The sequence below is a fragment of the Oryctolagus cuniculus genome, chromosome 10, assembly GCF_051225735.1.
Source record: "Oryctolagus cuniculus isolate XC-2025 breed Fujian yellow rabbit chromosome 10, ASM5122573v1, whole genome shotgun sequence".
Classification (NCBI taxonomy): domain Eukaryota; kingdom Metazoa; phylum Chordata; class Mammalia; order Lagomorpha; family Leporidae; genus Oryctolagus; species Oryctolagus cuniculus.
Window position 1 is genome coordinate 112894384 of NC_142876.1, and position 58729 is coordinate 112953112.

A 58729-nucleotide genomic window follows, 5' to 3' on the forward strand; every position below is an offset into this window, starting at 1 on the left:
GATCCCCAGATCCCAAGCCTCCAGCGCTGTGAGAGAGAAATGTTTGTTTCTAAGCTCCCCAGTCTGTGGCGCTTGTGAGAGGAGCAGGAAGGGGTGAGGGCAGTGAGAGAGCTCCCCAGACACCTGCTGTCCGGCCCCAGCGGCCACCACCGCAGGGAGGCCCCCAGGCTGGACCTCCGGGGCTGGTCTCCCGGGCTGTGGTGTGCACACCAGCCGACTCAGGAACCAGCAGGGGATCTGGGGACTGGGGGCTGGAAGACTTGTCTTTTTTTTTTTTTTTTTTTGAGAGTTATTTATTTGAAAGGCAGAGTTACAGAGAGGGAGAGAGAGATATATATATATCTTCCCTCTGCTGGTTCACTCCCTAAATGGCCACAATGGCCAGGGCTGGGCCAGGTGGAAGCCGGGAGCCAGGAGCTTCATCTGGGTCTCCCACGTGGGTGCAGGGGCCCAGGGATTTGGGCCATCACCTGCTGCCTCCCAGAGTGCGCATGAGCAGGAAGCTGGCTTGGAAGCAGAGCCAGGATGCAAAGCCGGACATTCTGATAGGGGGGTGCCGGTGCCCTAAGCACATCCTAACCACTGCACCAAGCACCACCCTGAAGCTTCTGGTTATCCCAGCTCAGGTGCGAAGGAGGCCCACGCAGCTGGCCTGAGGGCTGGGCCTGCGTCTGCCTGGCTCTGGGAGGGGAGCAGCTCCTTACGGGGTTTTACCCAGAGAGGGGCTCCACACCAGGCCTTACGTGGGCTAAGTCACCAGGGAGCAGGTGACAGCTCCTAGTGTTGTTTTCTCCTGCAGCCGTGACACCACTGACCTTTGGGCCCACTCAGTCTTCTTGGCCTGCAGGGCCACCCCAGCTGGCACTATTCAAAGCTCCCAGGCCTGCCGGTCTACTGCCTGCCAGTTCTCGAGGGAAGGGACCTTGGTGTAGGGGAGTTTGGGTGGTCATTGCTTGGGGCCAGAGGGGGACTCAGCGCTCTGCTTGCTCTTTGCCATGAGAAAAGGAGGAGGTTTTTTTTTTTTTTTTTTTTTTTTTTTGACAGGGCAGAGCATTGGAAAGGAGAGATGGGTATAGGTGAGCAGAGGGTCATGGGAGCCCAAGACGGGGGCCTTGGGGCCAAGATGGAGTGGTCAGGGCCACACTGGCAAAGTGATGGGCTTCTCAGTGGGAGCCCCCCACCCTGTGTGACTTCTGTGGACTTTGCAGAGGGGCTGAATATTGATGTTAGGCCAGCCTGGGCCTCCTGTGGGAAGCAGGTGAGGCCAAAGGCAAAGGCCATGGGAACCAGAGTCCTGGGACCAGGCAGGTGTTGGGGGAAGTCTTGGGATGTGTGGAGATTTCAGAATTGGGGTGATGGCGCGAGAGCAAGATTTGGTTTTGACAAAATGAACCCTGATTTTAGAAGGAGTCAGGCTCGGGTGCCAAGAGGAATGAAAACACCCCCTAAGCCTCAATAAAATGGCTGAGTTGCCAGTTTATTTGGGGTTTCTGGGGTTCTGTGCCCTGGGGCAGCCCTGGGGACCTGGCTCAGCCCAGGGCCTCGGTGGTGCACAGCAGGGCGGCCAGCAGAGCCAGGCCCAGGACGGCCACGGCCCCTAGAGCCACATCCCACCAGGCGCTCGGGCCGGCCCAGGACGTCTGCAGCTGCCAGCCACAGTTGCCCAGCTGGAAGCCCGTGAGGTTGTGCAGCGGGCGGTTGGCAGCGGGGTTGGGGCTGGCGCAGTGCACGAACCACAGGGCCTCGGGCATGCGGTCCTGCAGCCAGAGGCGCAGGTAGGTGAGGCCGCAGTCACAGTGCCAGGGGTTCTGCTCCACCTCGAGGGTCTGCAGCTGGGGCAGGTGGTCGAAGGCGCCTGGGGGCACGGAGCGCAGGCTGTTGTTGGTCAGCAGGAGTTGGCGAGTGTGGGCTGGCAGGTCCGGCAGTTCCGTGAGCCCCCGGCCCCTGCAGTCCACCCTCAGCCCCATGGTTTCCAGGTGTTGGCAGGTGCACGCCGCAGGGCAGTCCTTGGTGGCCTCCACTGTGGCCCAGAGCAGGACCAGGACCCCCCAGGCAGGCATCAGGCAGGCAGGCTGCAGGAGAAAGCAGCTGTGAGGGAGGGCCTGGCAGCTCGCACCCATCTCTGGGCCCCCTCTCAGGCCTCAGCGTGCTCCTCTGTGAAGTGGGGTGATGGCTGGGGCAGGGCCTGGCTGACCCTCACAGGGCACATCAGAGGGCAGGACAGTACTGGCGGTGGAGAGTGTGTTTTGGGGAAGGAGAAGAAACCTCCAGGCCCCCAGCCCTGCTTAGGGGTTCGAGCAGAGCTGTCCCCTCCAGCGCCCTGTCCACCATGGGTGTCCCCTGAGTATTTGTGGAATAAATGTGCATATCTGCAGAAGCCCCCAACCAGCCCCTTCTTCCCCAAGGGAGAGCCAGGGAGGGACCAGGGCCGCCTGCTCCCGGCTGGGGGCCACGTTGGGTAATAAGGGGGCCGCTTACCTGTGAGGCCTTCTGTTGGGCACCCTCTCTGTGGCCTGCACGGCTGGAGACGGTTGGGAGGCAGCGGTGGCCGCCACCACGCGAGAGGGAAGGAAATGACCAGAATAGCCTGGCTTATCCCCCGAGTGCTGCCGGGAGGGCCCTATCTCCGGAGGCAGGAGGCCCTCGGGTGCCTGGGCCTTGGCCGCTGCACCACAGCCCACCGATTTCTGGAAGGGCTTCCTGTGGTCCCAGCGGCACTGCAGTGGGCTTCGGTCTGAGGCCCCCGGGAGGACTGAGGGGGCCTCAGCTGGCCCAGGAGGTAGCAGCAGGGGGACCCTGGCATGCGTGCTTCTGCTCGCTGTTTCTCTGAGTTGCAGCTGTCCCCGGCTGTAGCATGGGAGCAGTAGCCTCCGTCCTGTTTGCGTTCCAGGGCGGTGGGCTGGGCAGCTCCCACGGGCAGGCCAGGAACCTCGGAGCAGGGAGAGTGACTTAGATTTCCATCTTCCTGAATAGGTCAGGAGAGGTCTCCTTCTGTCACCAGGCCATCTGACACTTCCTCCTCCCCTTGCCTAACAGAGAGCTGCTGGCCGGGGCTCAGAGCCACTGCCAGCCGTCAGCCCCCAGCTAGAATGTCACGCTGCTGTTTTACCTGCACTCATATGGGATGTGGGCGATTTAACGGACAGCTTAACCACCAGGCCAAATGCCTGTCTCTAAAGTTCCTTTTAGGAGATAAATGTATTTTTAAATTTGGTTATGCATTTAGTCTTCTACAGTATTAATCAGAATTAAACCCAACAGGGACAGGTGTTGGGATGCAGGGGGTTAAGCCGCTGCTTGCGGTGCTGGCATCCCATATCGAAATGCCAGTTACAGCCCTTGCTGCTCCACTTCCCATGCAGCTCCCTGCTAATGCACCTGGGAAAGCAGCAGAGGATGGGCCAGGTGCTTGGGCCCACGTTGGAGACCCAGAAGAAGCTCCTGGCTCCTGGCTTTGGCCTGGCCCAGCCCTGGCTGTTGTGGCCATCTGGGGAGTGAACCATTGGTTGGAAGATCTCTCTCCCTCTCCCTTTCTCTGTTGCTCTGCTTTTCAGATAAATAAATAATAAAAAACCCTAATAATAAAATATTATAAATATATTATAAATCAAAACACTGTGCATTTTATGACACCCCAGAGGTGGTTCCCCGCCATGAACTATTAGCTGGATCATGCCAGGATTCGCAGAGACTGCAGAATGTGCACACACGGAGGGGATGGGGCAGCGGAATCCTGGGAACCCTGGCTTTGGGAATGCGTAGGAAAATTCTAGCAACATGAGTAAACAGACCCCTTGGCCAGTGAGGAAGGGGACCCCTGGTCACCCTCGCAGTCACGGTTATAAGAGCATCAAACCCAGAAAGAGAGCCCTGGGCCTCCGTGTGGAGGGGGTCTCAGGGTCAGGGCTGGATGGGGAGCGAGGCCTGGGGTCTCGGCAGACCGCTGTCTGCTAGGCGGGCTCTTAACCCTGGCCGGGCCAGAGGCGGCCATGATGCTCTCCAGCTGGGCTTCAAAGCAGGTCGCAACTCCAGAGGCACAGCTGCAGGCGGCCAGGGCTGTTGTGTTCCTTGCCACACCTGTGTGTGCGTCCCTCAGGTTTGTAGCAGCCTCTTCGTGGCCCAGATGTGCTGTGTCCATCCCAGGGCCTCCTTCCCCGCTGCTCACGCAGCTCTGAGAAAGGCGAGAGGTCACGCCTGCCCTGGCAGCGGAGGACTCTGACCGGAGCCTGGGCCTGGACAGGGGTCTTGCCTGTGTCCATCAGGGAGCCCGAGGGCGTTCCACCTGCACTGCTCCCCACACTTCCGGGCGGCTGACCTTGCCCCTGTGAGCGGGGGTCCCACAGTCCGCAGCCTACGCTCCCGGCTGGTCTCTCTTCCTCTCTAGCCTCTGCGATTGCCTTCTCATTTTTAGCCTGCAAGACTGAAAATAACAGAAAACAACACAAATAACGCAGTCCCGTGGAAACGTTAGGATGGTCAGATGAACATCCCAAGATGGAACAGGACCGGCTCCCCTCCACGTGTTTTGTCCACACAGGAGCTTGTGGGCCCGCGTTCTGGTGGGATCCTCTCTTCTTCCTGTGAGAATCCCATTCCCATGCCCCCGGCCACACATGCCGTCTTTCACCTTACGGTTCTCCTGGGGCCTTTGGCAGGAGTGGGGGTGGGGCACGGCTACACAGGCTTTGGAGGGAGGAGGGACCCTTCATTCCGGGGCTGCCAAGTTGGCAGACCTGGTTTGCTACCCGTTTCCCTATGGGGAAACTGAGGCATTGCCCGCCCATGCCCCTCTGGGCTCCTGCTTCATTAGCCCCCAGCTCTGGCCCATTCATTCTGGAAAAATCTCAGCTGTTTTAGATACCGTGGCTCCCGTTGCCCCACTTCTCCCCTTTGCCCCACAGCCAAGCCAGTGGCGTTCATGGCTCCCTGGGCCGCGAGTCCTCGCCTTCCACAGTGCTTGTCTCCCTCGGCTTCTGCTCCGGCTACAGCCACTGCCCCATCTCTGGCTCTAGCCCACACCTGGGCTCCCGAACCCTTCTGCATGTCCGCTCTGAGCGTCACCCAGGCCCTCAGGCTTACTGTGGCCTAAACCAGACTTTACTGCCTGCCCTCAAGGCTGGTCCCCCCAGTACTGCCCACCTCGGAGGGAGCTGGCTCCGTCCAGCTGGTCACCCATGCAGAGGCCTGGTGCCGCTTGGCTGGGCCACTCTCCCAACCTCCTCCATCCCCTCCACCGCCAGCTCCGCCTACTCCCTGTGGATCTGTCTGGACAGCACCCTAGTTCTGTGCTCCCATCCTGTGCTCACTCACTGTCCCCCAGGGGACCCCCACTGTCTGCCCACAGCAAACCTCAGAACCCACCTCCTCGGCTGCTCGTTTTCCTCCCCGGGACCCCTTGCCTGGCTCCTCGCTGCTGCTCCTGACCCCTCCTCATCCCGAACCTCAGTGTTCTCATCTTTATTATTGCATAACAACAGGTTACCATTTAAGAAAAGATGTATTTGAAAGAGTGACACACAGAGAGGTCTTCCATCTGCTGGTTCACTCCCCAGATGCCTGCAAAGCTGGCGCTGGGCCAGGCTGAAGCCCGGAGCCTGGGACTCCACCTGGCTCTCCCATGCAGCTGCAGGGCCCAAGGACTGGGGCCATCTCCGGCGCTTTCCCAGGCGCATTAGCAGGGAGCTGGATATGAGATGCCAGCACTGGGCGGCGTAACCCGCTCTGCCTGGACACCGGCCGCCATGTGCGCCGTTTTAAAGCGTGCAGCCCGTGGTGTTGGGCACATTCACGGTGCTGTGCCGCGGATCTCAGCCCTCTGCGTTCACGAAGCCTCAGCTACCCTCCGTGGATTCTCTGTCTGACTTTGGCTGCTCCCACCCGTGCTGCTCCTGCCCTGGCCTCGGATGGGCCCGCGCTTTACCTGCTGTGAGCCGTGGCGGAAGGGAGGGCGGTTGGTGGAGTCTCATGGGTTATTTTCCCCAGCTTAGTATAAAAATAAGAAGGCGGGAAACAATCTGCAAAGAGGCAGAAACTTTTATTTGAGAGAAAAGAAACTTGTATTTGATTGGCCAGCGACAGAAAGCGTCTGGTCCGAGAGGCGAGCAGGCGGCGTGCCCAGTGGGTCACTGGCTTTGAGGAAGCGTCCTGAGTTTTTAAGGCGTTACTCTCTGTTCATTGCATTATCTTATTGGGGTGCCCCGTGGACAGGGGGTTTCACATACGTATGTTGATTGGCTTGGGGCTCATGGAGATAGTGGGGGTCTCCTAGAGCCAGTCCTCTGACTCTCCCCAGAGGCTCAGCCCCCTCCTCTGCCAGCTCTGGGTGAAAGATTGCAGCCCCCCCTCCAGGTGTGATTGAAGGCTGCAGGGTACACTTGGCGCACAGAAGCTGTTAGTGGGGAGGTACCTGTCGGCCTGGAGACTGGAGACAGCTTTCCAGCCGCAGCTGACAGCTTGCTTGGGAAGGACGTTCCACCTAGGTCCGAGGAGCCCAGAGACCCCCAGCCCCACTGGACGGCCTCACCTACTGCGGAGTAAAAGCCACGCTCATCCCACCACCTGTGGGGCCCTCCGTGGCTTGGTCTCGGCTGTCTCTTGACCTCTTCACTCCCTTTCTTTGCTCACCAACCCCCAGCCACACTGACTTGCTGATCCTCAAACTCTCCAGACTCAGCCACCTCAGGGCCTTTGCACCTGCTGCTCCCTCTGCCGGGAGCATCCTCCCCGCAGCTCCTCCCCTGGCTCCCTGCTGATCACCATTCACGAGGTCCCCAGCTGAGGCGGGGCGCCCACCTTCTGCCCCACAGGGCCCCTCTCCCGGGGCTCCTCAGGGCCAGGATGATCTGACGCTCACCGTATGTGTTTGTCAGAGTCTGTTCTGCGGAACGAGAGCTCTGAGAGGGCAGGGACTGCGTCCCTGTAACGCTGCACCCCAGCCCCTCCCTCGGTGAACACTCGTCAGCCCGCCGGCTGCGTCCCCTCTAGTTCTGGCCTGGTTCGCGTCTTGCCAGGACCACTGGCTGCTGGGTTCCCGGCTCTGCCGCTGGCTGCAAAGGTTTGCTCTCGCTCCTGTCCTGCTCAGCATCCTTTCATCGCTCGCTGGAATCTTCCGGGTAAAACCCACCTCCTCATCAGGGTTCTCCTTGTCCGTCCCCCCTTCCTGGCCTGAAGCTTCGTGGTAGGTCACCCTCTCTCTAGCATTTGTGTCTGAAGCACTCCTCAGCATGTCTCCTGGCACACTTCACCGAAGTGGTGATCTCTTCCAGGAAGCCCTCCCGGATCTACTCTCATCAGCCGAGTGGGTGGTGTTTCTGTTTGCTCATCTGCCTGCCCCCTCTTGGAGACCCCTGTACCCAGTGCAGGAGTGTAGTGCCACGGATGCTGGTTCACGGAGCAGGGGAGAGCTGACAGTCGGTCAAGGCTGTCAGGTGATTTCAGGGGATAATTTCAGTCTGGCTGTTGTGTAATTAAGGAACCTGCTCAGGAAGACCCTTGTCTTAGAGGTCGGGCTCCTCTGGGAAGCAGAGGGGATCAGAGGCGGCGGCGATCACATGGCTTTTTTAGCTTGTGTGCGACCAGGAGGCAGTGGTAGCCCCTGCCTGTCGCTGCGGGGCCCTGGGGCCAGACACACAGCCTGCGGGTTCTCCCTAGTCGCCGGCTCTGGGTCCCAAGCCTGCTTTTGTTTTAGGACGTATTGAAAGGCTCGGGGCCGGCACTGTGGCACAGTAGGTTAATCCTCCACCTGCGGTGCTGGGATCCCATATGGGCGCCAGTTCTAGTCCCAGCTGCTCCTCTTCCGACCCAGCCCTCTGCTGTGGCCTGGGAAGGAAGTGAAGGTTTCCCAAGTCCTTGAGCCCCTGCCCCTGCATGGGAGACCAGGAAGAAGCACCTGATTCCTGGCTTCAGATCAGCGCAGCTCCAGCCGTTGTGGCCATTTAGGGAGTGAACCAATGGAAGGAAGACCTTTCTGTCTCTCCCGCTCACTGTCTGTAACTCTGCCTCTCAAATCAATAAAATAACTTAAAAAAAAAAAGTTGTATTGAAAGGCAGAGCTGCAGAGAAAGAGAAGGAAAGACACAGAAAGAGACATCTTCCATCTGCTGGTTCACTCCCCAAATGGCCACAACTGCCAGGGCTGGGCCAGCCTGAAGCCAGCAGCCTGGAGCTCCATCCTGGTCTCCCACGTGGGTGGCAGGGGCCCAAGTGCTTGTGCCATGCTCCACTGCCTTCCCGGGCAGGACTGGAAGTGGAGCAGCCATTACTTGAACTGGCGCCCCCATGGGATGCTGCTGTCCCAGGCAGTGAGTTAGCCCTCTGTGCCACAAAGCCAGCCGATTGCATTTCTTCCTAGCTCTGTGACCTTGGACAGAGGCTCAGCCACCACCTTGGTTTCCTCAGCTGTAGAATGGGGAAATCCAAGAACCCGTGTCCCCCAGGTAAAGGGCTTTGCTGGGACCTTGCGTGTGTGGGTGCTGCGTGGACGCTCTCAGGGATATGAGATGAACCTGAGGCTGCACCCTACCCCGCCCCCTCTGGCACCTACTACCCTCAGCCTGCTGGCCTTCAGTGCGAGTGCTTTGAGCTTGCTTGGTCCCTCAGGGAAGCTGGGGCAAATACCGGGGACATCAGAACAAGTGCAAGTCCAACACAGGTCTGTGTACATGTTCGCCACCTAGTGGCAATAGTTTAAAATTACAGGATTTTATTTATTTATTTATTTATTTATTTATTTATTGGTGGCATTCTGGGCAATTTAACGTCAACAGATTTTTTTTTTTGTCAGAAGGTGAGAGAGAGGAGATTATTTAGAATTTCCCAGAAAACACTTTTAATGAATTACAGTCAATTGAACAATCCCAAAGAAACTTGGGGAAAAAAGCCAAAAGAAGACTGGTAGGCTGGCGCTGCGGCTCAATAGGCTAATCCTCCACTTGCAGTGCCAGCACACCGGGTTCTAATCCCAGTCGGGGTGCCGGATTCTGTCCCGGTTGCCCCTCCTCCAGGCCAGCTCTCTGCTGTGGCCCGGGAGTGCGGTGGAGGATGGCCCAGGTGCTTGGGCCCTGCACCCCATGGGAGACCAGGAGAAGGAAGCACCTGGCTCCTGCCTTTTGGATCAACGTGGTGCGCCGGCCACAGTGTGCCAGCCGCGGTGGCCATTGGAGGGTGAACCAACGGCAAAAGGAAGACCTTTCTCTCTGTCTCTCTGTCTCTCACTGTCCATTCTGCCTGCCTGTCCAAAAAAAAAAAAAAAAAAAAACTGGTAGATGTAAGGTTTCTTTACAAATATTTGATTTTCCTGCTTTCCATTGTAGAATTACTGCCCCCTCCCCTCCTCCCCCTGTACCCAGCCAGCTTTGTGGGCATGTGACCGGCGTGGCTGCTCAGGACTCCCCATTCCAAGGGGCCCTGGGCTTGGGGTTCCGAGCTCGGGGGCCGCTCTCCTGGAATCTAGCTGTTCCCTCTGGAGTAGTGTTTTGCTGGTGAAGCCAAGGGGACAGTGGGCACGCATAAGGGGCATGTGGTCGTCCTGAGCACCTGCCGCCCACAGAGCCTCCCCACCAGGGTGGCATGCTGTCTGCAATCAGGGGCCCTACCTGGACACCTGCAGTCCACAGTCCACTCGAGGGCTGGCTCTTGGTGCTGTGCATGCGATGGCTGTGAGGGTCATGTAGGGCTGTGTGCCCAGCACCGTGGGCCCCACGGAGTAGCATCACAGCCCCCAAGTCCCCCGTGCTCTGTCTCTTCATCCACCCCTGACAGCCCCTCATCTCTTTATTTATTTATTTATTTTTTTTGACAGGCAGAATGGACAGTGAGAGAGAGAGAGAGAGAAAGGTCTTCCTTTGCCGTTGGTTCACCCTCCAATGGCCGCCGCGGCCAGCGCTGCGGCCGGCGCACCGCGCTGATCCGATGGCAGGAGCCAGGAGCCAGGTACTTCTCCTGGTCTCCCATGGGGTGCAGGGCCCAAGCACTTGGGCCATCCTCCACTGTGCTCCCTGGCCACAGCAGAGAGCTGGCCTGGAGGAGGGGCAACCGGGACAGAATCCGGCGCCCCGACCGGGACTAGAACCCGGTGTGCCGGCACCGCAAGGCGGAGGATTAGCCTAGTGAGCCGCGGTGCCGGCCAAGCCCCTCATCTCTATGCTGAGTCCGCGGTCTTACATTTTCCAGACTCACAGAGCTGGGATCAAACAGTGTAGCCTTTTCAGATCAGTTTCTTTCCCTTAGCCATATGCATTTAAGGTTATCCCATATGTTTTCTTGGTGTGAGACTGCATTTTTTCCCATTTATTTACCTTAAAGAGTTACAGAGAGAGAGAAAGAAATCTTCCATCTTCTGTTTCACTCCCTAGATGGTTGTAGTGGCTAGTGCTGAGCCAGACTGAAGCCAGGAGCTTCATCTGCGTCTCCCCCATGGGTGGCAGTGGCCCAAGGACTTGGGCTACCTTCCACAGGACGCTTTATCTGCTTTGCCACAATGCTGGCCCCTGATAGCTTTTTTTTTTTTTAATTTATTAGACAGATAGTGAGAGAGAGAGAGAGAAAGGTCTTCCTTCCGCTGGTTCACCCCCCAACTGGCTGCTACAGCCAGAGCTATGCTGATTCAAAGCCAGGAGCCAGGTGCTTCCTCCTGGTCTCTCATGTGGGTGTAGGGGTCCAAGCACTTGGGCCATCCTCCACTGCCTTCCTGGGCCACAGCAGAGAGCTGGACTGGAAGAGGAGCAACTGGAACTCAAACTGGTGCCCATATAGGATGCCAGTGCCGCAGGTGGAGGATTAACCAAGTGAGCCACTGCAGCGGCCCCCATTTTTTTAAAATATGAAATTATACTCCATTGTCTGTGTGCATCAGAGTTTATCCATTTGCCTACCAGGGAACGTCTTGGTTATGTTTGGCAATTAGGAACAAGGCTGCTCTAAACACCTGTATGCAGGTTTTTGCCCCCTTAGGGTAAGTGCCAAGGAGTGTGATTGCTGGGTTGCATGTTAAGGATGTGTTTGGTTTTGTAAGAAAATGCAAGACTGTCTTCCATAGTGGCTGTGTTGTTTTCCAGTAAGTAGTAAGATGTGCTTATTCCTGATTTCAGCAGGAAAGCTTCTAGTTTCTCACCATTGAGTGTGGCCTTTTTTTTTTTTTAATTAATTTTATTTATTTGAAAGAGAGAGAGAGAGAGAGAGAGAGAGAGAGAGAGAGAGAGGTTTTTCCATCTGCTGGTTCACTCCCCAAATAGCCCCCAATGGTTAGTGCTGGGCCAAGCTGAAACCAGGAGCCAGGAGCTCCAGCCGAGTCTCCCACTTGGACCATTTTCTGCTGCTTTCCTAGGTGCATTAGCAGGGAGCTGGATCAGAAGCAGAGCAGCTGGGACTCAAACCAACACCCATATGGGATGCCAGCATCCCGGGCAGCAGTTTAAGCAGCTGTGCCACAATGCCGGGCCCGTGAGTGTGGTCTCAGCTGTAGGGTTTTTGTCATTGTTCTTTATGAAGCTGAGGAAGTTCCCCTCTGTTTCCAGTTTGAGGAGGGTTCTTACTCAGGAGTGGGTATTGGGTTTTCGGCACGTGCTTTTCTGCATCTGTTGTTACGGTCCTTCGATCCTCCCTAGCTGTTGGTGTCACGCATCGCATGCGTTCACTTCTGAAGCCAGTCCTGCCTACTGGGGATAGATCCCACCTGGCTGTGGTGTTTACTGCTCTCTGAACGTTGCTGGGTTTGCTCATGTTTGCGTGTGTTTTCACGAGCGATGTTGTCTGTAGTTTCTTCCTTTGAGAGGGAAGGAGGAAGGGAAGGAAGGGGAGGGGGAGCGAGGGAGGGTGGAGGAGAGCTCCAGCCTGCGGGGTCACGCCCCCAAATGCCTGCAAAGGCAGGGGCAGGGCCAGGCTGAAGCTGGGAGCTGGTGCCTTAGCCCGGGTTTCCCAGAGCATGGCAGGGATCCAGCTGCTCCAGCCACGACCGGCTTCCTCCCAGGGTGCTCACTAGCGGGAGGCTGGGGCCAGGAGTGGAACCAGGACCTGAACCCAGGCACTCTGTTAGGGGTGACTGGTATGTGAACCACCAGGCCAAATGCCTACCCCTGCTTTTCCTCTAGTGCCTTTGTCTGGTTTGGGGATCAGGGTAGTGAGGGGTCCACAGAATGAGGTAGGAAGGGTTTCTTCTGCTTCTGTCTTCCGGAAGAGATTGCAAAGGGCTGGGATAATTTCCCCCTGAGAGTTCACTAGCAGAATTTGCCAGTGATCCAGCCCATCCAGCTCTGTTCTCTTATGCAAAGTTATTGATTAAATCATTAAGAGTATTTACTTATTTGAAAGAGTATCAGGGAGGTGGGGGGAGAGAGAGAGACAGACGGACAGAGATCTTTCACCCACTGGTTCACTCCCTCAGATGGTTGCAATGGCCAGGGCTGGGCCAGGCTGAAGCCAGAAGCCAGAAGCCATGAGCCAGGAGCGACTTCTAGGTCTCCCCTGTGGGTGGCATTTTATGCCACTTTCCCAGGCACTTTAGCAGGGAGCTGGGTTAGAAGTGGAACAGCCAGGACTCGAATCATCGCCCATGTGTCCAGTGTCCCAGATGGTGGCTTTACCTACTGCACCACAACACCAGCCTATGTTGATTAAATTATCAATCGATACAGATTTGGTTTCCTTTCATTGCATTGTGCTTTGCAGGTTTTTTCTTTTTGTAACCAACTAAAGATTTATGGTGACCCTGCATGAACACAATATTCCAGCCCCATTTTTTCTGGTGGCATGTGCTCACTTTGACTCACATTTTGATGGTTCTTGCACTATTTCAGACTTTCTCAGTATTTCCGTGTGTGCTGTGGTGGTCCTTGGCCAGTGATAATCGACATTGTTATTGATTGATTGGGACCCTACCATCAGCTGGCCCTTCTTCTGTCTGCCCCTGAGACACAACAACATCAACTTTTGGCCAATTCGTAGCCCTGCATAGAAACTGGTGCTGTGGCGCAGTGGGCAAAACTGCCTGCAGTGCCGGCATCCCACATGTGCACGGTTCGAGACCCAGCTGTTCCACTTCCTATCCAGCTCCCTGCTAATGGCCTGGAAAAGCAGCAGAAGATGGCTGAGTGCTTCGACCCCTGCCACCCATATAGGAGACCTACAAGAAGCTCCGGGCTTGGAACTGGCCCAGCCCTGGCCGTTGTGGCCACTTGGGGAGTGAACCAGTGGATGGAAGACCTCTCTGACTGTCTCTCCCCATCTCTCTCTGTAAATTGTGCATTTCAAATAAATAAATCTTAGAAGCTATGCCGGGTTATTTTTTTCTTTAAGAGTTGCAGGGAAAGGAGGAGTCTTACCCCTCCCACTGTAAATCAGAAGCTAGAAACGGCTCAGCTCAGTGAGGAAGGAGCTTACGGGAAGCTGGAACAGGCCCAGAGCTGGACTCCCAGCACCACGGGGTTTGCCACGTCGTGAACACAGAGGAAAAGTTCTCGGAGGAAATGCAAAGGGCGGCTCTGGCTGAGGTTAATGAGAAGAAAGGCAGTTTTATTGCTGGCCACAGGAAAGCTTCAGTGGTCTGGGTAGAAGAGCAGACCAGCCACATGTGGAACAGGGCCCTAATGGCAACTCCGTGACGGCCGAGAGGTGAGGATGCTGCAGAAGCCAAGTTTGAGGCTAGCAGAGGCTGGCTCACGAGGTTTAAGGAACGAAGCCGCCATCACAGCCTGGAAGGGCGAGGGGAGCCGTGCGGTGGTGGTGGTGGTGGGGCAGCTGCAGCAGGTAGCCTGGAAGACCTGGCCCAGAGGCTGGACGAAGCGGGCCGCGGTGAGCATCAGATATTCACTGCAGGCAGAGCAGCCTTCTGCTGGGCTTCCACAGCCAGAGAGGAAAACTCGGCGCTGGATTCGAAGCTTCCGAGCTTCGAAGGCCAGGCTGATTCTCCCATCTGGGGCCAGTGCAGCTGGCAACAGTAAGCTGGAGCCACATTCACTGTGGAAAATCCTGGGGCCCCAGAGCAGCGAGCGAGGGGCGTGCTGCCTGCACTCTGTGAACGGAGTGGGGCCTGGCCGATGGCGCATCTGCTCATGCGGTGGCTTGCTGAATGCTATAAGCCTGCTGCCAAGAACTAGTGCCCAGAGAAGGAGATTCCTTCCAGGCTGTCGCTGCTCACTGCCCGTGGATCTGGTCACCCCGTGGGCTGCGATGAGATGCGGTGTTCTCACGCCTGCCAACACAGCATCCATTCTGCAGCCCAGGCATCGGGTGTTACTCAGTCGATCTTATTACTGCAGAAATCAGTTTCCTCAGACTTGGCTGCTTAGAGAATGGGTCCTCTGATGGATACAGGGGAGGGAAGTTGAAGAACTTCTAGGAAGGAGTCACAACTCTAGATGCCTTGTAGAACATGTGTGCTTTGTGGGAGGAGGTCAGAATACCACCAGGAACTGAAATTTGGAAGAAGTGGATTCCGCTCTCGTCGATGACCGGGGAGGAGGTGACGGCAGGTGTGTGGGAACAGTGAGAGAACTTCACTGAGACGTGGAGCCTGGCCACACACCTGAACCGCTGCGGGCTCAGGATGAAGCTGTACTGGATGACGAGTTGCTTCTCCTGGGCACGCAGAGAAGAGTAGTTTATTGAGATAGAATCTAGATGCTGTGAACAGTGTTGAGATGATGACAAGGGGGCTGCCGCAGTGGCATAGTGGAAGAAATTGCCATCGCGACACTGGCATCCCACACGGACAACGGCCTGAGACCTGGCCGCTCCACTTCTGATCCAGCTGCCTGCCAATGTACCTGGGAAAGCAGCAGAAGGTTGGCCCAGGTGTTTGGACCCCTGCATCTATGTGGGAGACCTAGAAAAAGCTCCTGGCTTCTGCTTCAGACTGGCTCATCGCTGGCTGTTGTAGCTGTTTGTGGAGTGAATCAGTAGATTAAAGATCTCTCTCTCTCTCTCTCTGGCTCTGGCTCTTTCTCTCCCTCTAACTCTTGCTTTTCAAATAAATGAAATATAAATAAAGAAAAATAAATCTAAAATAAAAAGGCAACAAAGGAGTTAAGCTGTGCCATGCCATGGATGTGGTGTGTCCCTGAGGGTTCCTGTGTTGGAGACTTGGTCCCCAGTGTGGAGATTTTAAGAGGCAGGGTTCAGGTTCACTGGGGTGGGTAAAGCTGTTGTCTGCCATTCTGGCATCCCATATGGGTGCTGGTTTGAGTCCTGGCTGCTCCACTTCCAATCCAGCTCTCTGCTCATGCACCTGGGAAAGCAGCAGAAGATGGCCCTAGTGCTTGGACTCCTGCACCCATGTGGAAGACCCAGAAGAAGCTCCTGGCTGCAGGCAGGCCCAGCTCTGGCTGTTGCAACCACTTGGGGAGTGAACCAGAGGATGGAAGATCTCTCTTTGTCTCTCCCTCTCTCTGTATCTCTGCAACTCTACCTTTAAAAAAAAAAGACTTGGGCTCCTGGCTTTGGCCTGGCTCAGCCTTGGCTGTTGAGGGCATTTGGGGAGTGAACTCCTGGATAGAAGACCTCATTTTCTCTCTGCCTGCCTTTCAAAAACAAACAAACAAACATACAAATACCAAAAATATGGAAACAACAACAACAAACCAGTGCTACAGAGAAATCACTCATGAGAAAAAGGGCAGGTTGATGTGGCAAAGCGTATTGTTGTCTTATTTGAACAAGTGGCTACAGCCACCCCAGCCTTCAGCCACCTGATCAGCCACCAGCTGTCAGTGTTGCGACGTGATGACTTGCTGAAGGCTCGGATGATCACTGGCATGTTTTAGCCGTAATGTATTTAAGTAATAGGTGATTAAGTATGTACACTTTTTTAGACAGAGTGCTATTGTACACTTAATTGACTGAAGTGTAAATGTGACTTTCAGATGCACTGGGAAAATCTGTGTGACTGCTTGATTGCCCTCCTCTGGAACGGGGCCCCAGCTCTCACCGTTGACCTCTTGTGGCTGTGTATTTCTTCTTGAATGGGTTCTGGCAGATTCCATCTTTCAGGAAATGGATCTCCTTTGAATAGGTCATCACTTTTATGGTGATACCTTTTGATGTCTGTGGTATAGGTAGTAATGTCCTCTTTCATTTCTGATGTTAATAATTTGTGATTTCTTTAATTATTATGGGTAGAAATAATTCTATTGATCTTCTCAAAGAACCAGATTTTGGATTTGTTGATTTTTCTCTCCTTGGTTCCTGTATTCAATGTTACTGATTTCTGCTTTAATTTTGATTTCTTCTCATGTGCTTTGGAGTTAAAAATTTCCTCTTCTTTTTATAATTTCCTGAGATGATTGGTTTTAGAGCTGTTTTTCTTTTTAAATACATGCATTCAACGCTATGGATTTCCCTCTAAGTCTTCTTTTGGGATTTCACACAAGTTTTATACACTGTGTTTTCATTTAGTTCAAAGTATTTTAACATTTCTCTCTCTCTCTCTCTCTCTCTTTTTTTTTTTTTTTTTTTTTTTTTGGACAGGCAGAGTTAGACAGTGAGAGAGAGAGACAGAGAGAAAGGTCTTCCTTCCATTGGTTCACCCCCCAGATGGCCGCTACGGCTGGAGCGCTGCACCGATCTGAAGCCAGGAGCCAGGTGCTTCCTCCTGATCTCCCATGTAGGTACAGGGCCCAAGGACTTGGGCCATCCTCCACTGCCCTCCCGGGCCACAGCAGAGAGCTGAACTGGAAGAGGGGCAACCAGGACAGAACCGGCGCCCCAACCGGGACTAGAACCTGGTATGCCGGCGCTGCAGGCGGAGGATTAGCCTAGTGAGTCGCGGCGCCGGCCTTAACATTTCTCTTGAGATTTCTTTGTTGAACCATGTATCACTTAGACGTATGCTGCTTAAACTCCAAGTATTTGGGGAATTTTCCAGCCATCTTTGGGCTACTCATTTCCAGTTTAATCTCATTGCCATCAGGAACACCTTATAACATCCATTCTTTTTTTTTTTTTTCCTTAAGATTTATTTATTTGAAAGGCAGAGTTACAGAGAAGCAGAGGCAGAGAGAGAGAGAGAGAGAGAAAGGTCTTCCATCTGCTGGTTCACTCCCCAAATGGCCGCAGTGGCCAGAGCTGTGCTGATCCAAAGCCAGGAGCCAGGAGCTTCCTCCTAGTCTCCCATGCGGGTGCAGGGGCCCAAGGACTTGGACCATCTTCTGCTGTCCTCCTAGGTCACAGCAGAGAGCTGGATTACAAATGGAGCAGCTAGGACTTGAACCAGCGCCCATATGGGATGCCGGTACTGCAGGCAGCAGTCCCAATTCCCATTCTTTTATACTTGGTTGGTGGTTTTGTAGTGAGGACTTTGGTCTGTGTCGGTGGTCATGCGGCAGTCGCGTGAGACAGGCGATGGGGTCCACCAGTTGGCAGATGGCGTCTTGGAGTTTCACTCTCCTTCCCGAGGGAGCTGCAGTCTCCAGGTGCACCTGTTCTCCCTGCAGCGCTGTCAGTTTCTGCCTCGCTTTCTGTGCCACGCTGTTGTCGGTGCACACTGTCGTGTCGCCTTAGGAAAGTGACCCCTTGTCAACCCTGCTCATTGCCCTCATCCTGCAGCCTGCTCGGTCTGCAGGTCGCGTGGCTGCTGCTACAGTTGGCCTACAGTCGGACAGCTGAGCTCACCCATTTGATGCACTCTGACGATCTTTGTCTTGTCTTCCGTGTATCTAAAACATTGACGTTCGAAGGGACTCTTGATCTCGGTTAACATCTGCCATGTTTATTGCTGTTTGCTGTTCGTTGCCTTTATTGTCTGGTCCTGTTTTTGTCTTTCTCTCTTCTTGTGCCTTTTGTGGCTTTAACCAAGCATTTTAAATAATTCCATTTTCTCCCCTTTCTTAGTGTTATCAATTATTTATTTTTAAAACTTTTTTTTTTAGTGGTTGCCCTCACGTTTGCAATATGCTTTTACAACTAACCCACTTTCAAATAGCCCTGTACTGCTTCACGGCTGGTTTGAGTACCTTTAATCACATATCAGTCTGAACTCCCTCTCGGCCCTCATGGCACTGCTGGGGCTCCTCTCCCCTACACGGAAACCATGATCAGCACGCGTGCTGCCGCTGTTCGTGTTTTGAACAAGCTACTGGCTGTTGGATCCAGTAAGAATAAGGAAACTAAAAGTTTATTTTACCTTCACTTGTTCCTTTTTTAACGATCTCCCTTTCTTTATGAGGGTCTGAGTTTTTGACCTCATGTAATTTTCCTGCTCTCTGAAGGACTTGTTTTGAATTTCATGCAAGCAGTTTCCTACTTATCTGTTTATCTGAGAAAGTCTTTATTTCCTCTTCAAGTTTGAAGGGTAATTTCCTAGGATATAGAATTGTAGGTTGGTGTGGCTTTGTCTGTTTCTCTCTTGGTGTTTGCACAGTTTCTTGTGGGTGAGTTGGATGCGATTCTGATGTGGTTCCTTCCCCTTTAAGGGGTTATTGTCCCCTCTGGTGTCTTTCGGGATGTTTTATCTTTGATTTTCTGCAGTTGACTAGGCTACACCTTGGTCCTTTGCACCCACACTTCTGTGGCTGCCTCTTCCCTTCCCCCTGCCCCCGTCTCTAGTCCCTGCTGCAAGCCTTCAGGGGCCCCCTGTTGCCTGTGAGATCAACTCTGGGGTGGATCCTCACTTGCCACGGAAGCCCCCATGGCCTGCCCCTGCCCCTTCCTCATGGCACAGACCTCGTGGACTGGGTGTCCTCCTTTCCCAGCTGTACCCGTGTAGTGCACTCACACTCCTGGCTCAGACAAACCCCTCTTGATGGGGCTTGTCTTATCTTGCCTCAGTTTAGCACTGGTGTCACACATAGCTTCCTGTCCTGTGCGATTTTAGATGAGAGGTGTGTTCAGGAAAGAGGGGCCCTGGGCACTGTATTAGCAGCTCTTGCTGCTCCTTAGATTAAATCTCTTCCTTCCCCTCTCTTGGCCCTAGTTGTCTTCTGGAGCTAGCTCAAGGCCAGCTTCCACCAGGCAGCCCACCGTGATCACTCCCTCCTTGGAATTCCACCGTTTTTTCCTGGGGGTCAGATGTGTCCCCAAGGTTGGGCTAGGCCTCCCTTACAGCGACACGCTGGTGCAAGGGACAGGATAGTGCTGGAGAGAGGAGATCCTGGGACCTGAGGGAAGAGATTCCAAGCCAGGCTGGGCGGCAAGGCGGGCACCTCTGGGCAGTAGGCTGAGCCAGCAGCCGCCAGCTTCTGGCGTGGACATTGGTGGCAAGAATACGGGGCCTCCTGAGTTCGGGTGACGTGGTGGTGGTCTGATGGTGGAGGTCAGGCTGGTCTTGGGGGTAGTCTGACTGCGGTCAGCTGACCATGGAGGCTGGTCCGATGGTGGTACGGCTGGGCCAGTGGCCTCAGCAGGAGATGAGGAGAGGATTGGGGAGCACAGGAGTTGCAGGGGCTGGGGCTGGGGACTGTCTCCGCAAGAGCTGACAGCTGGCCAAGGCTTGGTGCAGGGCGTCCAGCGTGGCCGAGGGGCCAGATCTTCCCTCTAGAGTGGACAGAGGGCACAGTCAGTCTGCTCATGCTGGTCCACAGAGCTACTCCCTGCCCAGCCAGCTGCCCCATGTGTCCCCATCTCATTGAAGACCCCCAAGCAGGGACTTCTAGCAGGTCATTCCCCCTCTGCTCCTTGACGCCAGGGCTCTGCACATCCCCGATCCCTACCGGCCCGTCACCCTGGTGAGCCGAGCAGGCTCTGCTCCTCCCGGCTGTGCTAGGAACCGTCTTGTCCTGCCAAAGGCCATCTGTGTGTTTGTAATGGCATTGTGGGCCATACACAATGCTCAGCCTGAAAAATCAGCCTGCTGTAGATTAACTGAGGTTCAAGTCCTGCTGGCAATTGCCTTGGCAGGGCCAGAGCAGATGACGTCATGGGCCTGCGCAGCCCGTGGGCTGCATGTTCCCCACCCTCTAGACCATGGGAGCTGCAGGGCTAACATGTGGCCAGCAGCAGGCCCTCCGTGCCTCAGTCTCTGCATCTGTGGGGTGGGGATAACAGCCCCTTCCTTACAGGGCTGTTGTAAGGACCCAGGGGGTGGAAACACTGGAGATGTTCCCCTGCTGGGCTGCACTGAGCCCTGGAGTGGCCACTCCCAGGCCCTGGCCATGTCCTCGCCTGGGTTTGACCCTGCTGGCTTCTTTGTGGCATGGCTTCCTGCACTTCCACCTGCCGGAAGCCGGAGCAGGGCCACGCCCTCTGCAGTGTTCAGGGTGGACAAGGAGGTCACTCTGCAGACCACATTCTGAAGACAGTGAGTGCTGGGGTTTCCTGGTCAGGACACCACGCCCTCACCCTGAGAGCCTGCCTCCCAGCCAATTCAAGCTCTGAATCCCAGGGTGCTCCCCTACCTTGGGCGGGGTCCCTGCAGGCATCCAGGGCACTCAGCAGTGTCTTTCCCAGGGCCCTTTTTGATATGTTCTGAAAAAGAAATGGAGGCAGGGCTGGATCAGACAGTGATCGCTGGATCTGCATCTGATGGGTGGGACCTGGTGGGCTCCAGGGGCTTTTGTGCAGCCCCCTGGCAACTGGTCAGGCCCTTTCCCATCTCTTCCTGGCCCCCTCCCCCAGGCTGGCCACAATGGGCTTCTCAGAGCCACTTGGTGGGTGCAAGGTGTTGTGTGCATTGCCTGTCAAAGGCCACAGGCACTCCGCGGGTTCTGCACCCGAGGATTCATCCAGCACAGGTGAGAAGTATTTGGGGGAGGGGGAAGCCCTGCCATGTGCCGTATTAGTTATGGTGACACGTTTTGACGTGGCCATCATCCTTGAGTTCCTAGGATAAATCCAGCTGGGGCATGCTACATTTCTTTAACCACTGCCACATCTGATTTGCTAGGATTTTATTTACTGGTTTTGCATTTTTAATTTTCCATGTCTAAATGTGGTGTTAGTGTATAATTACCCCTTCTTGTATTTACGTTCCTCCAGTTTTGAGATTCCAGTTACATTAGTTTCATAAGATGACTTAGGGAGGCTCCCGCCCTTTGGTTAGTTAGCTCTTCTGAGCCTCCACCGTTGCATCTGTGAAATGGGACAACACTTGCCGAGTGTGAGGAGAGCCCTGAGCCCGGTGCCCGACAATAGGCCAGGCTCCTTCCCAGGAGCGCCCGGCCCCAGCCCCGCGTGTGCCGGCTCCCGGGTGCCTACCAGGTCCCGGAGCCTCTGAAGCAGCTGCAGCACGTCCACCAGCTTCTCCTCCAGCAGGGCCAGCCGCACCCGCTCCGTCTCCACCATCTGCAGCTCCAGCCTCAGGTGCTCGCTCTCCTCCGCCCTGCGCTGCAGCTCTGCCTGTGGGGAGAGGGCGAGTGCTTCCCCACTGCACCCCCGTGCTGGGCCCCAGACCCTGGTCTGTGCTCAGAGGCCACAGGAAGCCGGAGCAGAAGTTGGGGAGCCAGGAGTGGAACCAGGCGCATGGATGTGGGAACTGGGTGTCCCCAGTGGCGTCTTTATCCCCTGTGCCATATGCCCATCCCCGCCCACCCCCCCCGGGGTGAGGGGAGACACATGTCCGTGCCTGGTGCTCGTTTGACGCGCTATACCTGTCAGCCGCCATCATTTTAAATGACTATGTAAGGAGCTAGCACTGCATGGACCCCTCATATGCACATAAACAGGACAAAATGAGCATTTCAGATGTAGGAACATCTGAATGGTAGCTTGCGAAAGTGCAGTGGGCTTGGGCTCCATGAAGTGGCTTTTAGCCTCACGGCACCTCTGGCTCCTGTGGAATAGAGAGGTTACCAAGGGACGAGGAGGAGACTGGTGGGCGGCTGTCCAGGGCCTTTACTGAGGTGTGCTTGTTCTGACCTGGATGGAGACCCCACCCCCAGGCTGGGCCAACTGCACTTCCTCCCTGAGAGGAGATGGGGGGAGGCTCAGTCTCCCTCTGGGGTTCCTCACCTGGAAGCCCTGTGCTGTCTGCGGCCCAGCCTGCCCTTCCCGCACCACGTGGAGTAGGGAAAGTGAGGCCAGTACTAGAGACACAGAGCAGACAGGTGGGGACAGTCTAGCGCGGGGTCCTGGATCCAGCTGTGCCTGAAGCTCCTACGACCCCGCCCTCAGCTCCACGCTCCAGTAAACTCCTGTTTCGCATTCTGAGATACCATCTGAGATGGGCTCTTTTGACTTGCAGCCCCGAGATTTCTCAGTAACTATAAATCAGGTGCGGGACCAAGATGCTGCCAGAGATGCCTGCATCCTGTGTTGGCGCCTCTGGCTTTGAGTCCCTGCTCTGCTATGATGCGTCTGCCTGTGCATGCGCTCACACCCTGGGAGGCAGACCGGGTACTTGGATCCCTGGCACCCATGGAGCTCCTGGCTCCTGGCTTCAGCCTGTTCCAGCCCCAGCTGTTGTGGGCATTTGGAGGGGTAAACCAGTAGATAGACAACCTTTTCTATTTCTGTCTTGGCCTTTCGAATAAATTTTTTAAAAGTTTTAAAAAATCAAAATCAAGGGAAATCACATCTGCGTCTTGGTTTCCTCGTCTGTGACCGGGACACAGGACTCGGCTGTGCTCCCAGGTCCCGGGGGCTCTACCAACCTCCTCCCTGGGTGTCCCCAGGGCCTTCCTGCCGCAGCCCTGGGTCCCCGGCCTGGCGACGTGGGCCTCCAGCTCCCCCGGGGTGCAGGTGCGGTCGGCAGCACCCAGGTGGCTGCAGTAGGTCGTGAGCTTCTTGGCTGTCCGGTCATCACACCTGCAGCAGAGCAGAGCGTCAGGACGGGGGCGGGGGGTGGGGGTGGGTGGCGCTGCAGCCCCGCCTCCCGATGGCCTATCTCCTGAGACCAGAGCCAGCATGGCACCGGGCAGGGGACAGGGCAGGAGGGCCGCTGGGCTGTTTGATGGCTATTTTCCTCAAAGTGTGCCTGGGGCTCAGAGACGCCAGGCGAGACCCCGGCATCCTGGCTCGTCCTTGCTCCACACTGGGGGCGTGGTGAGGATTGGGCCAGTGAATGGAGCGGCCGGGGACAGTGTGCTGCATGGACACAGGGTCAGGGCACAGGCTGAGAAGGACACTGGGGTCTGAGAGCAGTGGTCAAGGGAGTGAGAGAGCAGTGACGGGCATTAGAGCCACCCCCAAGGTCATCTTGTTGGTCCTGCACGGGACAGGGGCGACCTTGTCTCATTCTGGCCAAGGGGACAGAGCCTTAGAGGGGCTGGGAGGTGACTAGACCTGGCTTGAACCCGCACAACGGACGAGTTGAAGCCCCATCACTGTTTGGAGGGGCCTAGGGCATGGCGTGGGTCCCACGCTCACCCACTGCCGCAGCTGGAGGGCCGAGCCAGCAGGGCCTTGGCCGCTGGGGGTCTCTGCATCTCCCGCCACTTCTCCTCCTCCTCCTCCTCCTCCTCCTCTTCTTCGTCGGAGGCAGCCTGGCCCTCCACGGAGCGGAACAGCTGCTCGCCCACTGTTGGAGAAACACAGGGTGAGGGACACGGGACAGAGGGAGGGAGCCGGGCAGCCCCGGGAATAAGGCGGTGATGGCAGAGGGCAGGGCCCCCGGGGCCTCTCCTCTCCTCTGGATGGCTGCTGCCCAGTCCCCGTGCATACTTCTGTAAGGCAAGGCCGCCCAGGAAGGCCAGGGCTGTGCCCGCCCCCACGTCACTGGTCCAACCGTGATGCTGGCTGGTCAGCGTTGCTCCCTGGGGTGGCACCAGTTTTCTCATTTTTGAAAGGCAGGGTGGAGAGAGAGAGCATCCACCTGCTGGTTCACTGCCCAGACGGCTGCAGCTGCCAGAGCTGGGCCAGGCCTAAGCCTGGAGCCTGGAATTCCATTTGGGTCTCCCACATGGGTGCAGGGATCCACGCACCTGGGCCGTCTTCCACTGCTTTCCCAGGTACATTAGTAGGGAGCTGGATTGTTTTTTTTTTTTAATTATTATTTATTTATTTATTTATTTGACAGGTAGAGTCATAGACAGTGAGAGAGATAGATAGATAGAGAGAGAGAGAGAGAGAGAAAAGTCTTCCTTCTGTTGGTTCACTCTCCAAATGGCCGCTACGGCCAGCATTGTGCCAATCTGAAGCCAGGAGCCAGGTGCTTCTTCCTGGTCTCCCATGCAGGTGCAGGTGCCCAAGCACTTGAGCCATCCTCCACTGCCCTCCCAGGCACAGCAGAGAGCTGGACTGGAAAAGGAGCAACCTGGACTAGAAGCCCACTTGGGATTCCGGCGCCGCAGGCAGAGGATTAACCAAGTGAGCCATGGCACCGGCCCTGGGTGCTGGATTGGAAGTGGAGCAGCCAGGACTTGAACCGGTGCCCAGATGGGATAAGCTGGTGCTCTTAATGGGATGCTGGTGTTACAGGCAGCAGCTTAACTCACTACGCTGCGATGCCAGCTCCGTGTTTCGCGACTTTTTGATCGTGTGAATGTGTTTCCAATACTGATCTTTTTGGTTCATCTTCTGGAAATTCCCTGGTGCTGTGCCTGTGTGTGTGGTTATCATTAATTTTTAAAGGTCTTTTTATTTCAAAGGTAGAGCAAAGAGAGAGAACTTCCATCCAGTGGTTGGCTCCCCAAAAGCCCACATTAGCCAGGGCTGGCCCAGGCTGAAGCCAGGAGCCTGGAACCCTCACCAGGTCTCCCTGGAGGTGACAGGACCCCGAGGACTTGGTCATCATCTGAGGCGGGACTCGGCCCCAGGCGCTCTGCTATGGGGTGTGGGGTCCCGAGCTGCGGCTTAACCTGCTTGGCCCCGAAGCCCACCCCACATGTCTTTGCTTGTCCCAATCATAGCATCGCTCAGTTGTCCCCGGGGGTCAGGAGCTGGGTATTGAGTACGGCTGTCAGTGACGGAGTCACGGAACCTGTCCCCGGCAGAGCCAGCTGGGCACCTCCTGGTGGCGCCATGCCCGCCAGATCCTTGAGATCCCCGTTCCTAAGACAACACGCCCAGGAGGAGGGCCCGGGGGCCAGGAGGCCAGCCTGAGCAGTAAGTGGAGCAGCTTCCACGCGGAGGCCGAAGCAGACGGTCCCTGGGCGCGGGGCCGGGTGCAGCCAGCACGCAGGGCCAAACCTTCGTCCAGGGCTCTGCTCCCGGAGCTGCTGTCCGACGACCAGGCTCCCCTTGGGGCAGCGTCTACGTCTCTGGTCCCGCCATCTTCAAAGTTGTCACTCCTGTCTCCTGGCTCTGGGCTGGCTCTTGGGGGTGTTGGGAGCTGGGGGCCTCCTGACCTGTAGACACAGCCAGAGAGACAAGGGTTAAGAAGACCAGGGGTGTGGCCCCACCTGCAGTCCTCACTCTGCTCAGGTGGGCTGTCTACCCAGGCGCTGTCCTGGTGGAGGCAGCCTCCCCCAGTACAGGAGGAGGTACCACATACTCCGGATCCAGCCTCTCTCAGGGCGAGGGCACAGGCAGGTAACTCAGTTTCAGCCAGCTGAGATTCAAGGTAAAAATCTTCTGAGGAACCAAGGGACCAGGTTTTTCATTCTTATAAAAAGAAGCCCAGGAAAGAAAACACCCCTTCCTTCCTGTCTTTGGACATTGTCATGTGAAGATGTGATGTTTGGAGCTGTAGCAGCCATCTTGTGTCCTTGAGGAAATGCAGGAATTACTGAGTTGAACAAGAACCCTGCCATCTTTTAGGGGCTGAGTTAACCACTTACTATAGATGAAATTTTAAAAATTCACATTTTCATCTACTTTTCATTACATTCTACTCTTTGCCTTTGAAAATCCTGAACTGGAGCATCTCCCCTCTCTGGGCTTCGGAGAACCTATTTTACCCCTGGGTCCTTCAATCCCTTCTTGATATTCCAAGGTCCTCATTTGAATATTCATTTGAATAGTTATGCACTTGCAGTTATGAGGTTGGGGAAGAGAGATCTGTCACAACAGGAAGATATTCACCAACGGACTGAACTCTTAGGAAACCAGTCTCACCCCCCAGCTTCCTCCCGACACCAGCACATGGCCTTGGTCCCCCTCTTCAGTCTTCTTCTTATTATTATTTTTAAAACACTTATTTATGTATGTGATAGGCAGAAAGAGCGAGAGATCTTCCGTCTGCTGGTTCACTCCCCAAAGGCATGGCTGTGATGGGCCGGGCTGGCCAGGCTGAAGCCAGGCGCTCTATCTGTGTTTCCCACGGGGGTGGCAGGGGCCCCAGCTACTTGGGTCACCTTCCGCTGCCCTCCCAGGCACCTTGGCAGGGTGCTGGTACCAGAGCGAAGCAGCGGGGCTTGAACAGGTGCTCCGACATGGGATGCCGGGTCGCCAGTGGCAGCTTCACCCCCTGCGCCACAACACCAGCCCCTCAGAGTCCTGTCCCGCAGCCTCTCTGTAGACGGCACAGCCCAGCACAGCCCAGCACAACAGCAACCAACCAAGGCCTCAAGCATTTTCGCAAAGCAGACCTTCCTCCTGATTTAGCTGCACAATAAAACACCACAAAGGATGCTCTACCCCCGAGAGATGTGGCAAACACTGCTCCCAAAGCCGTGATCAGCCCGAGTCAGCCTACGTTGGGTCTAAGAGCCCCAGCGCCGTATTTCAGCCGTGAAGATTAATTTTGAAAAGGAATGAATGAATGGTTGATACTATTACCCGGTTTTAGTAAACAGGTAGCCCAGTCAACTCATTTTAATAAATCTTCGTGTTACATCTCACTCCCTGTGGATCCGTTTTAAGTGGATTCACTTACGGGGTTTCCAAGGATTGAGTCTGATTGGACAACAAGGACTCCAGTGCTCAGCTCCATGGTTGCTGGGTGGTGTCACCGGCAGAGCCTGGGCCTCTGCATGACCCGTTGTAAAGGTGGAAGCCACGCGGGACTGAGCAGGGCAGGACAGGAAGCCTGGTGTGGGCCCTCGGTGCTGGAGACCAGGACTGTCAGGTGGACTCAGCCCCTAGAGGGCTGTGGGAGCCAGGACAGCCCTCTGAGCCCAGCCGAGGACAGCTAGGGAGCTGTACACGGGAGCTGCCAGGCAGCCATGCGGCACCCTTTAAGCCACAGGTGAGCCCGGACACAGCCCAAGGCTCCTCCTCAAACTAATCAGCATAATCCTACCCATGGCCGCTGTGGCTGGACAGTGCTGCACAGGGAGCCAGTGAGAAACAAGAAGTCATTGACTGGGCTTCTGGGCACCAGAAGCTTCCTCCCTCCCTGCTGGCCAGAGCCCTGGGCCTGGGGTCAGGAACTGAGAGCCACTGGTGGCTCCCAGGGGACAACCTTGAGACACTGAGGTTATGGGTAGAGCCTAAGGGTGATGGGGTCCTTGGTAACATCTGAGTTGCTGGGTCAGGCTTTGGCTACAGCCGGGGTCAACCTGCACGTTTGTGATTTATGAGTCCATAATCTTTCCTCATGAAGTCCTGGGTTCAGGCTCCCCTGGGGCAAGCCGGGATTAGAGATGATGCTTAGCTGCGGCCAGAGTCAGACCCCTGAGTGGGGATTCTGGTTGCAAGGGATGACCTAGTGGCTAGAGCGCAGGTCCTTCTAGCTGAGGTCTAAGCCGGAGCTGACGGTCCCGCCCTACCGCAGCCTGGAGAGGAGAAGACACAAGGATATGAGGTCATTGGGGCAGAGCGGATTGTACGGGGGCAGAGAGCAGAGCTGTCCTGTCTCGGGTGGGGTGGGGGGCGACGTCAGCCCACTGCTGGAAAAGTTTTCTCAGGGTGCTGAGTTCGGACAGGATTTGGCTCCCAAAATTAAAGACACTTCAGCCCTGAGGTCATGGGTTGGTGTTACCAGGAGGTGGGAGCGTAATCCAATCATGGTGTTTAGGAGGCGGGTCTAGTGGGAAGCCACGGGTCCCTGGGGATGCCTCGGAAGGGTGTTCTCCTACTAAGAGGGTCGGGTGTCAACGTGGAGCTGGACCCAGTCCCTGTCTGCTTCCTGGCTTGCCATGTGACCTTGCCTCTGCCATGGCCACTGCCAGTCTCCGGCCTCACCAGCTGCTGACCCGATGGAGCTTCTCTGACCTTGGGCTATGAACTTCCAAAACCAGGAGCCAAAATCGGTCTGGTTCCTCCCTGAGTAGCTTGTGGGAGGTATTTTGTTAGAGAGACAAAACTGTGACTAATCCACAAGGGTTGCAGACCAAGGATTACCTAATGCTGCTCCCACCCCCACCCGCAGTTATGTAAGGGCTTCCGCAGGGACCATGAGGTGCAGGGACGCAGTTTCCGAGCCCAGGCTGACTTGGGCGCTCTGGATTTCCACACTCCCTGCACCCTTCTGCATTTGTGTCTTAGAAACCCTGCTGCAGCCTCCCCTGGCCCACGGAGACACGCAGACCCCTCAGGTCCCCCCTTCCACCTGGGGGATTCTGAAGATACAAAGCAAAGACCGTTTGTTCAAGAGGGCCCGTGGGGCCGGCGCCGCGGCTCACTAGGCTAATCCTCCGCCTTGCGGCGCCGGCACACCGGGTTCTAGTCCCGGTCGGGGCACCGGATTCTGTCCCGGTTGCCCCTCTTCCAGGCCAGCCCTCTGCTGTGGCCAGGGAGTGCAGTGGAGGATGGCCCAGGTGCTTGGGCCCTGCACCCCATGGGAGACCAGGAAAAGCACCTGGCTCCTGGCTCCTGCCATCGGATCAGCGCGGTGCGCTGGCCGCAGCGCGCCAGCCGTGGCGGCCATTGGAGGGTGAACCAACGGCAAAGGAAGATCTTTCTCTCTGTCTCTCTCTCTCTCTCACTGTCCACTCTGCCTGTCAAAAAAAAAAAAAAAAAAAAAAAAAAAAAAAAAAAAAAAAAAAGAGGGCCCGTGGGCGGGGAGAAGTCCTCTAGCGCCTGCATCCTCCCTGCCCCTGTCTCTGCCCCACCCCTGCTGAAGGTTCGCAGGCAGCTCTCAGGTGCTCCAGCCTCCCTCTGGCTGATGGAAGAAACTCTGAGGTCCTGAGCACCATGCTTGGTCCTTCTGGTCCGAGCCGGTCCATCCCTGCAGCCTCTTGCCTGGCCGTGAACCCCGCGCACAGAGCAGCCCTTGAACTTCCTGTGCTTTGCCCTGGGGGCCTCTGCATGTGATCAGAACCACAGCCAAGGCCCACGGAGAGCACTGTGTGTGCCACATGTGGTCCTGAGTGTGGGGTCTCATCTAGTGACCAAGTCCTAGACCACGCAGACCCCCTGCCTGCAACGTGCGTGCCCCCTTCGCCTCCCCGTCTTGACACAAATGCCACTGGCTCAGACTTTACTGCTCCTTCGCCTGTGGTGGGGCATGACTTGCCTCCCCCCTCAGACTGGCATTTCCTGGAGGGTGTTCAGTTCAGGAACTGAGTGAACGAACGAGGGAGTGAAAGAATGAGTGATGTATTCGGCAATTTAGGGGAGAAGCAGCAAGACAGGGCAGGCCTGGGCCAGGCCTGGAGCCCACGTAGGGGCTTGGCTTTCTCTCCTTCCCGCCTCATGTTGAAAGGTGCAGTTTGGTCCCTGTGTAATGGCGTTGAGAGGAATTAATGATGCTCTCGGCTCCAGAAGGATGAATGCTCTTGGCAGTGAGTTCTTGCTCTCCTGGGTTAGCCATGGTGTGCAGGCTGCAGGGGGAGGCCCTGCCCAGTGTGTGGCGGCTTCTGAGTGTGCTTGAGCGCCCTCTGTTTTTCCAACACACTGAGGTCCATCACAAGGCTGTCACCACAGCCGAGCAGGTGCTGGCCCCACACTCTGTCGGGCCTGCCAGCCTCCGTCACCATGAGCCCAGATAAACCTCTCTTCTCCATAAGTCTCCCAGGCTAAGGTACTCTGTGATGGCACAGAGAGCAGACTAAGGCAGGAGGCGCCCCAAGTTCTTCCTGTCTCTTTCTGCTCTGAGATTGTTTCAGAAAACAGAGAGGAAGGAGCACTGGATATGGACCTGCAAGACCTGCGTTGAGTCCCAGCTCCAGTCAGCCTGTTTGTGGGCAGCCTTGGGGAGGGGAGCCCGACGGGAGACGGTGAGCCTCTCCCCAGCAGCAGGTGTCTTTGCTCCTCGGTCCTTTTACTGACTAATGGGTGCCGCTTTTAGTAGTAAACACTAGAAGCAGTGGTGAGAAGCCGGCGTCTCCTGCCCCAGAAAACATCCCTCATTAATTCAGTAACCGGAAGCCTGCAGCCTGCAGCTGTCCCCAGGCTTGGAGTTCCTGGTAGCAAACCACCGTAGTGGAACTTACTAGGTAAACATCCCAAAACCTAATTCAGGAGCATGCTTTTCTAAGAAATAGCTGGGTTGCAGCCGATCACAAACAGCCAAGTGTTTTCTGTTTCCTGTTGCTGTAACAGAATACCCGAGAGGGGGTGATTGTAAAAGGAGGTTCATGTAGCTCATGCTCTGGAGGTCCAAGCGCATGGCACCGGTGTCCGCTTGGTGTCTGCGAGACCTGGCGCTGTGTCGCGACGTGCCAGGTGGTGTGTGCCATAGAGACAGAACATGGGGGCGGCCCTGCTTTTTATTTTTTTCAGATTAATTTTTTTTATTTGAAAGAGTTACAGAGAGGCAGAGGCAGAGAGAGAGAGTCTTCCATCTGTGCACTCCCCACATGGCCACAATGACCAGAATTGGACTGGGCTGAAGCCAGGAGCCAGGAGCATCATCCTGGTCTCCCACATGGGTGCAGGGGCCCAAGGACTTGGCCATCTTCTGCTGCTTTCCCAGGCATATTAGCAGGGAGCTGCATTGGAAGTAGAGCAATCCCCAGCTCCGCTTTGTAGCAGTCTCCTCCGTGGTGCCTAATCCTTTCTGAGAGAACCAGCCGTCCTCCTAATTGCCTAATGGCCCCTAACAGGCCCCGCCTCCCACCAGCACAACCTAGCAATTACATTGTATGGGACTTTCCAAGGGAGGGGTGGGTGTTGTGGAGCAGGGACTGTCACATCCCACGTTGTAGTGTAGGGAGGCAGCAGGTGATGGCTCAAGAACTTGGGTCCCTGCCACCCTCGTGGGAGACCCAGATGGAGTTCCTGGCCCCTGACTTCAGCGTGGCCCAGACTTAGCTGTTGCAGGCATTTGAGGAGGGAACCAATTGATGGACAGTTCCCCCACCCCTCTCTGTCTTTACTCTGCCTTTCAAATAAATAAGCTTTGAAACCTATGACTTTCAGAGGGGACAAACCATACCCAGGTCATAGCACAAACCCTCCACTGATCGCAGGCTGCCGGAACCGGACACACTGCGTCTGGATAAGGCCCTGGCTTGGTGGTAGCCAGCCAGGTGATGCTTCGCTTCCTGTGTGGCCGATGACAGCTGGTGGCTCATGCTGCACACAGCAAGCTCGCCAAACCTCCCCTGGCTCTGAGTGCCGCCCCACCCATGCCTCAACCATTCTTTGCACAAAGCATCCTGAATCTGAGACTGTTCTCTGTATGTTAAAAAGGGGGTAGTGTCCGTCAGCAGGTGTCGGAGATGGAGCAGCTCCCAACCAAGCATGACCCACAATGCCCTGGCCTGTGACCCCACATCCACCCCATCGCGTCTCTGGACCCCTGTCCTATGGGAGCCATGAGGGGAATGGGCACAGGGCAGGGGGCTTCCGCGGGCTGCAGAGCCGCCTGTCCCCCAGCACGTACCACGGATCGCCTCCCGGGTCTGGGGAACTCCTCCCTCATCCCCTTGCTTCCCGGCACAGCCCAGAGCCCTCGTGTGCGGTTGGGCGTTCCCTCCAGCTGCGCACATCTGCTTGCCTCCTGGAGCCCCCAGTGAGCCTCTGTTGTCTTCCTCCTGCTAGAGGCCCAGGGCCACATCTGGCTGCCATCATCTGACTCGGGCCAGATGTTGCTCTCCCTCCCTTCCCCTGCCCCCGCAGCTCCGGCTCCGGTCCCCACCTGCACAGCTCTTCCCTCAGCTCTGTGATATGGAGGGGGTCTCAGGAGCCGCCACGCCAGGGTTCCACTGTGTGACTCCCACAGCTCCCTCTCCCTCTCTGGGCTGCTGTTTGATTTTCCCGGTTCATTCAGCAGGGATGGGGGCTCTGCCCCAGGGTTCTGTGACATGAGCTGAAGTGACCAGGCGCTTCTAAACACCTGGAGCTCCTTCCTCCACTAACGTCTGAGATGACTTGGGGTGGCACTGGGGTCAACAGTGTGTGTGTGAGCGTGTGCATGAAATAGTTAAGAACACATCAAACACTTCAAGCTTCACATTTATGACGGTGATCCAACTTCCTTGTAAAATTCTGTAAGTTCACTGAGGGAGCTGAATGAAGGAACATGATTAAGTAAACAACATGGGTGATGTGACAAAAAAATGACAGTGGTCCGAGGCGGATGTGAGCAGCATGATGGACACTTAGACGCGGGTGCACAGGAAGCTCTGGGCCCCGCTGGAGCTGAGCTCCCCCCGCCCCTTGCACACTGACACCCTCTTTTTATAAGAAGTGTTTGGAAGCTCCTAGCACCACCCTCAGATGAGCTGCATAGGGAAAGCGCCCTGTTTTAACATGATTTGGAAAAAGTAAGGTGATGGCATATCAGCAGTTTAAAGGAAAAAGAAAGGCCAGAACTGTGGCATAGTAGGCTAAGCCTCTGCCTGCAGTACCAGCATCCTGTATGGGCTCCGGTTCTTGTCCTGGCTGCTCCTCTTCTGGTCCAGCTCCTTGCTAATGGCCCAGGAAAGCAGTGGAAGATGGCCCAAGTGCTTGGGAGTGAACCTGCATTGGAAGTGCACCTGCGTGGGGGACCCGGAAGAAGCTCCTGACTCCTGGCTTCAGATCAGCCCATTGCAGCCATTTGGGGAGTAAACCAGTGAATGGAAGACCTTTCTTGCTGTTTCTCCCTCTCTCTGTAACTCTACCTCTCAATTAGATAAATAAAATCTTAAAAAAAAGAAATAAAGGAAAAGGAAAAGCACTGTAGACATAATGAGGTTTTCAGGGACATAACCCTACTTAGAATGGATAAATTTAAATTTGAGAGGGACAACATAATAGCCAATGAATGCTGTTACCTTTTTCCTATGTATGGTATTTTGAAAAAGGGGAAAACAGATCAAGGTAGAAAAGATAGATGGGTAGACAGACGAGTACGAGGGTACTTTGAAAGTCTGTGGAGAATGGAATTGAGAGAGGAGGGGGGGGTGTGGTGCAGTGGTTAAGACTCTGCCTGCGATACTCACATCCCCTCCTGAGGGGCCGGGGTGAAGTCCCAGCTCTGCTAAGGCGGGCCCTGGGAAGAAGTGGGTGAAGGCTCAAGTACTTGGGTCCCTGCCATCCCTGTGGGAGACCTGGATGAGGTCTGGGCTCCTGGCTTTGGCCTGGCCCAGTCCTGGCTATTGTGAGCACTTGGAGAATGAGCCCAATAGATGGATGGAAGATCTTTCTGTCTGTCTCTGTCTCTCTGCCTTTCCAATAAAGTGAAAATAAAATTTATGATATTTAAAAACATAAGTTGTTTTTGTGTAAAAAATTGAAATCCATGCATACTTTTTTTAAGATTTATCTGTTTGGAAAAAAAATATATATATATATATAGAGAAAGAGAATCTTTCACATACTGGTTCACTCTCTAAATGGCTACAATGGCCAAGGCTGGTCCAGACCGAAGCCAGGAGCCAGGAGCTCCATCCGGGTCTCCCACGTGGGTACAGGAGCCCAAGCACCTGGGACATCTTCTGCTGCTTTCCAAGGTGCGTTTCAGGGAGCTGGATTGGAGGTGGAGCAGCCAGGACTCTAACCGGGCTCATACGGGATGCTGGCATTGCAGGCAGCAGCTTAACCCAACGAGCCACAATGCCGGTCCCCTTGTGTTGTTTTTCATGTGTTTCCATGAACTTTTTGAGGACTATGTGTGCATACAGATTTCAGGTTTTTGGTATCAAACGTTTCCACCTCTCCATAAGCTTCTTGAAGTCATGGATGGATAGGCCATGGGACACTGAGGTTCCCAGGGCCACTGCCCCAGGATACAGGCACTCCCCAGCAGCTGGTTGTCCCTGGCTGTGATGTGGTGCGGAGATGAGGAGCAGTTCTTGGAAAATTCCAGATGAGACACAGTACAACCTTCCCTCAACTCACGCAGCCTCGAATTCTTGGGAAATTCTTTGTATATGAAAACTGTGCAAAAATGTTGTTTACGCGTACAGCAGAGTTGGACTCTCATGTCAGATAATGACTGTGCGAGCCTGTTCAGCACAAGCCGGATGTGGGGCCAGGCTGGGCTGTGCAGAACCTGCCTGGGGGCCTGGACCAAGCGTCAGGAGCACCCTCCCCCACCCAGTCGCCAAGGCCGCTCCCTCCTGCCCCCATCCCTGTGCAGACGCTACTGTCCCAGACCCCTCCCCAACCTTGACCTCATACCCCACTGGCTGCCTCATTCTGGGACCACAAGGTGCCCACCCCTGTGGACTTGGAATTGAAGGCTGCTGGGTCGGCCAACTGGGTCTTGCATGTGTCCTCGGAAGGAGGCATCTGGGGTCTCTGCTGGCGACCGCCTGGCCTGTAGCCATCCTGACCCCCTCCCCAGGGAGCCTGCAGGCTTGCCCAGCCTAGCAGGATCGAGGATCTGGCTTGCGTCTGTTTTATCCCGGGCCAGGCTCTCCAGCAAGGTCACCTTCACCAAGTCCTTCACCTCCCTCAGACTCAGCTTGCCCATGTTTATTTATGTATTTAATTTGGGAGGCAGAGAGAAAGCCACTGCTCTCACTGGTTCACCCCCTCCCCCTGCCCCCAGTGCTTGCAGTGGCCGGGGCTGGATGAGGCCAAAGCCAAGAGCAGGGACTCAATCCAGATCTCCTATGTAAGTTACAGAGACACAGTCACCAGGGCCATGACCAGAGTCTGCATTAGCAGGAAGCTGGAACTGGGAGTGGAGCTGGGACTTGAATCCAGGCACTCCCGTATCTGCAGGCCTCCCATGCAGCGTCTAACCCCAAGGCCAAATGCCCGCCCAGCCTGGCCATCTTTTAACGGAGAGGAGGCCACCCCAGCCTGTAGGATGAGGGTTGGGGTGAGGTGAGGACTGCACGCACGGGGCTCCCATCTTCTGCTCTTGTCCATCTTCCTTCTCCATTGCTCATTTCCCCCCAAAACCTCCAACATGAGCTTTTCTCAAGCTTTTCATCTCGGCAGTGGCAATCCCACAGCTCTCAAATCTGACCTCCACTGTCCAGTATCAGTCACATGTGGCTACTTAAATGTAAATTATCTTCAATAAAAGGGAAAGTGCCTCAATTTCACCAGCCGCACTTCAAGTGCTCAGTGGCCCCACGTGGCTCACGGCCAGCCATACTGGACAGAGAAAGCACTTCCATCATTACAGAAAGTTAGACCAGCACTGCCCAACAGTGGGCAGTGGATCTAGAGCTTAGGGTACAGTTAAGTAGTTGACAGTCATTTTGCCCAGAGTGACCATCACAGTTCTCCTTTGTAAACCTTTGGTTTCTTTCACTATTAGGTTTGTGCCGTGCAAAGATCCTCGATATTCTAAACCTAGAAACTGACTCTGGTGTTCCTGTGATCTCAAGTGAGGTTTCTAATGTGGTCGCAGATGCTTGGTGAGCAAGCCACGAGGAGGAACACTGATCACAGGGCTTTGAAATCCCTCATGAATGAAGAGCGCCACCCCTTGCTACCTGGAGGAGACTAAAGCCAGTTCCCGCCCATACCTCCTGAAAGGATGGACTCTGGGTAGGTTACAGTCGTCAGTGTAAGGGACACAGTTAAAACAGAAGGGCAAGGTGAGCGTTCGGCCCAGCAGTTCTGCTCCAGCCAGGCCGCTGTGGCCCGGGTTGAAGTGCCTGGCTCCTGATCCAGCTTCCCGTAACTGTACACCCTGCGTGGCAGCTGTGGTTGCTCAAGTACTTGGGTCCCTGCCACCAGGTGGGGTTCCTGCACTGAGTTCTAGCTCCCAGTTTCAGCCTTGGCCCAGCCTCGGCCATCCTGGGCTGGGGATCACTCTGTGTCTCTAACAAAAAAAGTTTAAAAAAGTTTCATGGAAATTGGAATGAAAAGCTTAGAACATACAACAGAATAGCTGTGTGAACTAGGCATGGAGGATAACTCAAAACTTCAAAGTCATCGGGTAAAAACAATTTGGGAAACTTGATCCTGTCAAAGAATGCATTGGAGCTGCCTGGCATCCACTGGCCAGGCTGGGTACAGGCCTCCTCATGGCAGAGCGGCTACTCCTCCAGGGAGCACGCGGGAGCACGCACACCTGGAGAGGATGCCCACTCAGGGGACACTGAGCGGGCGGGCGGACACACAGCAGCGCCCTGGATGTGAAACCCAGGACTGAGTGAAAAGGGGAAGGAGAGGGAGAGGAAGAGGGAGAGGGAGAGGGAGAGGGAGGGAGGGAGGGAGGGAGAGGGAGAGGGAGAAGGAGAGAGGGAGAGAGGGAGAGAGGGAGAGGGAGAGGGAGAGGGAGAGGGAGAGGGAGAGGGAGAGTGCCATTTCTGTAAAGGAAATAGACACCAAAAATACCCATTTGCAGACACTTAGATCAACACAGGTGGACACAGCAGTGCCTTTATCAACAGACGAGGCATTCCTAGCCCCCAGGTGGGTGTGTGAAACCACAGATGGTACTGAATCCTGCATGCATTATGTTTTTCCTACACGTACTTAGCCATGAGCAAGTTTATTTCTAACTTAGGCACAGTAAGAGATTAACAGCTAGAACAAAATAGAACACTTGCTGTCTATGTCAAGTAAGGGTTATTTGAACTCTGCAAGCTCTGTGATACCATGACTGCAGATCTGATAACCCAGAAGTGACCAACAGGAGGGTAACATATACAGCATGGATCCATCTGTTAAAGAGATAATCCACGTCCTGTGTGAGATGGAGCACGATGGTCTGAAGTTTCATCACACTACCTAGAATGGCACATTACTCAAAACTTAGGAATTATTTCTGGAATTTTCCATTTAATATTTTGGGACCATTCTTGACTGTGGGTGAGTAAAACATAAGGAGGGACTACTGTACACAGAAATCATATGAAAACGGTTGCCTGTAGAGCAGGAAGGGTAACAGGAACAAGAGGTGAAGACACCCATTCCTTTACCTACCCGAATCCAAATTTCCTGATTAGAATACATGAGGCAGGGCTGGCACTGTGGCTCAGTAGGGTAATCCTCCGCCTGCAGTGCCGGCATCCCATATGGGCGCGGGTTCTAGTCCCGGTTGCTCCTCTTCCCATCCAGCTCTCTGCTATGGCCTGGGAAAGCAGTAGAAGATGGCCCAAGTCTTTGGACCCCTGCACCCACATGGGAGACCCGAAAGAAGCTCCTGGCTCCTGGCTTCTGGCTTCAGATCGGGGCAGCTCTGGCTGTTGTGGCCATCTGGGGAGTGAACCAGCGGACAGAAGACCTTTCTGTCTCTCCCTCTCACTGTAACTCTACCTCTCAAATAGATAAATACATAAAAAAAAAAAAAAGAATACATGAGGTAGTCAGGGCGTAGCTGGTAAAGCTGCTGCCTGCGATGCCTGCATCCCACATGGGTGCCAGTTCAGATCCCAGCTGCTCCACTGCCAACCCTACTTCCCGCTAATGCATCTGGGAAAAGCAGCAAAGGGTGGCCCAAGTCCTTGGGCCCCCTCCACCCATGTGGGAGACCTGGAAGAAGCTCCTGGCTGCTGGCCTGGCCCAGTCCTGGCTGTTGCAGTTGACTGGGGGACTGAATCAGCAGATGAACCTCTCTGTTTCTCTCGCTCTAACTCAGCCTTTCAAATAAATAAGTAAGTCTCAGAAACATGAGGTAGTACCCCAATATCAGAATTAGTGGCCACCCATGACCAGCATAGCAGTCATTACCATCTAACCTGGGGCCTGGCCGACTCTGGCTGCAAGAGGTCAGAGTGAATCGCTTAGACTTTGAAGCCCAGAGCGTTACTGCCACTTGTCAGCTCTGCTGGTGTAGCAAAGCAGATACCACACAAACATGGCTGCATGCCAGTGCAGCTTGACTTATGGACACAAAAATTTGAATTTCATGAACTTCTCATGTGTCATGAAACACCCCCTTGGGAGTTTTCAACCATTTAAATATCTAAGAATTACCTTGGTTTGCAGGTCATACAAAAATGGGCATGGGGTTGGATGTGGCCCAGGGGCCTTAGGCTGCTAGCCCCTGATTCGACTAATGACTTCTGCCCTCTCTGGAAGGTGTTCAGTCCAAAGAAGACATACTTGACCATGCTGGAGAGCCGAGGTCTCGCCTTTACCCCCAAGATGAGCCACACTTTCTGGATGAGAAAGAGCACTGGGTGAGGGTACATGGCTGGGGGTAGGAAGATCACCCTAGGACAGGGAGCCATCTGGGTAACTAGGAGGGAGGACCGTTGCTTTCAGATGTCGTGCTAAGGAGATGAGGTGGGTGACAGTCTGTAGGACACACGTTCACACACATTTGCAGGCTCATGTTGGGCTCATCTGTAGAGCTGGATGTCATGGGGCCTGGGACGGCAGGCCTGTCCTTCAATGAACTGCTCCTGTGGCAGCTGCCTACCCATCAGATGGTAGCTACTGGACAGCCAACGAGCAGCATTGGTTTCTGTTGTTTGCAACCATGAACTCTCGGCTGCTCCGAGCTTGAGCGAGGACGTTATTGTCTAACTCGAGGCTTTGAGGAAGGACATTGCCATCCAACTCAGAGCTTGGCCTGCTTGTCTGTAAGGACACAGATAGCAGACCTCTCAGACTTTGAAGCGTAGCATGTCACTGCCACTTCTCAGCTGCTTCTCTGAGCTTCTCTCCTCTAATCACTGGGACAGGCTCAGTGCTGGGGCAGGCACAGTTTCTAGGAACGGCCCCTAACACTCCACACCCTGCTTCCTGGAACCTGTGGAGGAGCTGAGCTCTCGCCCCACGTGTGTGATGTTCCACGGCAAAGCCAACTGCAACAGAGGGAGGTCATCCTTGTCCCATCACACAAGGCCCTGAAAAAGCACAGAACTTTCTCGGCTGGTGGAGAAGAAGTCAGAGACATCTGGGGTGTCAGAAAGACTGTGTCCAACTGCTACTGCTTGGAAGGAGAAGGGTCGCAGAGGATGGAACCCAGAGAGCCACCCCCGCTCCCAGCCCGCAGGAAAGCAGGGGTCTGGGTCCAGTCCTGCAGCCACGGGGGGCGGGGAATGACCTTGGGAGCAGAGTCTTCCCCAGAGCCTCCAGACCAGCCAGTGACACCTTGACTTTGGCCTGCAGAATCGTGAGGTCACTCGTGGTATGGTTTCAAGCTGCTGAATTGGTGGTAATTTGTAACGGTTGTGATAGAAACCAAATACAACCATCTAAACAGTCACACCCTATCTGAGCTCTCGGCACAGCCTCCGGGACTCCTCGGGCACCGAGTGGCTGGAGCTGTGGGGCAGGAGACGTCACTGAAGCTCTCAGCCAACAGCGCGATTCCTTCCCTTGCCGGGGTCTGGCTCAGGAACAGGCCTGTGACGTGACTGTGGCCAAGGAGGGTTTCTGCAGAAAGGGAAGACCGAAGAGGAGCAGATGCTGCCCCATCTCTGGATGTGGCAGCAATGCCCTTGACTGTGGCAGCCATCGTGTGACCATGAGGGGCCTTGCTGGCAGCCAAGCCGGTGAGCTGAGGACTGCGGAGAACTGGGTTCTTGAAAACATTACTGAGTTGCCAAGAGCTGCCTCCCCTGGAGCTCCCATGTGAGATCATAAATGCTGGTGAGGCGGCCTAAAGCATCGTGGTGGATAAAGTGTTCATGGGGAGATGAGTGTAGGGATCAAGGCCTTAGTGCAGAGCCCCGTGCCCTGCAGACACTTAGAAATGTCGGCGTCTGTTCCTGTGTCACTGCCCCTCCTGCCTCCACCCCTGTACCTCTCAGGTTTAACGAGAGAAGCAGGTGACTCCGTCTATCGCCACGCATGCGGCCCTAGCTCCGTCTCAAGAGCTTATTACAAGGCAGAGGCCTCTGACTGTGGGGCTGACTCCCACAGGCACGGCGGAAGCTCTGTCCACGGAGCACATGAGGTTTCCGGGCGAAGCTGCTTCTCCTTTACTCAGAGGCCTCAGCCTGGCTCTCGAGACCCACCCAGTCCACCTGATCGCCTCCCTTCCTTAAACTCAGCTAACCACAGGCTTGACCACCTCCGCAAATGACCAGCACAGCAACCACAGATGAGAGTCCGCCCCGATAGATGGGACTGTAAGCGAGGCCCACTTACTCGTGTCCCATCAAAGTCACGGCCACACATCAGAGGACCGTCACACCCCCGGGCTCTGCTGTTTCTGGCATGGGTGTCACTGGTGTTTGTTTTCTCTCTCTGCTTCCAACCCTCTCCGCCCCGCAGAAAACTCCAGGAAGCCACAGGGCTCCAGGACCCCCCGAGACGGCCAGGGCCCGAGAGGCAGGCGTGGGCTGTCCGGCTGCGGCCCCTCCGCTGAACCTGTCCCAGGAGGTCCTGCAGGTCCCGGCGCAGTGGCTTCCTTTGCTGCATGGCATTTCCTGAGCAAAGAAGCCTTGCAGGAAACGGGAACCTGGATGTGCAAACAAGAGAACAACAGGAGGAAGGAGGGGGATGGGAGAAGAGCAGAGGGCGGGGGGCAGTCCTGGGGGTCCTCTGGTCCCCACTGGGACACGGGAACCACTGCCTTCACCCAGTAGGGGTGGGGGCTTAGGTGCAATGGGAGGGTCTGAGCCGACCGCAGCACCCACCACTCAGGGATACCTGGCAGGGCTGAGCATCCTCCAAGGCCCGGCCTGCCTGCTCTGTCCACTCCGCTTTGTGACCTGGCTGGCAGGTGAGTTATGCAGCCGGTGCCATTGGCAGCACCGTTGGCAGCCACAGCTAACCCCATACCTCTTGCCTTCTCCCGGGGACAGGGACCTCCGTGCAGTTGTCACAAAAATCAGTTAACGACAGAAAAGGACAGGGGCTGCGACCGTTCACAGGACAAGTGGTGAGTGGGGTGGGGCTCTGAAGAAGTGAATGAGCGCACAGCAGGCTGAGGCAGCCGGGGGAGCCGTCTGCTCCCTGGTCAGAGCCAGGAGGGGAGCTGGGACACCCGGGAGGCGGCCAGGATGGCCACCTGGGGGCGTGCTGCTGAGTCTGAGGTATGCGAGGCTGACGCTCATCAGGACGCCGGGGACCCTTGGGGGAGGGGCATCCAGAGCTCTTGGCCTGCCCCTGCCTTGGGCGGCTGTCCTGTTCCCACCCGCTCATGCTCTGCAGGCAGTGCCTGGAGGTCTTCCAGTTAGAATGCGGTCCTTAGTGTGGCTCTATTCCAGTGTGACTGATGGGGGCCATCCGGCCACAGAGACAGACACACACAGAGGGAGGACAGCCATTTTGGAGCCAGGCCTCAGGAGAAACCAGCCTGGTTGCCTCGGTCGGTCGGGGACTTCCGGACCCCAGGACTGCAAGGACAGAATCTGCGGTTCCAGGCACCAGTCTGTGCCGTGTGTTACAGTGGCCACGCCGCCCCCCCACCCTCCGCCTGTTGTGATGGTCGCCAACCTTCCCTGCCACTGGGGTGCGCGCCCGCCTGGGCTGGGAGCCTTTGCCTCCCCCCTCCCCAGTGCAGGGTGAGCACCTTCTGGGAGCTTTAGTCCATTTTGGTAAAACAGAGTGCCTGGTCTGGACAGTTGATAAAGAGGTGAGGTTTATTGTAGCTCATGGTCCTGGATTGGGAGGCTGGGCCTGGTGCAAGGCTGACGATGTGGCAGGAGAAATACTGAAAGAGCAGGTGGCCGCTTGCCCTCACCCTACACCTCACCCTGCTGAAGTCTCAATCCGGTCCTGCCGGAGGGCCCCGCCCCCATGGCCCCAGCCCCTCCCACTAGGCCCCGCCTCCCAACGCAGCTGCCAGGAACTGGGGTCTCAGTGCAGACCAGCCGTGTTCTAGCCATAACTGCACTCTACAGAAGCTGGTTGAAAAAAGAAAACTCAACGATTATCTCTGACGGAAAACCATGAACTGTTCTGACGTGGAGTACGTCTGCCCCTGTCCACAAGGTCTCTGGTTCTGGGGGGCTCCCAGGTTCTCCACGGAGCCTGAATCCTCGCAGAAGCCCCCGCTCCAGTTTGCAAGGCAAGTTTCTGATGGCCTGTGCGCCGGCCCATTCTTGACCAAGTCACCGGCCTTTCCTGGCCCTTGTCCTCTGCCAGGCTCGGTGGCTGTGGGGACAGAAGAGGGGCACTGGGTGCCATCACTGGCAGGGCCACAGGTGGCCATGTGACCCAGGGCTGCCCAGAGTGGCTAGGATTGGTCCAAAGCACGCACGTGACCCCAGCCTGGCCAATCGGCATGCCCCATGCCCCTGGCCTGTGCCAGGGCAGTCAGAGTTAATGCCAAGAGCCACTGGGGAAAAGCAGCCCTTTCCGGTGGGGGTGGGGGTGGGGTCTTGCTGCCTCACAGGAAGACTGTCCAAAAGCAGAGTGCACGAAGGACAGCAGAGGCGAGACGAGCGGGAGGGACTCCAGGTACCATGGCCTGAGCTCCTGGGCCGGGTCACGCCTGCAGCTAAGTTCTGGAGACTTCTTGTTGATAATCACCCACCCCCTTAATCTGGCCTCCACCCAGAGAAAGTATCCACTCCTCTTCCCACTTCCTCGGCAGGAGAGCACCTTGCTGTCGCTGTCCCAGGCTGCACCGGGGCAGCTTCCACTCCCCCTGGCCAGAGCCCTGCCCATAACGCCAGGCCCCACCCAGGAACTGGCCTTTCCTCCCGGCGTCTGCTGGCGGTAAACGGGCGGGCGAGGAGGCACAGTTCCTCCCCTTGGTCGGGAGGGAAACCCTCGACACGCCCCGCGGCCAAATGGCAGTGACATTGACTGAGTGCTCGCTGTGTCCCAGGCACAATTCTGAGAGCTTTAATTCTCACTCCAGGGGGAAGGCACTGACACAAGCCCCGCTCTCTGGATGAGGACACCACCCAGGCACAGGCAGGTCAAGCGCGAGCTTGCTGAGCAGCGCCCAGAGGCACCAAGGGCAAACATGTGGCTTCCTGAGGTGAGTGGACAGGGGGGCCATGGCCAGAGGTGACTGATGTGGCGCCAGAGGCCAGCCCAGGCCCCGTGTGGCCATCCCCAGCCTGACAAGGCTGATGCTTGTTTCCAGACCACCTGTGGGAAATGGCAGAAAGCGCCACGGATCCTTGGGCTTGTGCAAGACGAGAAGGTAGCCTGGGCAGTGCTCCCGACTTCCTGGGTGACCCTGGGCAGATACCCCCCCTCAGCAGGACACTGACTCACTGATACCCTACCCCGTGCAGTCTGACTGCCCACGGGCGATGCATCCTCAGTGCCACAGGAGGGTGGGGCTATCAGGAGGAACTGTCCCTGAGGCTTGAATTTAGCAACTACAGGGTGATGGGGGGCGGGGGGAGGCTCCACAACCCCCAGCTCAAGGCTTCTTGAGGAGAGACTTGTCCACCAAACACACGCCTCCCTGGCTAGCGCCAGGGGGTCAAGTGGGCTTCCTGGAGTGTGTCCCTGTCTCTGGGACCCGTTAGATGCCAGAGGCACAGTGCCCATTGTCACCGCCCTCTGAGGTCCAGTGTACCAAGAAGCCAGCCTGGCCCAGCCTGAAGTGAGAACTCAGAACTGGCTCTGGGCAGCCCCTGCTGGCCGCTGCACACACAGGACGGTGGTCTTCGTGGCCCCCTGGCTGCAGGGTCTGCACTGGGTTCCGTCTCACCTGTGGCACGGAGGGCTCTATCCTGGGATGGAGATGGCAGGGCTGGGGTTCCAAGCCCCCGCCCCTGCTCCAGCAGAGGCCTCCAGGCATGGGCTGAGGTCCAGCCTTTGTAGGCACTGGAGGTCAGGCCTCGTCCTCTCTCCCTGGACCCAGCGACAGCCTCGTCCCCAGAGGGCCCTCACGTGCAGCCAGGCCCGATCCCCACTGACCCTGCTTCAGGCTCTGTTCAGTCTCCCTGTTCCCTGGGGTGAAGGCCTTTTCCACGCATGCCTCTTCCCCATCTCCTCGGGCTGCGCCCCTGCCACCGTCCACTTCCGAGGAAGCTGGGCACCCTCAGGTGGTGTGGCTGGAGATCGCTGCTCTGATGCTCCAGCCACATGAAAGCCTCCTTCTCCCGAGAGACGCCGAGGCCTTTCACATTCTGAGTATGTGCGCTTACAGGAACCGGTATCTGCAGTGCCTGAGAAAGCTCCTACTAATACTTCAAAACCCACCTCCCCCAAGAGATGCCCAGAGCCCCAGCCAGCTCCCCTCAGTGCTTGCCCACATTGTGCTAGGGCCCTGCCACCCCTGGAGACTCTGTCCGATTGCTTGCTGGTAGCACCCATAGGTGGAGGCTTCCTGGGGGAGGGGGGCAGCAACCCGAGTACTTGTGCCATCCTCTGCTGCCCTCCAAGGGTGCAGTGTCTATCAGCCCCACCATCATGATTTATTTATATGGTGGGGACCACAATAAAGGATAAATAATGATGATTTCCAATATTTATTGAGCATTTTCTCAGTGCTAAACAATAAGCAAAGTACTTTTTACATATGAGCATTTTGAATCTTCAAATACTCTATTTTTTTTAGAAGATTTAGTTTCTATTTATTTGAAAGACAGAGTTAGAGAGAGAAGGAGGAGAGGGGAGAGAGAGAGAGATCTTCCATCAGCTGGTTCACTCCCAAATAGCTGCAGTTGCTGGGGCTGTGCCAGGGCAAAGCCAGGAGCCAGGAGCTTCTTCTAGGTCTCCCACATGGGTGCAGGGGCCCAAGGACTTGGGCCATCCTCTGCTGCTTTCCCAGGCAAATTGGATTGGAAGTGGAGCAGTCGGTACTCGAACCGGCCCCATATGGGATGGCAGTGTCGCAGGCAGAGGTTTAACCCGCTGTGCCACAGCGCCAGCCCCCAAATACTCTATTATCATCCATCACTCAGCCGAGGAAGCTGAGGCTCACGGAGGTGAGACGCACTTGCTGTGGGTCATGGCCCCAGAGCTCCACCCCACTGCCCACCCTGCTTCCTTGTGTTTGTACCAAGAAGCAGAGGAACAGAATCCTGTACCCACTCCATGGACCAGGAATCCCAGATTCACAGAGGTGGATCCCAGAGTCCCAGAATCAAAGTGTGGAAAAGCTCCAATTCCAGTCCAGGTCAGGCTGGGCCTTCTGAGCCAGGACCCGGTGCACTGGGGCCTGGGGTGGGTGCCCAGCTGGCCTGCCTTTGTGAGCTCTGGGTATTGTCCCTGGGAGAGGGGCATCTGTTCCCGCCACTGGCCACCCACACGCCCGTCTCCAGGGTTGATGGAATCCGGGGCCTCCCGGCTCCAGATGGTGCTTTGTGCCTGCCTTGCCTTGCCTGCCTCCCCCCTCCCCTGCCCTTGCACCCCTCTCTCCTGACCTGCTAACATCAGTCCCTCGGGGCCAGGCGAGGTGGCCCTTGGGCAGCCTTGCCTTTGTGTCCCCTCCTTGGTGGCCGGCAGAATAAACGGCCCTCTGCCTCCCTCCCTCCACCCTCCGCTTCTCCCCTCCTGCCTTTTCATCCTCCCCACAACAAAGCCACAGAGGCCAGCTTGGCGCCTGCCTCCCACTGCAGCTGAGCTGAGCTGAGCTCGGTGCTCTGTCCCCGTTGTTTGAGGCTGCCTGCTCAGGTGCCTCTGAGGGTCTCGCCAAGGGGGCCCAGCTGAACCCTGGCCCAGAACAGGGAAGTGGCTGAGACATGGCAAGCTTCAGGAGACGGAGGAGCTGCCAGGAACCCCCCAGAGACCTCCCACCCAGGGGCAAGGCGATTGCTTCTCAGGAACATGGGTGGGCATTGGGCACAGGGGTTAAGTTGTCGCTGAGGGAGCCTGCATCCCTATTGGGGTGTCTGGGTTCATGTCCGGGCCCCTTTGCTTCTGATCCAGCTCCCTTGCTAACGTGCACCCTGGGAGGGCAGCAGAGGACGGCACAAGTACTCGGGTTGCTGCCACCATGTGGGAGACCCGGATTGTCTTCTGAGCTCCTGGATTCGGCCTGGCTCAGTCCTGCTATTGTGGGCATTTGGGCAGTGTACCAGCAGGTGGACGATCTCTCTCTCTGAAGAAATTTAAAAATCAGTTTTTAAAAAAGAAGCCACATCTGGCCGGCGCTGCAGCTCACTAGGCTAATCCTCCACCTTGCGGCGCCGGCACACCGGGTTCTAGTCCCGGTCGGGGCGCCGGATTCTGTCCCGGTTGCCCCTCTTCCAGGCCAGCTCTCTGCTGTAGCCAGGGAGTGCAGTGGAGGATGGCCCAAGTACTTGGGCCCTGCACCCCATGGGAGACCAGGAGAAGTACCTGGCTCCTGCCATCGGATCAGCGCGGTGCGCTGGCCGCAGCACGCCTGCCGCGGCGGCCATTGGAGGGTGAACCAACGGCAAAGGAAGACCTTTCTCTCTGTCTCTCTCTCTCACTATCCACTCTGCCTGTCAAAAAAAAAAAAAAAAAAAAGCCGCATCCTCGGGCCACTCAGGGATCTGAAGCGCCAGGGCCCCTTCTGCCCAGATGTTTTGGTGGCCAGCAACCTTCCGAAGGCACATTTGTCCCTCATCTGTCCATGCACAGCCTCAGCAGGTGTCCCGCTCTGGGCCGTGGGCTGGGCCACAGACTGTGTGTGGTGCTTCCTCCTGGGGAGGGGGCGAGGCTTGGGCCTAGAGAAGGAAGCAGGGGTGAGGGGGTGGGGAGGGAGAGCCGTCTCTCCCCAGCAAGTACCACAGTGCCTAGGCAGCAAGGCCTGGTGGGGGACAGAGTCCCCCAGACGACCCTGAGGCATTCGGCAGCAGGGAATAGCAGACTTGGAGACAAGCCCAGCCCATGCCGAGCCGGGTTTGCTTCCCAGGCCCGCAGGACAAGAAGGGCGGCCAGCTCCCACAGGTAGCGAGGGGTGTATATCAACACACCCAGGAGACCCCCCCCCATTCTCCTGGGAGGGCCCGGGTTCCAGTGATTGACAGGCCTTGCTCTGGCACCATTGGTGGGTGCGTGGCTGAGGTCGGCCAGTCAGAGCATCAGAGTGTCCTGGACCCCATGACAGGTTCAGGGCCCAGCGAGGCTCAGGTCCCTGGCCTCAGTGGGATGGCTCAGAGAGGAGGTGGCCTTTCAACTGGTCAGAGCTGTGGTGAGGTTCGCTAGGCACCCCAGGGGCCACTGGGAGAGAGAACCTGCCCGAGAGTGAAAATGCAATCCTGAATGTCCTGGTGACATTGCTGGAGTTCCTGGAAACGGCCAGGCCTGAGGCGGGACATGACCGGACTTCTTAGTTTCAAGAACCGGTTTCTTTTTCACCAAAGTCAGTTTGACTGGGGCTTTAAGCTTCTAAACTCAGAGACCTGGCTGAAGGAGAGGAAGAAAAGAAAGAGAAGACAGAGAATAGAAAAGTGGAGAAAGGCCGGGGCCAAAGTTGGGAGATGCGCCAGGGAAAGATGTTGGCTGAGCAGGGATCAAATGAGATTTATGATATTCAAATGAGCTGGTGCAGTTATGCAAAGGAGCCACAGCATTACTGCAACACACCTCCCCCTTTGCCCGGTCAGTAGAGTCTGCTGTGCCCAGAATCGTGCTGTGGGGAGGGACTATTTGGTGGGATGAGAAGAAGCAGTGCTTCTTGTCTCAGATGTGCTGTGGGGAAGCAGGTCTCAGAGGCTGCCTCGGCTCTGACTGGCCTGCACCACTCCCCGGGAGGGCAGGGCTGGGCCAGGGGAGCGCCAGGGTCTCCCCTTGTCCCCGAGCTCTCGGGGGCCTGAGGCCTCCTTTTGGCACCTGGGGCGCTTCTCTCTAGTCTGGAGCTCCTGCGAGCATGAAAGTAGCAGTAGCTCCTTTGAGGTCCCTCCGCACCCTGCACATCTGAGCCCCGAACACGTGCACTCATGGCCAGCTCCCCTCGGGTCCACGAGCCCCCTCTGAAGGCAGTGGACATGTCTGGTCTGAGACAGCACTGCAGCCCTGCTTCTCAGGGGGACTCTCAGGGGTCATGGCCGCCACCGCCACCACCACCACCATCATCGTCATCACGGCAGACAGCTGATGGAAAACACAGGGAGCTCAGATACTGCGAAGTGCAACAGGGGCTCTACAGTAAGGTCAGCCGTCCCTCCACAGCCACACCAAAGTCAGGTTCCACCCACACACACTCTCCTGTATACTTTAGACCAGCTCTGGTTGACTTGTAATGCCCGATACAAGCAGTCGCTGCGTTGTGTTGGTCTGTGTATGTCCAGTACAGACGTTTTTGGTTTCTCCAGTATTTTCACAGTGGTTGGATCCACAGGAGCTAAGCCAGTGGATGCCGAGGGCTGGCTGCAGTTAAATCTTAAAGAGCTAAGCATGGGCTGGAATGCACAGCTCAGGGACTGGCCAGGTTTGGCCCAGAGCTAAGCAGAAGTCCTAGAGCAGAACACGGAGCTGAGACGACTGTGTCGGGAGGAGGCAGAGTCTGGCTCAGAGTTGGGGTGCTCCACCCGAGTCCCCGTGCAGTTGACGTCCAGGGGCTGGGTGAAAGCGCCTGCCCCGGCAGGTGACACGCCGTCACCCTCAGTGGGCAGGATTAGGAGGTCACTAACTCGGTGTCTGGGAAAGGGCTTTGAAAAGAAACTTTGAACAGTGCTTAGAGGCTGGGAAAGTGTGAGCCGGGCCATTCGTTCCAACCAGATGGCTTCAAGCTGTCAGTTCCTGGGGCAGGGACAGGAATTCCACCGCCGCCCCTCCCCCTCCCACCCCCAGCACACACACATCTGCCGAGCACCTGGAGGCACTGCACAGTGCGGTCACACAGAGGGAGCCACGGGGCTCCAAGTTGTGGTGTGGGACCCTCTCCTCCCGACTGCAGGCCTGCAGGTCCCCACAACACTCCCAGGACATGGGAGCTCCTAACCCTTGACAGGCAACTGCAGAGGTGACCCCGTGCGTGTTGTCAAACCAGAACCTGGGGGATGCGCCGGTGAGCCGCCAACCCTCCCTCGCTGCACACTGCTTCCCGCCCGGCCTTGCTTTTCTCCTCTGAGGCCTGCAGGTGCTACTTTCCTCTCAGGCTTCCTAGGAGCTAATGGGAAAAGTGCATGGCATCACGCCTGGAACGCAGTGCATGCTCGGTAAATGCCATGGCCGCTCTGTCTCTTCCCCGTCTCTGCCCTCAAAGAGCGAGGGCTTTGGGCTAAGTCATCCATGAACCTGCAAACCCTGGCCAGGGGAAACGGGCAGAGCAGGGGGCAGGCATTTGGCACAGAGGTTAATTGCCACTTGGGACGCCCGTCCCAGGGAGCCCAAGTTTGGGTCACACCTCCGCTTCTGAGCCAGCTTCCTGCTAATGCTTCCCCTGGGAGGCAGCAGGAGATGGCTCAAGAGCCTGGGTCCCCGCCACCTAGGCAGCAGCCCCAGATGGAGCTCCTGCCTCCTCACTTGCACTGGCCCAGCCTTGGCTATTGCAAGCACTTGGGGGCTGAACCAGTGGGTGGAAGATCTGTCTCTCTGCCTTTTAAATAAAATAAAAATGAATAACGATAAATTAGAGCCGGCACCGTGGCTCAATAGGCTAATCCTCCACCTAGCGGCGCCAGCACACCGGGTTCTAGTCCCGATCGGGGTGCCGGATTCTGTCCTAGTTGCCCCTCTTCCAGGCCAGCTCTCTGCTGTGGCCCGGGAGTGCAGTGGAGGATGGCCCAGGTGCTTGGGCCCTGCACCCCATGGGAGACCAGGAGAAGCACCTGGCTCCTGGCTTCGGATCAGCGCGGTGCGCTGGCTGCAGCACGCCAGCCGTGGCGGCCATTGGAGGGTGAGCCAAGGGCAAAAGGAAGACCTTTCTCTCTGTCTCTCTCTCTCACTATCCACTCTGTCTGTCAAAAAAATAATAATAATAAAATAACAATAAATTAGAAGAAGGACACAAGCAGAGGAGGTCTGGGCAAGGTTTTTGGGGCGCGTTTTTTTAGGGGCAGGGAAGCAAGCGACAGAACCATGTGTCTAATCTTATCACTGTGTGGTCCTCGCCCGTGCCTCATTCTCTGGGCATCAACTCGGGAGCCCCTGCCATAGTTGCTCCCTTTTTGTGCTGATTAGTAGAGCCCATTTTGTTGGAGACAGACCAGTGTGACCAGATCCCCTCTGGCCAGTGAGATGCAAGTGTGAGCCCCGGTGGGGACGACAGAGGGAAAATCCTTCCCACCCCCGATGTTGCCCCTCTGACTTCTTATGCCTGAACAGCAGCTGCAAGGCCTGGAGGGGCAGCAACCCTGTTGCCACCATGAATCAACAACAAAGGCAAAGTGAAAAGAAAGAAACAGGCTGTGTGGGCAGGCAGACTTCTTTACCACTTTCTGGCTCTGTGGCCTCAGGGATGTTACTTGACTTCTCAGAGCTCACCTCCTACAGTCTTTAAAATGGGGATCAAGCCCTGACCTTGCACACCTTGTGAGGACTGAGCGGTGCCTGGATAAGACCCCACTTCCCCCACGGTAACCAGCTGCCTAAGGTCTGCAGCTGCTCTACTGACCATACCAGTGGTCACTTTAGGGCTGAACAGAGAAGAGACCCTTTATTTCTCCTCCTGGACAAAGTTCCAAGCCAGCCGCGGGACTCGCGCCAGCCAGCCCCGCTCCCTGGCCGGTCAGCTATGCAAACAGGAAGTGACTGTCCAAACATCTGCAGCGGCAGGAGGCTGGGCCAGGGCCGGTCTCCCTGCAGCTTTGTTCCCTGTCATCTGCCAGCTGTGAGCACCTCAGAAGTCAAGGGCGGGCCCGCCTCTGAGGACAGGGGTCCCAGCCGCCCCTCTGGCTGCCGATCCCCACTGGGAGAGGCTGGCGACGGCCCCTCTCGGGCTTCTCCCCCTCCCCCACCTCTCAGTCCCCGCGGGAGCCCGGTAATTCTTTATTGAGATGTAAATCGCCCTGCAGCCCCCTCTGCTCCGTGCTTTTCCCTGGCCTCAGCTTCTCTCCAGGGCTGGACTGAGCTCCTTGCCGCCTCTTCTCGGCCCTAAACTAAGGACCGGCCTTTGCCAGCCTTTCACCTCCTTCGAGGTCCTCTCTCAGGGCTTGGCCCATACTGCTCCCCTGTTCTAGAAGGCCCCCCTCTGGCTCCTCTCGCAGGGCGACCTCCTATCCTCAGCTCTCGCCATCGCAGAGGCTGAGCCTGGTGCAAGCATGAGGAGGACCCCATCTGCCCACCCCACCGGCGCACTCGCTGGTGGCCGCACAGGGCAGGGATTCAGGCCTGTCTTGGTCATGGTCACATCCCTGGAGCCTTGCCCGGTGCGGGCAGGCACAGGTGCTTTGCGATTTGGGAGTGAGTGGGCATGTACCGGGCAGGCAGCGTCTCTGGCAGGCAGGGGTAGCGATCTGTTCCACTCCAGAGCAAACAGAGAGCCAGCAACTTGCCCAGATTCACACATCAGAGACTCTGCCAGGTGAACCTTCGTCCCAAGGCCAGCTTCCTGTCCCGGGGGAGCCAGCAGCAGGGGCTCACTATAAATCTGTTTCCTTAAGCGTACAAGAGGAGGCATGAAGGCATCTACCTCACAGGGCTTCGGTGAGGGTTAAATGAGGTTAGCCTTGAAAAGCACTCAGCTCACAGCCTGCACACGGCTGTTACCGTCAGAACCAAAGCCAAGTGTAAGCAGGAATGAGCCCACTCCACTGCAACCCGCTAGTGGACGAACAGGAGGACAGATGGATGGGGCGGTGGGAGAAGAAGCAATGGAGTCGACGAAGGATTTAGGGACTGGAAGAGCCGCCTGCGTACGAGCAGGGCATGACATCGCGGGGGCGAGGGCGCGCGTGCCAGAGGGCTGGGAGAACCGAGGCCTGTTTGGGCCACCTGGGGCCGCCTGCTCCGCGCGCCGCAGCTCACCTGTAGCGCTGCAGCTCCGCCTCCAGCTGCTGCACCCAGCGCCGCAGGCCGGGCACCTGTTGAGCTAGCGCCTCCAGCTCACGCACGCGCCGCAGGCTGCGCAGCACCGCCTGCCGGGCCTCCTCCGCGCGTCGCCGCACCTCGGCCTGGCCCTGGCGCAGCCTCCCCGCTCGGGCCTCGGCCGCCGCCAGGGCGCCCCGCGCCTGCCGCAGCTCCCGCTCCGCCGCAGCCTCGGGCCCTCCGAGCCCCTCTTCGTGGCCGCCCGCCTGGCTCTTCCAAAGGCCGACCTGCGGGGACAGGGCGGCAGGGGGCGGGAGGTGAGCGGCATGGGCGCGACCGCTCCGCCCTCCTCACGCTGCAGAGGTGCAAGGTGACGGCGCGCTCTGCTCACCCGTAGCAGCACCTGCAGGGCCCGCGATGTCTAAACTCAGTTACCCATGGCAATGGCCCTGAGGAGCCAGAAGCCACGACTTCCACTTGCCCCTCCCTCCCCTCCCGTGTTCATTGCACGGTGCCTGTGGTCCCCACTCGTCACAGCTCTTCTCGGCCTCCCTCCCGCACTGGGGCATTCAACTGTCCTGCCTCCTCGGCCCCAGACTGGACGCGTGCAGCCCTGGTTCCTTGGGGGCTTGCTGCTAGGTGGTGCCTGGCGCCTGAAACACGCCGGGCACACAGTCGGTGCTCAGGAGACACCTGCGCGTCATCTCAGACCGCCATCTCAGCTCACGTCCCGGGACCTCCCGTTCCACACCACGGGGCCACTTTCTGGCCTCAGCCCGCGCCCCTTCCACACTCACAGCCACTGAAGATCACACCGTGCCTGCTTCTGCACTCTGCCCCCTGGGGCCGGGTACTCGCTAACCCAGTCGGCTCCCTCCTGGACTTGGGTCTCCTGTGGTCAGGGCTGTTGCTTGCCTCCCGGGACTTGTAGCCAAAGCACAGCACGGGCACGTGGCTGGGCATAGTGCACAAGTGTGTGTGGGCCGATTCCGGGTACTGGGGCTGGAACTAGGCCCAAGACTCCTCCTAGGGCTCCTTCTTTATGGCCCTTGGTGGCCAGCGACTGCCTGACCCACAGCGTTAGCCACCCTATTTCCCACTTGGGCTCCAGCTCTGGCCCCACGGCAGCCCCATAAGCATCTGAGGAATGACGGAAGGAGCTGTCCACCCCGACAGGGAGCTCTGTAGGGCTGGGTTAAGGGTAGGGATAAGGCATTCTTCCATCTAAATCCCCTATTAGTCCTGCAGGAAGGAGAGCCAAGGGTGCTTGCTAAATAACAGAGCATGTGGGGACCCCCCAAAAACACCCTATGGCTTCTATCTCGAGGTCAGAGGAGGCAAGACAAAAGAGGCGGGGGAGAAAGGCGTGGGGTGGCAGTCCGTGTGCGACCGAGGCTTTAGGAAGTGAAACAGGTGAGAAGGCTAGGGGGATGGGCACTCGCGTGGAATAAAGAGGGACAGGGACAGTACACGAGCGGGTCTAAGTGGGGTGGGGTGGCGGAGGGCGGATCTCGGCGCCCGGTTCCCCATCCTCCGCCAATCTGGGCCGCGCAGGTGCACCTCCGCGGCCCAACCCAGCCTTCCCCACCACGCGGTCCCGCGGCCGGCAGCGCGCACCTGCAGCGCCAGGCAGCGCGCGTCGCTGCTCTGCAGGGCGGCGCGCAGGTCCTCCACCAGCTCGCGCAGGCTGCCGTTCTCCTCCTCCAGGCGCGCCACGCGCTCACCGTCGGGGCCGCCGTCGGGGCCGGGCTCGCGGGACGCGCGGCGGCGGCGGCGCGGGCGGCGCAGGCGGATCTGAGTCTCGATGTGCTCGCTGAGGGCGCCGCGGGGCAGCCGGGCCCCTGCCCGGGCGCCGAAGTAGCCGCAGAGGCGCGCGTGGAACTGGCGGAAGGTGAGCTCGGGCGGCTCGGCACACAGCGCCAGCCGCGCCTCCTCCTCCACGTCCGCGTCCCCCTCCCCGGCGCTCACATCCCCAGAGTCCGCGCCTCCGGCAGCCGCGTCCTCGGCGGCTTCCGAGCCTGCCGGGGACCCCTCGGTGCGCAGCCCCAGCACCGCGCAGAGCGCGCGGAAGTCGGCTCGGGGCAGGCGGCCGGCGCCGCGGCAGTCCAGGTGGTGGAAGACCTCCTGCAGGTACTGATCCAGGCCGGTTGCCAGCACCACGATCTCGTTCTCCACGCCGCGGTCCAGCCCGTAGTGGTGCGCCAGGGCGCTCAGTAGCCACTGCGTGCGCCGCGCCGGCCGCCGGTACGGGTCACCCGCCGGGCCCTCCATGCCGGCCTGCGCGCGGGGACCGCGCGGCTCCAGCGCCGCGCCGCGGGTCCCTCCTCCGGGCCCTCCGTCCTGCCACTCCCAGGGGCGGCTCCAGAACTTCTCGGAAGGAGGGGCTTTAGCAGTCACGGTCCGGTTGGAGCCGCGCCGGGGCCGCTGGCTTCGCACCGAGCTTCTGTGCAGTGTGCCGGGAGAGGGGGCTCGGGAGTCTTCGGGATCCCCCGGGTTCCGCTCCTGCCCGTGCTCAGCCCGCCTCGGTGTCCGCTCTCAGCTTGCCCCGCATGGGCCTTTTCCCTCCCGCTCCGCCGCGGGCAGCTCCTTTCGGGGCCGACAGCCTGGGACGCCGGGTGCGCTCGGGACGCGGGGCCCGGGAGGGGCCGGGGTGCGTGCGCTGCGCCCTCGCGCTTCACGCGTGCCCTCGGAAAGCCCTTCGAGGCGGGCCCAGCAGCGCCGATCGAGTCGGGGTGGTGCTGCGGGCGCGGGGCTCGGGCTGCGTGGCTCAGGCTGTAGGTGGGCGGGGGGGGGGGACAGGATAGCGCCCCGCCCCGGCCCCTCGTGCGGGGGCTGCTCCGCCGCCCGGGGCCTCCGAGCAGCGACTGCGCTGGGCCGGTGGCCGGGCTCGGGATCGCTTCTCACGGTCGCACCGCGAGGGGCCCCCGGCTGCCTCGGCCGCCCGCGCTTGGCGGGGGCAGCGGGGTTGACAATGGCGCCGTCAGGCCCGTGTGCACGCCCGGCCTGTTACCAGGCGCCCGTGGAACTATTCCGGCTGGATCCAGGAGGTTTTTGTTTGAGGTTCAGAGCGGGCAAAGTCAGAAGTCTCGCTGCGGTCCTTTGTTTGAGCTGGGGGAGGGGAGGCGGCTGGTGCACGGGGACAATCCAGGCCTGGGGATGGAAATGAGTGGCCCAGGGCTGCTCAGTCTGGTCGGAGCGGGGCCACGCGCTGTGTTCACAGAGTTTCCAGAGTCTGGGGAAATTAAAAAAAGAAAGAAAGAAACCCGCCTCCCTGCCACCTGGAGAGGACGGCGGTGCACTTCTGATGCGTTTCGTTCCAGACTGTTCCATGCATTTGGGCAGGAAGGAACTTTGCTGGTGATGCAAATGCCCTTTCTGGGGTGGAAGGGACGTGACTGTCCGCCGAAACACGGAAAAGGCGCAGATCTTACAGTGTCAGGTGCCCGACACTGAACGTGACGTCAGCCAGCACAGCTCCCTGCCCGGGAGCCCTGCTCCTAACCAGCTTCGCGCTCCCCAGCGGCTCTGCAGCCCGTGCACCTGAGGCTGCTCCGCGGCGCCCTCTCCTGGCTGGACGCGGAGGTGCAGAGGTAAATCCACCCTGGGCCCGTTTGTTTGCTCCACGTCCTGAGTGATTTGTGAGTGGGGACTTTTTGTAGGCTCTTGCTACTGCCAGGTGGTTTTTCTGAAAGTTGCATCATTTTGCGCAGTCCCCAGATGTGTCTGGAAATGTCCTTGACCTGTTATTCTGTGTCACAAGCTTTTGGATGTTCGGGAGGCTTGATCAGTGGATTTGTTTCATGTTGAGACACCAAGCTTTACTTCTATTAAAATGGGCCTCTGTTAGGTGAAGATTGTTAGGTGCAACACCAATTGTATGGCCCAAAAGAGAAAAAAATGAAATAAATTGGACCTTACCGAGATTTAAGACTTTTACACTAGAGAAGATATGAAAAGACAGGGACCAGTGTTGTGGCATAGTGGGTTAAGCCACCACCTGCAATCCTGGCATCCCATATGAGGACGGTTCCAATCCCCGCTCCTCTACTTCCTATCCAGTTCCCTGCTAACGTGCCTGGAAAAACTGCAGTAGATGACCCAAGTACGTGGGCCCCTGCCTTTTATGAGGGAGATCTGGATGGAGTTCTAGGCTCCTGGCTTCAGTCTGGCCCAGCCCTGGCAGTTGCAACCATTTGGGAAGAGAACCAGTGGGTGGATGGAATATCTCTTTCTCTGTCTCTTTCTCTCTCTCTCTCTCGCTGTCTTTCTGCCTTTCAAGTAAGATAAAGCTTTTAAGACAATAAGAAAATGAAAAGAGAAAACGGATAATGGGAGAAAACATTTACAGAATGTATGGCACATCAAGGACTTGTTTTGGGGTTGACAATAAACTTTTTCAACTAAATCCTACGAAGACAAGTGATCCAGTCTCCAAGTGGGTGATCTGCCTTCCCACATGTCCTCACTGATTGGTGGAAGCTACAGAAGTTCTCATCCCACAGTACAGAGTGCAACAATGCTTAGCGGGGGTTGTGGAGTGGGGGAGGGTGCTGGCATGTGTATTTTTTTATTTTTAATTTTTTTTATTTTTATTTTTGACAGGCAGAGTGGACAGTGAGAGAGAGAGACAGAGAGAAAGGTATTCCTTTGCCGTTGGTTCACCCTCCAATGGCCGCCGCGGCCGGCGCGCTGCGGCCGGTGCACTGTGCTGATCTGATGCCAGGAGCCAGGAGCCAGGTGCTTTTCCTGGTCTCCCATGGGGTGCAGGGCCCAAGCACCTGGGCCATCCTCCACTGCACTCCCGGGCCATAGCAGAGAGCTGGCCTGGAAGAGGGGCAACCGGGACAGAATCCGGCGCCCCGACCGGGACTAGAACCCGGTGTGCCGGCACTATTTTTAATTTTTGACAGGCAGAGTTAGACAGTGAGAGAGAGACAGAGAGAGAGTTATAGACAGTGGGAGAGAGACAGAAAGAAAGGTCTTCCTTCCGTTTGTTCACTCCCCTAATGGTCGCTACGGCCAGCGCTGCGTCGATCCAAAGCCAGGAGCCAGGTGCTTCCTCCCGGTCTCCCATGCGGGTGCAAGGACCCAAGCACTTGGGCCATCTTCCACTGCCCTCCCAGGGGGCCACAGCAGAGAGCTGGACTGGAAGAGGAACAACCGGGACTAGTACCCAGCACCCCAACCAGGACTAGAACCTGGGATGCCGGCGCCGCAGGCAGAGGATTAGCCAAGTGAGCCACAGCGCCGGCCATGCCATGTGTATATGCTATGTATATGCTATGTATATGCCACTGTGCTGTGACTCTGGGGAACCCAAGGCAATCGGTATTTTAATTATAAGTACTAAGACTAGTACTTTGACATCCCTCAACCCATTTTGAGCTTTTCCTTGTAACACAAGTTGTCCCTGAGCCATGTGGCTGGCAGAGAACAAGGAAGCTGGGTACAGTGTTATATATTAATGTTAGCCGTTGCAAAACACACCAGTCACCGGAGTAAGGGAAAGGGTTTATTGGGGAACACCCTACAGACCGGAGTGAAGGGGCGGCGAAGGAAAAAGAGTGAAAGTATAAGAGAGAGAGCCAGAGGAGAGGAGCTAGCGAAGACAGAATATAGAGCAGAGAGCCCAGAGGAGGAGGCTGGAGAGAGGAACCGAGAGAGCGTAGGAGAGAAGGGCTGAGAGAGCAGGGAGCAGAGCCAAGAGAGCAGTGTGCAGGAACAGGCCCTGTTAAAACTTTGCCTGAGGGCGGGCAGGGAAGCAGGAGCAGTGAATCCCATTAGGATGGGGGTGGAGCCTGGCTCAGGTAGCTGGGCCATGCGGACACCTGGCTAAAACTGTGCCAGCTTCCTAACATACTACCCCTGGCCGACTGCTAGCCACGTGGGCAACCGTGCACCAGCGTGCAGTGAGACAGTTTGGGTCTATGACTTCTCCCTGCACGGGTGACATCTGGAAGCTAAGACAGTACACCTTCCAGGGCAATAAATACTCATGCCTTCAAACTGCCATTTTGATGTGGCAAGGGGGTCTCCAGGCCCTCTCTGTAGTCCCACCCCGTACTGCACCTCTTCCTGCACTCCCGAAACCTGACTCCCTCAGAGCCGGTGCTGGCCAAAATTAACCAACGTGGCTGCCAACTGCGTCCCTGCAATGACTTTTAGCTAATTATGATGTCATTATAATACAATTCCCACACTGACACTCCTACCCTCTTCCTGCACCTAACACCGTGACACTTCTGAGATTTCCAAAATAGGACCGAGAAGTGGGCAATACCCAAACTACACCTCCCAGAGTAGTCAATGAATCCCCGCCCACACACCCCTCCCTGTGCCTCCAGGTCCTGTGAAGGGATGGCCCTGGGCCCCCTCTGAGTGCGGCTCACCCTGGAGTAAGCTCACTCCAGAGTGGGTGCCTCTGCTTCGGCTTTGCATGCAAATCAGCCTTGTTTCTCAGCTGACCTTCATCTGTGTCTCATCCTTGAGTTCTTTCTTGCATTCTAGACAGGAACTTGGACCCAATCACATCTCCCTGTGACTCCACTCTGCAAGAATTTGTCCTGAAAAGCTGTTGGCTGCTGGAGGCCATGCTGGGGTGAGAAGCCCCTTCCTTGACCACGGCGGGTTGATGGCCGCCGGACCCCTGGAGAGTCACCTTCCTCCGAGGGTGCTCCGTGTCTGGTTTATCCCTAGCCCTCTGAGGCTCGAATAACTTATCTGTTTTCCCCTATCTTTTCCTGTATTCCTTTTAGTTACCCTGCATTTGCGTGGACTGCAGTAAACCGAACAATTCAGAAAATATCTTAGTCCCGCTTGGCTTTTTGTTTATTGAAGGGTAGAAGCACTGCCTCTCCTACAGTCCTTGAAGATGAAATTCAAGATCCTTAAGGCTAAAGTCCTGTAGGTGTTGGGGAAACACGGCCGACCTGGCTGGTCCAGTTTGCCAGGGAGGTGGAGGGGCAATGGCTGATGGGGGCAGGGATGCAGTCGGTCAGGAGGAGTAACTTCCGGTGTTTTGTAGCAGGGCAGGGAACTGGAGCCGACCACGGTGATCGCATATGTAGCGATGGTGCCTGGCTGCCCTTGCTGAGGGGCCCAGGGGCAGGTGCATCCTGGTAGATGCGCC

The 58729-nt window shown here is 56.8% G+C and overlaps 2 protein-coding genes and 1 long non-coding RNA gene across 3 annotated transcripts; 1 reads left to right on the forward strand and 2 right to left on the reverse strand.

The window, feature by feature from the left end:
• Positions 1–335: 335 nt before the first annotated feature.
• Positions 336–5072, reverse strand: GP9 (glycoprotein IX platelet). The gene is made up of 2 exons (XM_002713090.6): positions 2479–5072; positions 336–2072 (listed from the first exon to the last, which is right to left on the reverse strand). The coding sequence occupies exon 2, from the start codon at positions 2058–2060 to the stop codon at positions 1530–1532; it is 531 nt and encodes a 176-aa protein (XP_002713136.2). The 5' UTR covers positions 2061–2072; positions 2479–5072; the 3' UTR covers positions 336–1529.
• Positions 5073–13267: 8195 nt separating this feature from the next.
• EFCC1 (EF-hand and coiled-coil domain containing 1) lies at positions 13268–54004 on the reverse strand. The gene is made up of 8 exons (XM_008260339.5): positions 53218–54004; positions 51601–51887; positions 24991–25148; positions 23230–23380; positions 22515–22668; positions 21121–21261; positions 20322–20391; positions 13268–19461 (listed from the first exon to the last, which is right to left on the reverse strand). Exons 1-8 carry the CDS (start codon positions 53869–53871, stop codon positions 19325–19327), a joined length of 1752 nt encoding a protein of 583 aa, XP_008258561.4. The 5' UTR covers positions 53872–54004; the 3' UTR covers positions 13268–19324.
• Positions 54005–54076: 72 nt separating this feature from the next.
• On the forward strand, positions 54077–58402 carry LOC138844133 (uncharacterized). The gene is made up of 3 exons (XR_016215048.1): positions 54077–54215; positions 55034–55190; positions 58108–58402. It is a non-coding gene; the product is annotated as an uncharacterized LOC138844133 (long non-coding RNA).
• The last annotated feature ends 327 nt before the right edge of the window (positions 58403–58729 follow it).

What these genes read in the sequence shown, in the direction of transcription:
- GP9 (XM_002713090.6), bottom strand. Translation starts at nt 2,060, where the DNA reads ATGCCTGCCTGGGGGGTCCTGGTCCTGCTCTGGGCCACAGTGGAGGCC.
- EFCC1 (XM_008260339.5), bottom strand. Translation starts at nt 53,871, where the DNA reads ATGGAGGGCCCGGCGGGTGACCCGTACCGGCGGCCGGCGCGGCGCACG. An exon ending in TTCAGAGGCTCCGGGACCTG is followed by an intron (nt 20,392 to 21,120) that starts GTAGGCACCCGG and finishes TTTCTTTTTCAG; the next exon opens with AACATATCAAAAAGGGCCCT. An exon ending in CTGCAGGGACCCCGCCCAAG is followed by an intron (nt 19,462 to 20,321) that starts GTAGGGGAGCAC and finishes TGTCCACTCTAG; the next exon opens with AGGGAAGATCTGGCCCCTCG.